The sequence below is a fragment of a genome, unplaced genomic scaffold, assembly GCF_019419815.1.
Source record: "Pyrus x bretschneideri cultivar Hongxiangsu unplaced genomic scaffold, Pyrus_bretschneideri_v1 Contig21, whole genome shotgun sequence".
Taxonomy (NCBI): Eukaryota; Viridiplantae; Streptophyta; class Magnoliopsida; order Rosales; family Rosaceae; genus Pyrus; species Pyrus x bretschneideri.
Window position 1 is genome coordinate 2105370 of NW_025999513.1, and position 60948 is coordinate 2166317.

At 36.8% G+C, this 60948-nt stretch overlaps 5 protein-coding genes and 1 long non-coding RNA gene across 8 annotated transcripts in view; 4 read left to right on the forward strand and 2 right to left on the reverse strand.

Annotated features, from left to right (window-relative positions):
• The window catches only part of LOC103940576 (acylamino-acid-releasing enzyme), a 6648-nt gene extending 5420 nt beyond the window's left edge, over positions 1 to 1228 (forward strand). The window contains exons 15-18 of the mRNA XM_009350721.3: positions 52 to 249; positions 408 to 476; positions 684 to 760; positions 873 to 1228. Of these exons, the coding sequence (XP_009348996.3) occupies positions 52 to 249; positions 408 to 476; positions 684 to 760; positions 873 to 936 (408 nt within the window). The 3' untranslated portion in view covers positions 937 to 1228. The remainder of the gene's footprint in view (positions 1 to 51; positions 250 to 407; positions 477 to 683; positions 761 to 872) is intronic.
• Positions 1229 to 2923: 1695 nt separating this feature from the next.
• On the forward strand, positions 2924 to 9604 carry LOC125477324 (acylamino-acid-releasing enzyme-like). Its single transcript, XM_048584291.1, has 18 exons — positions 2924 to 3121; positions 3964 to 4139; positions 4315 to 4624; positions 4816 to 5037; positions 5139 to 5357; positions 5484 to 5558; positions 5854 to 5992; positions 6569 to 6720; positions 6820 to 6899; positions 6988 to 7109; positions 7198 to 7276; positions 7351 to 7528; positions 7711 to 7771; positions 8083 to 8205; positions 8401 to 8598; positions 8761 to 8829; positions 9038 to 9114; positions 9250 to 9604. The coding sequence occupies exons 1-18, from the start codon at positions 2964 to 2966 to the stop codon at positions 9311 to 9313; spliced, it is 2502 nt and encodes an 833-aa protein (XP_048440248.1). The 5' UTR covers positions 2924 to 2963; the 3' UTR covers positions 9314 to 9604.
• Positions 9605 to 14660: 5056 nt separating this feature from the next.
• LOC103940575 (CBL-interacting serine/threonine-protein kinase 4) lies at positions 14661 to 16234 on the reverse strand. Its single transcript, XM_048584562.1, has one exon. It carries the CDS (start codon positions 16162 to 16164, stop codon positions 14869 to 14871), a length of 1296 nt encoding a protein of 431 aa, XP_048440519.1. The 5' UTR covers positions 16165 to 16234; the 3' UTR covers positions 14661 to 14868.
• Positions 16235 to 35379: 19145 nt separating this feature from the next.
• On the forward strand, positions 35380 to 36177 carry LOC103940573. The gene is made up of 2 exons (XM_009350718.3): positions 35380 to 35650; positions 35972 to 36177. Exons 1-2 carry the CDS (start codon positions 35522 to 35524, stop codon positions 36071 to 36073), a joined length of 231 nt encoding a protein of 76 aa, XP_009348993.1. The 5' UTR covers positions 35380 to 35521; the 3' UTR covers positions 36074 to 36177.
• LOC103940572 (U-box domain-containing protein 43-like) lies at positions 36090 to 41138 on the forward strand. The gene is made up of 3 exons (XM_009350717.3): positions 36090 to 38688; positions 38893 to 39214; positions 39491 to 41138. Exons 1-3 carry the CDS (start codon positions 37459 to 37461, stop codon positions 40984 to 40986), a joined length of 3048 nt encoding a protein of 1015 aa, XP_009348992.2. The 5' UTR covers positions 36090 to 37458; the 3' UTR covers positions 40987 to 41138.
• A 3639-nt stretch (positions 41139 to 44777) lies between these two features.
• Positions 44778 to 60596, reverse strand: LOC125477365. 3 transcript variants are annotated; one of them, XR_007258484.1, is made up of 2 exons: positions 60181 to 60596; positions 44778 to 47563 (listed from the first exon to the last, which is right to left on the reverse strand). It is a non-coding gene; the product is annotated as an uncharacterized LOC125477365 (long non-coding RNA). The 3 variants fall into 3 exon arrangements; XR_007258483.1 differs by lacking the exon at positions 44778 to 47563 and adding an exon at positions 51111 to 51291; XR_007258482.1 differs by lacking the exon at positions 44778 to 47563 and adding an exon at positions 58644 to 58827.
• Positions 60597 to 60948: the final 352 nt, after the last annotated feature.

Genomic DNA, 60948 nt, shown 5'->3' on the forward strand with positions numbered 1-60948 from the left:
AGACGATCATTTTTTAGTTATACTCGAGAGTTGAACATATTTATGCTGCAGGCACCAGATAAGTTTGTTGTGGCAGCAGCGAGGAACCCCGTCTGTAATCTCGCATTAATGATCGGTACGACAGACATCCCAGATTGGTGCTATGTGGAGGCCTATGGAAGTGAGGGTAGAAATAACTACACAGAAGCTCCTTCTGCTGAGCATCTGACTCTCTTGCATAGCAAATCTCCTATTTCACACGTCTCAAAGGTGCTTGTTTAAGCTTTTTCTCTGCTACTATATTATTTACTTTTGATTTTGAAGCTTATACTATAAATTTCCTTTTTGCGAAGAAATTCAATAATTTAAAAAGATTTTATATAGTAAGAAGTTTGCTATTTGTAACTTTTTGAAGGGTCTATCTGCAGGTCAAAACACCCACCCTTTTTCTTTTGGGTGCTCAGGATCTTCGTGTTCCAGTTTCTACTGGATTTCAAGTAAGTTAACATGTTCTCCTAATGAAATACACCCTTTCTCCTTAATAGTTTAACAACGAAACAAGTGCTTGGATAATTATTCTTTTAGTTTTCGTCTTTTAAGTTGTTTTCCTTCCTCCCAAGGGGTGTGATGATTTTGATTCATAGACGTTTGCATAATTGGAATGATGGGGTTAGAAAAGTGATTTGGATGTTTATTATTCGTAGTATGCTCGGGCGCTTAAGGAAAAAGGAGTTCCTGTCAAAGTCATTGTGTTTCCACAGGATACTCATGGAATTGAGAGGTAAGCTTATGATCCAAATGTGCTTTGTGCATCGTAGTCACTAGTCACTACAAGCGAGGTCCTAAAGTTTCATGCTCGGATTTCCATCTTATACGAATTTGTGTGTTTGCAGGCCACAATCGGACTTCGAGAGCTTTCTCAACATTGGTGTCTGGTTCAAGAAGTATTTATCGTAAATGAGCAGGCATTTCTTCCCTGCTTTTACCCCCGTAGTTCGACGTCAAGAGCTTTCTTAAGATGGTTGCTTTTATGGCACAGTACAAATCAATCTACAATATACAGTCAAGTAGGTTGAATCCACCTTGAATCTGGATGAAAAACTATTGAATCCGGCTTGCGTTTGCTCAGCATATGTAATCTGGATGAAAAATTATTCTACTTGAAAATTTATGATTATTGAAATCAATAATACAACTTCAACTGAACGATTACGTATTACTATTAATAATAATTGGCTTTAATGCTCTATGTTTGGACCTGTTTTTTCAATTTAGCCCATGTGTTTGTATGTGTTAGTGTATATAGGGTAATTTGTTAAACAGTCTTTAAGTGAGTATAAACGTCTTTTTCTCACCCTTGTGAGATAACAGGGGCATGAATTTTCCTTGGCTTCATACTACACATTACATTTTTTATTTTGTATAGCTTTTTCAATCTACATTTGTCTTAGATTCTAATTAATTTATGGAATGAAAAGACTGGATAAATGACGCTTGGATTGCAAAGCCTCACCACAATATGTAGAGAACAATTTAATTTCCAATTTCCCCTACCTTGAATTAATACTTATATAATAAGCATTAAGTACAACTACTTAGTACTACAATCTAGTGATATTTTTTTTCACTTGTAAGTGAGAGGTTTTAGGTTCGATTTTAATGAAAAACGAATTTGAATCACATTATTATTAGCCCATTGTGAGGTTAAGCTCATCTCCTCATTTTTAATGTAAATAATATCATTTCTTCAACAAATAATAATAATAAGAACAAGTACAAATTGATTATTGAAGTCATAGTCTTTTTTTCCTTGTCTTTATTTTTATTTTTATTTATTTTTTTAATATCAATGAAGTCATAGTCATTAGCAACTAAAATGGGCCTATACACAAAGAGACACAAAAGACCACTATCACCCTTTAAGCTTTCCATCCAATCATAAACCCTAACTTTGCAAACCTTCAGCCGCCAGTCCTTTACTTAGGCTTGGGCCGGTGGCAGTCCCTCTCACCTCTTTCTAGCATCCCTTCATCCTAGCCTCTCCACCCTTTCTTCAAAAGGTTTTTACTAGAGAAACCTTTTGAACATGAACGACCAGGAATGTAGCTCTTATTTTGAGTAGTATTTTCACCCTACACCACAGAAGCAAACAACTTCCAACCGCAACATTGCTTGCGCTTAGCAGACAATCTGATCCTATCATTCTTCCCTACCTTACACTCATATGACCTTAGGAAGTCATATTTGTGTCTAGCCTGCTTTTTTAACACATTTTTACTTGGAAATTTCATCCCAACATCAAATTGTGGGTTTTCCATATTAGTCAACATTAAACTCTTTGCATCTACAACTGTGTCATTCTTCATTAAAGTTCAATGGCAAATGTAGTTGAGTTATACTGCTTCTCATCCATGTTCAAATCCTCAACTTGTATATCTGCTTCCCTTTTCTTTTCTTTTTTTTTGGTTTCTTACTGCATCCAATAAAGCTCTATGGTGTATCTGCATTGTCATTGAAATTGTCATCTTCAAGAATTGCATCATTATGCTCATCATATAAGGAACTGTCTGTATCAGAATCACCAGTGTCATTACCATTATCACTTCCCTCATAAAGGTAATTCTCTGTATCAAATTTTTGCTCATCATCACGGCATCACCATCATATTCACACTCCTCAATTTGTATGGGTACATCATAATAATATTGAGGCTCACCATGATACAAAGCACTTTTCTCTTCTTGAAATAAGAATTCACTGCTAAGACCATTTAGGCAATACCTATTTTCATCAACCTGACTAAACAATTCCGTAGGGAATTCCTTGAAAGATTCTTTATAATTTATTTGAGCTTGTGACAAGGGTGGTTGGGTTAAGTCCTCGATAACTTGAGGAAAATCTGCACACATAAAATGAAATACGTTTTATTATTAAAGAAAGACATCGACCGATTACACAATGCTACCTTTATCAAAAGAAGAAAAATGAATGGAATAAGTCCGCGTTATAAAATCGTGGCGAGGCAGCTTGCTTCGTCCCACTCCAAGATTCCCTCCTCCTCTTCCTATTCTATCTCACCTTCACACCTTCTTCTCACTCCCAGGAGGAGCAGTCGCAGACCCTTTCGCTATTTTCTCTCTACGTAAGCTCTCTCTCTCTCCCTCTCCTATCTATATTTACCTGTGTACTCCTTGCACTGTTGACTTTCAGTCGTCGAATCCAAGTTTTTATGTTATTTCTTCCTTTCTTTCTTCATCTCACTTTGCTCGGTGCTTTGATTCATTTATTTTTCGTTGCGTAGAGTGGAAATCTTTGAATTGAATTACATGTTCGTTTGAATTATTGAACTAGTGTGCGATTGATGGAATGGCCATATAGAACAACTTAAAAAGATTCCAACTTTAATCCACGTTGCCCGAATTCGTGGCTACCTTTTTACTAAATTGGATCATGGCGATGGGTATTAAATTTGGTTTTGCAAGTGTAAATTGAATTGAGTAATTTCCTTGACCGAAAGAGGCCTCAAGACTTTCTGTAGCCGAAACTCTTACAGTTGCTATGTGGTAGTATCGAATGTGTGAGTTTACTATATGCCAATTCCAAGTTATGTAGAATTTGAGGTGGCAGATTGACTTGAAGAAATTTCAGGTAGCTGTTGTCGATTTTGATCAAAATAATCAAAAGTAGCATCATTTTTCATGTTAAGTAGAATTTGAGGTAGCGGATTGCTTGTTTCTGTTGTTTGGAATATATCATACTTCTGCTGTATTCGATTGATGAAGGAATGACATGCTAAAACTCATTTGTTTCATTTAAAAGGAAAAAACTAGAAAATATAGTTTCTTTTTTCTTTTTCGTTCTAGGAGATTTGCTGTTTTTTTATAACCAGTGCTACTGACCGTTTGAGTTCTGAGCTACTGCATAATTTCATTTGTCCTTTGACACCACATATTGACAATATCTTCCATGAAATCTACTCTGTAGTAAAAGATTGTCAACGCTTTTAGCCATGGGCAGTTCTAAAGATGGTCCAGTGAAGGAGATGCCTCTCGGGGTAGATGCAACAACTGAGGAAGAATATGCATCTCAGTCTAGGTTACTTCAAGACTTCACTAGTATTTCCAGCATTGACAAGGCATGGATTTTTAAATCTGATAGCGGTACGATTTCTCATTCTTCTAACATGCACGTTCTTATCCTTACATACATGCAACAGATTCATATATATATGTACATTACATACGTAAGGAAATACATAAACACATGTACTTCCTCTCTAATTGAAAGCCAAATAATTTTTCCTAATGAGGACATGCACATTACACTTTGTTTCAGGAATTGGGTCTCAGGCAATGTTTTCAATTAGTCAACCGAATCTTTTGGCAAACAAGAGGAAGAAATTCATTCTATCCTCTCATATTTCAAGAGAAAGTAACAATTCTGTAAACTTCCAATGGTCCCCGTTCCCGGTTGAGATGACAGGAGTATCTGTATTTGTTCCATCCCCGTCCGGTGCAAAGCTTTTTGTAGTTCGGAATCCTGAGAACGAATCTCCCTGCCAATTTGAAATTTGGGGCCGAGGTCAATTGGAGAAAGAATTCCACATTCCCCAATCTGTTCATGGTTCAGTTTATGCTGATGGATGGTAAACATCGTGAATGCAGTCTTTCCAATTATCGCCATACCTGATATTTGATGCTAGTCTTGTGTACTAGACGTTTTGTGCTTTATGCCTTTAGTGATAGTAGTAGAATTACGCCTCTGTTTTGATCATTAATCTTTTCATATATCTAGATTTCCTCCAGCATAAAAGAGTTCAAATTTTCAATGATACAGGTTTCAGGGAATTTCTTGGAACGCTGATGAAACTCTCATTGCTTATGTTGCTGAGGAACCAGCTCCCTCCAAGCCCACATTTACAGGTCAGGGCTACAAGAAAGGTAGTTCCACGGATAAGGACTTTGGTAACTGGAAAGGTCAAGGGGATTGGAAGGAAGAATGGGGGGAAACCTATGCTGGAAAAAGGCAGCCTGCACTTTTTGTCATCAATATTAACAGGTCTTTAACATTTGGCTTAGTTTCTATTAGTACCAGGATTAGAAGTAAGGAGATTTCTTGTTTAAATGCCTGGCTAACTTTAATTATCCTATGCTGTACAGTGGAGAGGCACAAGCTGTCAAAGGAATTGAAAAGTCTTTGAGTGTTGGTCAAGTTGTATGGGCGCCACCAGTTAAAGGCTCGCATCAACCTTTGGTTTTTGTTGGGTGGTCAGAAGGTATCAGAAAGCTTGGTATCAAGTACTGCTTTAACAGGCCCTGTGCATTGTATGTGGTCAAGGCACCAAATTTTGAATCAGAAGCCAATGGATCTGAACTCAAGTGAGTTGCTTTGTGCAATACTTATTGTTACTTTTTGTTTTTTTGGATCTTCTGCTTGTTAATTGTTTTGGAAATTCATTGTGCTTCTACATTTGATATAACTATAACTTTCTTTCACTGTTCTAGAGCTAGTTCAACTGAAGATCTTCCTGCTGTAAAGCTGACTCAAAGCATAAGTAGTGCTTTCTATCCACGGTTCAGGTAACTTTTTCCCCCATCAGACACTTAGTTATGTGTTCGTGTGCACTTTACCAGGGTCTGTAACATCATGCGGTACTCAAATTTAGTCCATGATATAAGTTTTTGACTTTTATAGCCTCTCTTTTAATTTCAAAACGGAAATTGATATCTTAATATTCATTGAAGTTTGATGAACATTTGAATCGGAATTGTACTGATTGTTTCATATTATCCAATAGATGGTTGATTGTTTCAAACATCATTACGATTACTGATTCTGATTGTATTTGAAACATGATCAATGTAATTTTGGCAGCCCAGATGGAAAATTCCTTTTGTTTTTATCGGCTAGAAGTTCTGTGGATTCTGGGGCACATTCTGCAACAGATTCTCTTCACAGAATAGACTGGCCAGTGGATGGAGTGCTATCCTCATCCGCAAAAATTGTTGATGTGGTGAGCTCTCTGACTTTTATCTTTCTGTTTACTAATCAACTTTTATTTCCTGATTGGTAATTTAAACTACTCAGTTCATTCCGTGTGCATGTAAATTATGGACAAAGGTTCATTTGTTAGCATGTGCTTATAAGTAAGCATTAAGCATTTCCTTGTAAAGGTGTAAACTCATACGGGTTTGCATTCCAGAATGTTAGGATTAAAGATCGTGGTTTGCTTACTTGTTTTGGTTGGATGCTGTTTTGCTGTTTGCTAGCTGCTACCATATACCAGTGGAATGTTCTGTAGTTGATTTGTAAATTCGATGTTGTTATCATACACACTGAGGATGAAATTCAATATATAGAAATTTCCTTTGATCTGTTTTCTTCCCTTTTTTTTATTCTGGTGTGCGGTACTTTTGTGCATGGGTACCTTGAACTCTAGGTTAATTGTCTTCAGCAAAAGGTTTTCATTTCATGAAGGTGATATCACACAACATAATAATATAAGTTTAGGAATTATTTTATGAATTTTTCTCTCGTTTATCTCTCTCCCTGCTTATATAACTACACTTACTACATTTCTTTTTTGAAGATTCCTGTTGTTATGTGTGCTGAGGATGGTTGCTTCCCTGGGCTTTACTGGTCAAGTATCCTTAGTAATCCATGGCTTTCTGATGGATGCACAATGATCATATCTTCTATCTGGGGTAGCTGTCAAGTGATACTTTCTGTGAATGTTTTGAGGTAACTATAATGACTAATCATATGACACTCATATCTCCATAGGGTCGTTACCTTTTTAACTTTTTATAACTGACCTATGAAAGTTATATGGAAGTACAGTGGTGAAGTATCACGTATCAGCTCTGCTGATTCAAATTCATGGGATGTTCTTACACTGGATGGGGACAATATTATTGCTGGTAAAGAAGTTGCCATTTTTTACTGATAATTACTCGGAAAAATTTACTGATCAATAACGAAATTTCACTTTATCTTTGATTTATGAAGTGTCTAGCAGTCCAGTAGATGTACCTCATATCAATTATGGTTACCTTGTTGATAAAGAAAGTACAAGTACCGCATGGAGTTGGTTAAATGTATCAAGCCCCCCAAGTGAATGCTCTGAGAAGGTCCATTAATCTGCTTTTCTATATTTCCACATATCAAGATTATCTTCAAGGCTTACATCTGTTCAACTTATGTTTCAACTTGCCATAGGTTAAATCTTTGCTTTCCTCTCTGCAATTCAGTATACTGAAGGTTCCTGTCAGGGATGTTTCTGGTAGCGTAACAAAAGGTATTATAAACCAATTATTTCATTGTGTCAATAAAACTGATTTTAACATCCTGTACATGCTTCAAACCTTTCAGGAGCTACCAAACCAATTGAAGCCATATTTGTGTCTTCCAAAACTAAAAGAAATGATTCGTTTGACCCATTAATTGTAATCCTCCATGGAGGCCCGCACTCTTTTTCATTGTCAAGCTTTTCAAAGTCCTTAGCATTTCTCTCTTCAGTTGGGTTCAGTTTGTTACTTGTAAATTATAGGTAAGCTCTTATTCTCCTTTTTGTCCTTTCATTCTGACTTTTCCTATCAGGGTCAACAAAATTGTGCTCCAATCTTGTTCAGATATTATGAGATTGGCCTACGGATATGAAAAGAAGTAACCATTTCTTTTAACTTCATCGGCTTTTATCTTGCATTGTTCTGACATGTTAGTTTATCTCAGAGGTTCGCTGGGATTTGGTGAAGAAGCACTTCAGTCCCTTCCAGGGAAAATTGGGTCCCAGGTGCTTACCTATATATATTTACCTTTAATCTGTTCTACAGCAATGTTATTTTTTGTTATCCGAGATGGCATTGTTCCTTAGGGGAGCGTATTCTATAGCTCCTGTTTATTTATGTAGAGCCCCATGTTGGGCCATTTAATACTACTTTGGTATCATACAGATAGACATACACACTCTCTGGCATAAATATATCTGTATATGCTTATGTATGCTAAGAATTTACGTTGTTAATATATTTGTGTAACTAGTGTTTACTTTATGTATCTGCTTTTGTATTTGTAGACCCTAATATCTGAGTTTATTCACTACAGGACGTGGATGATGTGCTGGTGGCTATCGATCATGTCATTGACAAGGGGCTTGCCAGTCCATCAAAAATTGCAGTTCTTGGTGGTTCTCATGGCGGCTTTCTGACTACTCACTTGATTGGCCAGGTCTGGTAGTTTTGTAAAAAGCATGACTGTTATTTTTTAGTTGCTTTGAGGCTTCTCGCTTTAAGCTTTTTTCTTTTTTTGTGGGGTACGAAAAAAACTTTTTTATTTTATTTTTGAAGCATCTATTACTTATGCCCGCTTGGTAGACAATCATTTTTTAGTTATACTCGAGAGTTGAACATATTTATGCTGCAGGCACCAGATAAGTTTGTTGTGGCAGCAGTGAGGAACCCCGCCTGTAATCTCGCATTAATGATCGGTACGACAGACATCCCAGATTGGTGCTATGTGGAGGCCTATGGAAATGAGGGTAGAAATAACTACACAGAAGCTCCTTCTGCTGAGCATCTGACTCTATTGCACAGCAAATCTCCTATTTCACACGTCTCAAAGGTGCTTGTTTAAGCTTTTTCTCTGCTACTATATTATTTACTTACTCTTGATTTGGAAGCTTATACTATAAATTTCCTTTTTGCGAAGAAATTCAATAATTTAAAAGGATTTTATATAGTAAGAAGTTTGCTATTTGTAACTTTGTGAAGGATCTATCTGCAGGTCAAAACACCCACCCTTTTTCTTTTGGGTGCTCAGGATCTTCGTGTTCCAGTTTCTACTGGATTTCAAGTAAGTTAACATGTTCTCCTGATGAAATACACCTTTTCTCCTTAATAGTTTAACAACGAAACAAGTGCTTGGATAATTATTGTTTTAGTTTTCGTCTTTTAAATTGTTTTCCTTCCTCCCAAGGGGGTGTGATGATTTTGATTAATAGACGTTTGCATAATTGGAATGATGGGAGTAGAAAAGTGATTTGGATGTTTATTGTTCGTAGTATGCTCGGGCGCTTAAGGAAAAAGGAGTTCCTGTCAAAGTCATTGTGTTTCCACAGGATACTCATGGAATTGAGAGGTAAGCTTATGATCCAAATGTGCTTTGTGCATCGTAGTCACTAGTCACTACAAGCGAGGTCCTAAAGTTACTACAAGCGAGGTCCTAAAGTTTCATGCTGGGATTTCCATCTTATACGAATTTGTGTGTTTGCAGGCCACAATCGGACTTCGAGAGCTTTCTCAACATTGGTGTCTGGTTCAAGAAGTATTTATCGTAAATGAGCAGGCATTTCTTCCCTGCTTTTACCCCCGTAGTTCGACGTCAAAGCTTTCTTAAGATGGTTGCTTTTATGGCACAGTACAAATCAATCTACGATTTACAGTCAAGTAGGTTGAATCCACCTTGAATCTGGATGAAAAACTATTGAATCCGGCTTGCGTTTGCTCGGCATATGTAATCTGGATGAAAAATTATTCTACTTGAAAATTTATGATTATTGAAATCAATAATACAACTTCAACTGAACGATTACGTATTACTATTAATAATAATTGGCTTTAATGCTCTATGTTTGGACCCGTTTTTTCAATTTAGCCCATGTGTTTGTGTGTGTTAGTGAATATAGGGTAATTTGTTAGTGTCTTTAAGTGAGTATAAACGTCTTTTTCGCACCCTTGTGAGATAACAGGGGCATGAATTTTCCTTGGCTTCATACTACACATTACATTTTTTATTTTGTATAGCTTTTTCAATCTACATTTGTCTTAGATTCTAATTAATTTATAGAATGAAAAGACTGGATAAATGACGTTTGGATTGCAAAGCCTCACCACAATATGTATCCAATTTCCCCCTACCTTGAATTAATACTTATATAATAAGCATTAAGTACAACTACTTAGTACTACAATTTTAGTGATATTTTTTTTCACTTGTAAGTGAGGGGTTTTAAGTTTGATTTAATGAAAAACGAATTTGAATCACATTATTACTAGTCAATTGTGAGGTTAAGCTCACCTCCTCCTTTTTAATGTAAATAATATCATTTCTTCAACAAATAATAATAATAATAATAAGACCAAGTACAAATTGATTATTGAAGTCATAGTCTTTTTTTTCCTTGTCTTTATTTTATTTTTATTTATTTTTTTAATATCAATGAAGTCATAGTCATTAGCAACTAAAATGGGCCTATACACACAGAGACGCAAAAGACCACTATCACCCATTAAGCTTTCCCTCCAATCATAAACCCTAACTTTGCAAACCTTCAGCCGCCAGTCCTTTACTTAGGCTTGGGCCGGTGGCAGTCCCCCTCTCACCTCTTTCTAGCATCCCTTCATCCTAGCCTCTCCACCCCTTTCTTCAAAAGGTTTTTACTAAAGAAACCTTTTGAACATGAATGATCAGGAATGTAGCTCTTATTTTGAATAGTATTTTCACCCTACACCACAGAAGCAAACAACTTCCAACCGCAACATTGCTTGCGCTTAGCAGACAATCTGATCCTATCATTCTTCCCTACCTTACACTCATATGACCTTAGGAAGTCATATTTGTGTCTTGCCTGCTTTTTTAACACATTTTTACTTGGAAATTTCATCCCAACATCAAATTGTGGGTTTTCCATATTAGTCAACATTAAACTCTTTGCATCTACAACTGTGTCATTCTTCATTAAAGTTCAGTGGCAAATGTAGTTGAGTTATACTGCTTCTCATCCATGTTCAAATCCTCAACTTGTATATCTGCTTCCCTTTTCTTTTCTTCTTTTTTTTTTGGTTTCTTACTGCGTCCAATAAAACTCTATGGTGTATCTGCATTGTCATTGAAATTGTCATCTTCAAGAATTGCATCAATATGCTCATCGTATAAGGAACTGTCTGTATCAGAATCACCAGTGTCATTATCATTATCACTTCCCTCATAAAGGTAATTCTCTGTATCAAATTTTTGCTCATCATCACGGCATCACCATCATATTCACACTCTTCAGTTTGTATGGGCACATCATAATAATATTGAGGCTCACCATGATACAAAGCACTTTCCTCTTCTTGAAATAAGAATTCACTGCTAAGACCATTTAGGCAATACCTATTTTCATCAACCTGACTAAACAATTCCGTAGGGAATTCCTTGAAAGATTCTTTATAATTTATTTGAGCTTGTGACAATGGTGGTTGGGTTAAGTCCTCGATAACTTGAGGAAAATTTGCACACATAAAATGAAATACATTTTATTATTAAAGAAAGACATCGACCGATTACACAATGCTACATTTATCAAAAGAAGAAAAAAAAGCATCTAATTCAAAGGAGTTAACTTTGGTATTCATGGTTTTATACGAAAATTTGCAACCAATAAAAACCAAGTAAAGTGAAATCCCTATTTTCCTTCAGTCTACCAAACTATCTCAATTCATTATGAAAGCACACAATATATCCAACAAATCAAACCCTAGCCCCCAACAATATTGAAAATTGAAGACGATTGTCACCTTGGTTGTTTGGTTCAATTGATCTGCTTGCCATCTTCTCTGGAGTAGTCACCAAAATCTCAGTCGGCAACCCCATAATCTTTAAATTTTTGACCTAATGGATGTTGAAACCCTAAATCGCATAGTATTCAAGTGAATTGAACGAAGCGTCAATTTCTGAATATATGCATTATATCTATTTAGTGGGTTAACAATAAAATTACTTTTTTGTCCTCTCACGTGCCTGGCACATGTCAATTTTAACGGTTCTTTAACGGATTGTCTTGAATTGGCTAACAGATATAAACACAATGATCATTTTGGCCAAACTGAAAACACAGGGACTAAATTGGCCAATAGAGTAAAACACACATACCATTTTGACATTTAAGCCTAATAACGAATACCTAAGAAACCCAAAAATATTTGCAATAATCATATTAACCAAGCAACAACAAGATGAAGTATTCCAAAATTTATTTAAACTTTCAAGCAATGCTTCTTTTTTCGATATGGAATTCATACTTGAACGATAATCTCTCATTCATTTGACCAAATACCAATATAAAATCTAAGGTCAATTACAGTTTACACTTTTCAAGTTTGAAGTGATTTTCAACCACAAGGTTCTAATTTTCTCACCTTGTGCTTTGAAGTTTGGAAATTGTATTAACTTACACATTTTGTCTCTTTGAATATATAACCCTTCATTAAATTGATGAGTTCGTTTTTCTTAATGTGGTGCAGTTGCGGCATATACGTTAGCCATACAAGAATCAAGGCAAGTCACATAACCAATTCCTGAGGTTTTAGCTCCTGAGCTTCGAAAATCTACAAGAGTGAGAAAACCAGTAATTTCAGACGATTTTGTGTTATATTTGAGTGAAGCAGATATCAACATTGGTGAGCCTTCTACATATAAGGAGGCTGTAAGTGGACTGCAACGAGAAGAATGGATGAAAGCCATGGAAAGTGAGCTTGAATCCATGGAAAATAATAAGGTATGGGAACTGGCAGTATTACCAAATGGAGCAAAACAATTGGATTTAAGTGGGTGTTTAAGACCAAGAAGGACTCCAAAGGGGAAATTAGAGATTTAAGGCTAGACTTGTAGCCAAGAGATATACTCAGTGACAACTTTGAGATGAAAGATATTGACAAGATACTAAAGAGGTTCAATATGTCAGCATGCAGTGGTTGTGATGTGCCAGTGACTAAAGGAGATAAACTGAGCAAGCTGCAAAGCCCTAGAACTGAAGCTAAAAAGCTTGAGATGAATGACAAACCGTATGCCTCAGTTGTTGGGAGTCTAATGTATGCATAAGTGTGCACTAGACCTGACATTGCTTTTGCATTGAGCTTGTTAGGGAGATATCAATCGAATCCTGGACATGTTCATTGGATTGCAGCAGAGAAGGTGTTAAGGTATTTGCAGAAAACAAAAGATTATAAGTTAGTATACAAGAGAAATGACAACCTCGAGTTGGTTGGTTACTGTGACTCAGATTATGCTGGGTGTCAAGATGCATTGAAGTCTACCTCAAGCTACATTTTTATGATGGCAGGAGATGCAATCTTGTGGAAGAGTATGAAATAGAAGAACATAGCTACCTCTACTATGATGGCAGAATACATGGCTTGTTTTGAGGCCACTTCTTAGGCAGTTTAGTTTGGTAAGTTCATAGAAGGAATGAAAGTCCTAAACATTGTCACGAATCCATTACAGATATTTTGTGACAACACTGCAGCAGTTTTTTGTTCCAAGAACAATAAGAGGTCTTATGGAACTAAGCATATGCATATCAAGTACAAGTTAATTAGAGAAAAGATCAAGCAAGGGTTTACAAAGATCAGTTACATTGATACAGTATCAATGCTTGCAGATCCCTTGAACAAGCCACTTCCAATCAAGGCTTTCAAACAGCATGTGGAAAATATGGGACTGACCTCGAACTTTGATATGCTGAATTACTGGGAGTAGAAAATTGTTTCTAGTTACAGTGCAAATAAGTGAGTTAAACTCACTAAGTTTTTAAAGATGAGTTTCGTTCCGAGTTTGGGTTGAATAAAGGTTGTTTTCAATAATTGTGTTCACGTATGCATGCATGCATATGTATATTTTGTCCTTTTGAATTGCAGAAAGTTGAAGAGTTTTCTGGAGTGATGGAAAAGTTTGCATTGGCAAACATATAGGCTGTTCAAAAGCCTAAGGTGTAACTTATTAAAGTTACAATACGGTGGACTTAAGATGATATGGAGTAAGACAGTTTTTGAGTTAAGGTTTCATCTCTAGATCATAATTTGATGGTTTTCATGTGAATGGTTAGCTCAGTGTATGTGATTATGAAGGTTCTGAGATGAGAAATCTTTACAACCTTGTTAATCCTACATTGAGAAAACTTTTTGACAGAAATTTGAATTAAGGATGAGGTTGAATCGCAGGCATATGGCCAGTAAAGAAACACTGATTGCCGATACATATTTGAAACATGATCATTACAATTAGTAGACCAAGTGGAAGAATGTTAGATTTTATTCAATATAAATCAACTATTAAATGGATGTGAACCGCGGCTTATTTTTATGTTGCCAACCAAAATATATTGGGCCTTCTGGCGACTTCAAGAATATGATGCGCGTGAACTGCCGCTTGTTTTTTTTGTTCAAGCAACGAACAAGAAATGAGTAGCTAGCAAGCCGATATCTCTCTAAGTTTATAATTCCAATTTGGAATAACATAATAATTCACTTCTTTTGTCGTATTCTTTTTTTTTTTTTTAATATATATAAATATACAAATTGGCTCTTGATCTCCTCCAAGGTTCTTACATAGTGATTCGTGACTGATTGACTCATCCAGAAATAATACAACAATCGTTGTGTTTAACTGTGTATGTTGAGATTCTTGTTCGGATTCCTATGTCGTTTGTGAAAGATTCGATTTTTCATATTCCAAACAAAAGGGCCTATTGGTTCTTTCATCTTATTTATTAGCCCAATTAAATCCACGATTAAGGAAGCGATTAACATATGAATAATAATTTAATTCGAGTCGTATCACAAACGATGCGACAAAATATGACAACTAGTACAGTTTGGATCTGTGAATCATCGTTGAATCTGTTAGTATGCAACACATACGAATTCTGAAACTAATTTTTCATTAATCATACATAAGTAGCAGTACATACTACACTATCTCAACTACTGTACAGCACCTAAAATCTTAACCCAACTAATACATCACTAACCACGCCTTAATTAATTAAACAACTACCAATGTTTCTGCGTTTAAACTTTAATTTCCACACAACACACCCACCTAACATCCAATTAATGTACACCGCCAACATCAAACGACAGCCTTATGCCACGAAACGACATGGTTTTCCAACCCAGCCCTCAACTCTTCCCAAAGCCTAACCTCCCGCTCCAACTCAACCCCGCCGCCCTCCACCATCTTCACTTCCCCAACCACCAAACTCGGTGCAATCTCCATTACCTCAACCGCCATTACCACCCTCATCATCGCTCCCTTCCCCACTCCCACACTCACACCCGTCTTCCCTCTCTCCACCCTGTACCCCAGCTTCTCCCCAACCTCCCGCACCTTTTCCACCACCGTCTCCGCCGCCGATTCCGCCGTGAACCGCCTCCCCCTCCGTGTCTCCGCCTCGAAAAGCCCGGAGAGATCCAACCCTGACGACATCGATATTATATCGAACGCATTCATCCCGCAGGGAAGGACGTCGCATTTCTTTGCCTCCGCCGCCGCTTCCTCGAAAAGCCCTAAATCAATACATCTTTTAAACCACGGCTTCTCCATCAACGCCTCGATCCCCAACCTCGTGTTCGGGTTCGGGTCGAGCAGCTGGTATATGATCCGACCCGCCGGCTTCGAAATCCAAGCCGGAATCTCGTACTCCCGCCTCTGAACCTTCTTATACATAGCGATCAAATTGCTGTCGTCGAAAGGCAGGCGACCGGCGAGCAGGACGAAGAGGATGACGCCGCACGACCACGCGTCGGCTTTGGAGCCGTCGTAGCCGCGCCGGTAAACCACCTCGGGGGCCGTGTACGCGGGGGTCCCACAGGCGGTGTGGAGCAGCCCGTTTTTGAGCTGGTCGGGTAAAGCGGAGAGTCCAAAATCCGAGACTTTTAAGTTGCCGTTCTTGTCCAGCAGAAGGTTCTGGGGCTTCACGTCGCGGTGGGCGACGCCGTTTTGGTGGCAGAAGTGCAACGCAGAGACGAGCTGCTGGAAGTATCGGCGGGCAAGGGACTCCGGAAATTTACCGTGGCGCGAGATTTTGGCGAACAACTCGCCGCCCGTGGCGAGCTCCACGACAAGGTAAATTTTGGACTTGGTGGCGAGAACTTCGTGGATTTTGAGGACATTGGGGTGTTGCTGGAGGCAGCGCATGGCGGAGATTTCTCGGAGGATGCGGGGCTCCATGGCGGCGTCGGTTTGGGACTTGTCGATGATTTTGATGGCGACGGCGGTGTTGTCGATAAGGGATTGGGCTTTGTAGACCTTAGCGAAGCTGCCTCGACCCAACAGCCGGCCGAGTTGATATTTGCCGAGAAGGGTGGTGGGGGTGGTGGCGTCGGGTGAGGTGGGGGGTGGGGTTGGTGGGACCCCGGGGCCCATGGCTCGTGGGTTGGAGGAAGCTATTGCAGCAGCAGCAACCCAGAGACACTGAGGGACAATTGCTGCTGCTTTGCGCGTTAGGTTTTATAGCATATTTCTCGGGAGACTACTAGCTGGCTTCTTAATTTTGTTTTCCCATAATACCCTTGTATTTTTTGGTTTTTTGAAATTTGTTTTTCACTTCCCGTTGTAGACTCCAGTCAACCTCTTACCCTAGCCGCCGACACATAATTCATCCCCTTCCTTCTTATTTTTATTTTTATTATAATTTAATGACAATAGTAAGTAGGTAAATTTATCATCGAAATAAATACTAAGTAGGAAAAAGTAGACCAGACAGATATATAAAAGATTATTTTTCAATTGAATTGCATAACATTTTCGGTTACATTTTTCATCTGTGTTTTCTTATACGTAGAATGAGTCATCACCATTATATGCTTAAGTTGTTTTAGATAAGTTTTCGAGTCATAATCATCTCAGCATGATTGAGCTATAGTTTAAGTAATTAAGAGCATCTTGTGTGCTTGATTCTTCCTCACATCTTGTTTGTAAAGAAGAAAATATATTTTTACGATAACTAGCTCAAAACCAAGACATGCAATCATAAACATAGATGTACGTGCTTACAATGTTGACAATGAAAACTAAAAGAAAACTGTAGAACGATGAATTGGGTGTAATAAATCTTAACGGATTTATCATTGTTAAAAAACTGATAGAACCAATTCAAAACCAATTGTCAATGAATAGACATATCCAATACCTTCGAAACAAATTCAAGGTTTACGTTCTCAAATGTGCGATACTCTTAGCACAACTCGTCACACACATGATGAGTCCATAGACAACACATCTTAAGTGATGTAGGGGTACATCTAGCTATTGTGCACAACACATTACTGTGGGAGTAAATTTTTCGCCTTGAATTGATTTCACGAAAACCTACAAATACAAAGAAAAGAGATAAACGGAGTTACGACTAACACCAGTACTAATGTGGTTTTAGCCAAAGGGCCTTCGATGCCCAAAGCAAAAAGACTGTAGAAAGTAATAAGAGTATGGTAAAGTTATTGATTACTAGAATAAAGCAAGTTGGCCTTGACTATTTAGAGAATGTAGAAGTTACCCTATTGTCTAGGTTCATTGAACATATTAGCAGAGTGTTACTTAGTCTCAGTGTTATAAAAGTCTCCGCCTAGCGCTACTTATGACCCGTTAGATGCTAAGCAGCTGGCTACCGTCACAATTAATCCATAGACATTTAAAAAAAATAAGAAAAGGCCATTGTCCACCTCTTCACTAGCGCTTAACGCTTTTTAAAACTTTGCATAGTTTGCACACTTATAAAAGAATATTTATTTGAGATTCTTGGAATATGCTCCGGAGAATTTTGTCATGCTAAGATACTGATAGGCAAGGTATTTACATATCAAGATAATCTGTGGAAGTCGCGTAGCGACTTGTACGATTTGCGATGATACGGCCCGAGGGGTAGTTGATTGTGGACTTCTAGTGCCTTTGTAGAATGTGGACCAATAGTTTGCGTATTTCATCAAAAACAAAGTTATCATATTTGATAAATAGCATATGTTGTACACATAACTTATTCCCATTAATTTGAATATTTTATGTTTCGCAACCGAGGAATAGTTTACTCTAATAATAGAAATCGATATATGAAACATTAATATGAGGCTTCCATGCTCTAATGTACGATAGCGGATGGCGCTACCGATTAAAAAAAATAAAAATCAAAACGGGCAAATTGAGCATGTAGGATTCAAAAGAAAGTAACCGATCGTGACTGGGGGGCCACAAGCATGATGCAAAGCGTGATGTGAGAACAAACATACGTCGATGTAAACGGCTAAAAGCACTTCCACTAATAATTAAGCGTACAATGCCAAGAATTATTATTAGTGCCGACTCATGAATCCAGGCTTAAAGTCCTAAGGTCATCTCCAACCGATAGCTGGTTAGAGGGTTCGTTTTAGTTTTGGTCCTCCAAGATTCTCCAAGATATTAATATTTTAATGAACAATACATGGTCATATTTGCTTCCGTCTCTAACCGAGGGTCAAAGGATCAGAGGGTTCATTTTAACCCTATCACAAAAAACCGTATCCAACCGAGGATCATAGGGCTAAACATAATTTATTATTTAAAAACTACAACTTAAATGTTGTTTAAGTTTCATGTTGTTAAATATTTTTTTTTTAACAAATATGAAAAACTAGAAATATTTTTAATAATTTGTTAAATGTTGTTAAAAACTACAAATTTTGTAAAATAAAAGTTATAGGAAAAAAATAGAATTTAAATAGAAGTTATAGGAAAATTTTCGTAAATAAAAAATAAGAATAAAACTGTAAAAAAAAAAAATTCAAATCAATCACAGTAATACATTTATACTAAAGAATATGAATGTATTTCTGTCAGTTTTAACCGACAGGATTGATTTGAATTTTGGCCATCCTCGGGTTGGCTGGCTGGCTGCATGCAGCCAGCCCTCCAGCCCTCTCCGATTCTGTGGGGCCCTCTCAGATTCCATAGCCCTCTGACTTAACCCTTGGTTGGAGACGATTTTCGGGCTATTTTCGGCCATCTAGACCCTTCGATTGGAAATGGCCTAAATTTATAATTTATCCTTGTCCATTGAAATCAAAGTAATTGGCTTTTTTCTATTTAAATATCTATATTTTGGGTAATGCTAGTGAGACTATTATTTTGTTAAAATGTGTGAATTTCGTGTACTGATCGAGATTCCTTTTCTTAATGTTTTTTTTTTTTTTTTTTGGGGGATTAGAGTTATACAATTATATATAATTATGTTAGTGAGAAGAATAATATTGAAGCATTCATGAATTCTAAATTTTTTAAAAGTTTTTTAGTACAATGATATATTTAACACTAAGGAGAGAGAGAGAGTTCGGTTAAGCCACACAATGAGCAATTTAATTTGATATCGAATTTACCAATTACGAGATTCGAACATAGGATCTCTCACTTATAAGTGAAGAGGAATATCACTAGAATGTAGTATTGAATGGTGAATTTTTTTAAAATTCTTTAAATTATGAAATCTTAGTTAATTGCTACAATATGTGATTTAAAAAGATGATTTATTAGCATTTTCACATGCTTTTTTACGTATCACGGACTGAAAACGAAAGGCACCACCTTCAAGAATTTACTTGGATCATAATCATAGATCATTCATATGTCAACGGTCCATATTTGTGCAAGTGCGTCTTGGCCTCTGAGCTCCAGGGACAGTCAAATTAGGTGGCATAAGACCTTTCCTTTTGTCGTTTTGTCGGAAAGTTTCACGTGTCTGGTGGTGCCTGCTCAGATTAATATTCAACTTAATTAATTGCGTGGTCAAATTCTTTTTTCTAACGGAAAAGGGCTTTTACGTAATTTCAATGATAAAGAAGTAGCCTGGAAGGCGACGAGTTTGGGCACGTTGGGTTTACCTAGGAGTCTGCGGCTGCTTCCGCAACTGAAACGTACGACGTAGCTCCCTGGAAATTGTTGTCAGATCATATGCATACAATTGATTAAGTAAAATATGATTCAACTCTGTTTTGCATATTGTTTTCACGTTTTAATCGAGCGGTTATGATTTGCATACTTTTATTGACAATATAATGTGATAATATTCATTTATTCAACATTACTAAAAGATTGACATAATAATTTACAATCGATTTAATAATCAATTTGTTTCAGTGTTACAAAATCATATTATTCATATTAGTGAATTAGGTTGCTCATTGTGTGATTTAGTTAAACTTCCAATTTTCTTAGTGTAAAAGTATTGATGTACTTAAAATAAAAAAAAATAAAAAAAAAGGAGGTTTCATGTTAAACTCACTTGTGTTACTTGTTCGATACCTAATTGGACTAACGCATTATGTGGCTTAATTTAAATCTCATTATCAATATTAACACATTGTTATATAAAAATAATAATACTCATCACAATTAAACAAATTGTCATTACATCTTTTGAGACAGATTCCAGATATTCAATTCCAGCACACTTATACAGAGGCTAATATGATAACAAATGCCTTAGCTAATGTAGGTCATAAATATGATCGATCTTGTATTTGGTTTTGTAATTTTTTTAAGGAAGTTATACTAAGAATTAATTTTGATATTATAGTTTAAAGATCCGCATATAATATTCTTTGTCATTTGTTTTAAGTCAATAAAAATGCCATTAACTATCTCATGGCATATTTGGAATGATACCCACGCAAATTCTCTGCAAAGAATAATAGAGTTCTATACAACTTTCTAAAATATTACAAACCCCTTATCCCCACCCCACACCCACCCACCCACCCAACTAACGGCGTGTGAGCCTTTGGCTATGTCATCTTCTATATAATATATTCAACATGAGTAATGTGAGAGAAACTAAAATTGTAAATAAAATTTTGTAAATTAAATGTCATGGAAGTTGATGATTGAATTATTACCTAAGTGTTGGTAAACGTGCCCATTCCTATTGATGACACATTATTTAATTTGTAAATTTAGTTTACAAATTTAATCTCTCTAGCATATTTCTCTTAACTTGTAATTGAGATGTCTTAGGTTCGATTCTCGCCAATGCGATTTTGAACCATATTATTGCTCCTTATTGTGAGGCTTAGCCTGCTCACTTAGTTTAGATAATATCATTTGTTAAAAAAAATTATATATATTTTTTCGATAATAACTTATTATATTTTTTGGACAACACTGTATATACTAATATTTAGTCCACATAAGTGAGAGATGAATATCATTTTGATATATTTGACATGTCCAACACTATACTTGACATGCCCCGACCCAGAAAGTCCACTTAGACCCTGAATCGAGCTGTGCTGGTCGACACCTAGAAGGTGACGAAACCATAAAATGTGATAGTGCATAAAAAGTGAATAAATTTGAATCTAAAAGTGTCTAAGTACCAGAGTGCGCTACGAGTGGGAGCGAACCCATTTCACACGCGATGTCAGAGCATAAGTAAGGTGCAGTAATATGGGTAAGAATCATACCCTCAAAAATATCCATCAATACTAAGATTTCGCCATAGATTCTTGTCGATACAAACTCAGCAGCTAAAACCTGGAGGGCACCAAACAGAAGGTGTGAGTAAGCAATAAAACCAAGCTTCCCAAAGTTACTACCTCTCAAAAAGTAATGCCCCTAAATGTAAAACCCGTATCGTTTTCCATAAGACAGTACAACATATATACATATATCCAAACCATACTCGGAAATGACCAAAACCACGGTTTGCCATCACATCCACCATACATTAATAAGTAGGCCAAATGAACTAAATCAATACAAAGTGATATATCAGTCAGAGTCAGCTAAAATGACATGTACAACTTATCCGTATCTCACCAATCATGGCTAGCATATAAGTCGGAGTCACCTATAGTGACCTGTACGACTTATCCATATCTCGTCAATCCTGGCTAGCATATAAGTCGGAGTCACCTATAGTGACCTGTACGACTTATCCATGGCTAGCATATAAGTCGGAGTCACCTATAATGACCTGTACGACTTATCCATATCTCATCTAGCATATAAGTCGGAGTCACCTATAGTGACCTGTACGACTTATCCATATCTCGTCAATCCTGGCTAGCCAATAGCTCAATAAGTATACCTGCACACGAGTCGGAACCACCTAAAGTGGTCTGTACGACAGGACTGGGTGTAAATAAATACGCTCAAGTGCTACGATCACGTGAAGACTGGGCGAATAATCGCGGGTCACCTACGAGTCAGAACCACCTAAAGTGGTCTGTACGATAGAACTGTGCACCTACCTTGGATCCAAGGTGAGCGTAAGGTGCGGGAGGTGAACATCACGTGAAGGACTGTGCCCTGGCCACGGGCGGGAGCACTAACACCGAGGTGCAGGTTTATGAGCTCTCAATGCATCTCAATATAACATGTGCAACTCATGGCAACCAGTACGACCGTATCGAAGTTGCCTAACTCATAACTATAGTCATGCTATAACGCAATCGATTCAACTAGTACCATAAACTCACCTGAACCTACGTGGGTGTCCTGAGTTCACCCTTGCACTTGAAAGCATTCCCAATAATTATATGCAAGTAATATACATATGGATATATCATGATGCAATCTACTACTCAACCATGTCGTAGCATTTTCAATTATAAACAATATAGTGTGAAGTGTACAATCAATAACGCCCTACTCCCAAACTACTTATTTTCAAGGATAATTATTCATGACAATCCAATTAACACTAATTTAACTAACTAATTCATAAAACTAAAACTTGCCTTAACCAATTTCCTTCGCATTACTCAATTTCCCAAGCAAGGCTTTTGTCTCAAATATTTTATGGCTACATCTAACGTCTCGTTAGACTGCCTACGTACCCTAAACAGGGATCAAGCCATTCGTAGTTCACATAGTACTTCAAGCATTCACAATAATTATATATATGAAAGTAATATGCCTAATCAATTTAAAGGTGTCGATAGAACTCTCAATAATATGTACGATAAAAAGGAAAAGATGCACTCACCTGGAGTCCACGCTATGATTCTCTAGCGCACGCATCGAGGCGTCCTGAATGATTGGTCCCTGTGACCAATTATCAAATCACATCTCAGAACTCTTATCCGTAGAATATGTAATTCACATAAAACACAACCTCAACAACATTCTAAAATAGTTTGAGACCCATTGACCACAAGTCAACCGTCGATCAAAGATCGACGGTAGGGTTTACAACCCTGTATAACTTGACCCGGAAGATCCGCATATCAGATTTCCAATCCGTAACTCCCAACGATCCACAATATGTTTCTAGAATAACATATTAAAATTCATTACGATCCAACGGTCAGATCTTCGTCAATTGCCTAAAACAAGTGGCCGTGAACATTTATTTTACTAACTTACAAATCCAATTCAGGAAGATGATAAGTCGGATTCCCGATCCGTAAATTCCTATGATCTTTAAATATTACGTATTATAATGTATCCAATTTTGGTGACGATCCAACGGTCGGATCATCGATTCACATTTTTATCAAGTAACGTATTGTAACGAATTTAGGTTCCAACTATCAACCTACGTCATTCAAATGACAAAACTGAATTCCAGACATTTGACATAGCCTAAAAATAGCATTGGCGGCCCACTGGCCACGCGCCGCCGCGGGTGGCGGTCAGCCGCCCCGACTCGCCGGAAAATCCAACTATTTCAAAAAATTCCCAAACTTCACAGAAATGAAGATCTCAGTGAGTGGAGCAACTTTCATACCTGCCACGAAGTCCAAAAGTGGACGGAAGATGGTCAATTTTTCCCATGAAGCCGGCGGGTGCCTAAAACTTCCCGACGTCGATTCGTCGTCCACGGTGGTCCAACGGGGTCAAGGTTGGATGGGTTTTGCTCCTGGGATGATGGGCTACAAAGCCCAAGTGGTGGCATCGGCCATCGCTTTGCCGATTTGCCGGAAAATCGAAAAGGGTGGCCGGAGCACCATTGATTTTCGTCAACTTTCGTGGCCTCAAACCTCCACATCCCATGGTTAATCAAGGTGGTTCTTGGGTGGGTTTTGTAGAGGGGAATGAGAGCTTCAAGATGGTGGTGGTGGCATCGAAAAACTCCACCGGAGTTGGCCGGAATCGGCCTTGGAAGATGGGTGGTCGCGAGTGGGAAAACCCACGGGAAAAGCTGGGATTTTTTTTTTTTTTTCCTTTTTCTTTCTTTCCTTTTTCTGATTGGGCTTCACCTTAAATAACCAATTTCGAACGTCCGTAACTATACCGTTATAATCCGGACTCGCAAACGGCTTTCGCCTATGCGTTCACATCCACGAGTATTACGAGAATATGTTAAAAGAATAAGTCATACGTCTCTCTAGACGATGGTCAACAGAAGTCAAAGTCCTTACCTCTAGGCAATTTCGTAAATTCATGCTTTTAAAATAAAATAAAAACGTAAAATTTGGAACGGGTTGTCACAATACTGATATTATTTTTCTTTGCCTGTGTAGGGTTAGGTCGTTCATATTACAAGACACTAGAGAGTAAACGGTTGATCGCGCATGCTCTAGTATATGTGCTCCAACATAAAAAGTTGTCACTTAGTCACAGATATGTCAATGGTGTCTGTGCTAATAATGGCGTTGTTTATACTTGTGGTAGTCAATTAGAGATTTTATTTTTATGTATGTTTGTGTAACTTATCTCCGGATCAATGATTTAATCATTGGAGAATGTATTCATACGATACTCTTTGTATTTGTTCTCGTATTACGAGGAACAAATATACAAATGTACCCGGATGTTTCTTACAAAATGGACTTATTTTATAAAGCAATAAATGATCAGTGATTATTATGTCGTCATTATATATGCGTAATTATGTCATTGTTGAATCATCAATATATTTTATTTGGTTGCAATTAGCAATGGTTGTGTAAGGTTAGCGCTTGTAGTGGTAGCTAGTGGCGGTGACTTTGTTCTACAAGGATAAATAAGCGTAAAGGTTAAACAATAGAATTTTTAGAAAACGAATAACGGTATTACGTAATTTGAAATGAGAATTGTTATTGATACTCTAAAAATCTCATTTTGCACTTTAAACTTTCTATAATTAGAAAGAAAAATACACTTGTGAGGAGTATGAAATGAAATTTTGAAATGTTAATAACAATTTTCTTTGAAATATTCATTAAAAGCTCAACTCCGTTTTTTATTAAAACAACTTTTAAAAACAAACAACATGCTGCTTTTAAGAATTACTGTCTAAAAGTCACTGCCTTTAAAGTAAGCAGAGTATTTTTCTTTTATCAAATATTTTTTTATTACTTAACTGTAAATTAAAACAATTTTTTATTAAAAAAAAAATATAATACAAGATGGTGGGCTTCGTCTCTTATAAGTCTTATCTCCCTTCACCCAACCCCACCCGACTGAAAAGGAATTGGGTGGGTTGGTCTGTCTTGTCTTAGGCCGAAATGGTTTGAAAAAAAAATCTCAAACCGAGTCTATAGGTCGGCGACTGATTTGGAAGTTTGGAACTGAAACTGAGCGGAGTCACCCAATGTTCTATGAGATTATTCAAAAGAGACGGATCAAATGTTCACTTTTAATAAAAGTGATATTGTTTATAAGTATGAGATTTAATCACAAAAGACTTCAATATTGATTAGAGTAGAGTTTGAATATTTAAACTCCTTTTTTCTTTTTTTTTTCTTTTTTTTTCAGATGCATAACTGATGTGGAATACTTCAACACACTCTTAAAACAAAATAATCAGTAATCAGTGATTATTTTATTCTTAGTTAATTAAACACAAGTATTGTCCCCATGTTCGTAACTTTGAAAGTGCCATTTAGGAGACTTCAAATTATGGGCCATTCCTACCACTAATTTCGTTTAATTAGACCCATGTCGACACCATTGTCTTAGCATTATATCATTGAATCTTATTAAATTAAAACCTAAGCCAACACCAGTTTTGTCCACAAACAAAAGAAAAATACACTTGTGAGAAGTGTGAAATGAGATTTTGAAGTGTTAATAACAGTTCTCTTTGAAATATTCATTAAAAGCTCAACTCCGTTTTTTTATTAAAATAACTTTTAAAGACAAGCAACATGCTGCTTTTAAGAACTACTATCTAGAAGTCATTGCCTTTAAAGTAAGCAGAGCATTTTTATTTTATCAAATATTTTTTTATTACTTAACTGTAAATTAAAACAATTTTTTATTTAAAAAAAAAATATAATACCAGATGGTGGGGCTTCGTCTCTTATAAGTCTTATCTCCCTTCACCCAACCCCACCCGACTGAAAAGGAATTGGGTGGGTTGGTCTGTCTTGTCTTAGGCGGAAATGGTTTGAAAAAAATCTCAAATCGAGTCTATAGGTAGGCTACTGATTTGGAAGTTTGGAACTGAAACTGAGCGGAAGTCACCCAATGCCCACTTGAGATTATCAAAAAGAGACGGACCAAATGTTCATTTCTAATAAAAGTGATATTATTTATAAGTATGAGATTTAATTACAAAAGACTTCAATATTGATTAGAGTAGAGTCTGAATTCTAAACTTCTTTTTATTTTATTTTATTTTATTTTTTATTTTTCAGATGCATAACTGAAGTGGAATACTTCAACACACTCTTAAAACAAAATAATCAATGATTAGTGATTATTTTATTCTTAGTTAATTAAACACAAGTATTGTCCCCATGTTCGTGACTTTGAAAGTGCCATTTAGGACACTTCAAATTATGGGCCATTCCTACCACTAATTTCGTTTAATTAGACCCATCTCGACATCATTGTCTTGGCATTATATCATTGAATCTTATTAAATTAAAACCTAAGCCAACACCAGTTTTGTCCACAAACAAAAGATTTAGCTCAGATATTCTCCTGTACGAAAGTTGACTTCAACAATTAAAAAAACTAAATTGTCGCTAATGGCAATGTGACTATAACTAAATGCTTTGTGCTTGATATCAACTATGGTACTCCCTCAATTTTTCTAGTTATATAAGAAGTTTAATTGCCAATGTAGTCACGCCAATTTACACGACAGTATGCTCGTTTTTTTGCATTAAAATAGTTTAAAATATTTTATTACAATAGTTTGAATCTCACTGCTCACATATATTGGTTACGTTAGTTGGAGCATCTCCAATTTTAAAATTATATATTTGAATTTATAAAGACTTTTTCACATATGATTTGAATATCTGGAGATGTAAAATTTATATTAGCTCGAAGGATGTAAATATCGGTTAGAACATTGTTTAACTTTTGATTCCTCCCACGCCCTTATCTAACTTAAAAAAATTTAGCAGTTTTTCCTTTGAAAAGTTAATGTGACTACTCCTTGGTTTTAACACATGTCCAGTTCTTTTCTCCTTTTTCACAAACGCCGACTCCGTTCAATTTTCTTCTATTCCATTACTCTCTATGTACAAGAAGTTAATTCTCTTACTAGAGTTGTTGATGCTTTTAATCTTCCTAAATCATTATTATCAGGGAATCCAGATCTTCGCCATAACCTTTTTGTGAGGATTCCGAAGAATCGTTAATTATGTATGTTCATCGTACATTGTATAATAAAAAATTATTTTAAATATTTTTATTTAAAATTAAACACAAATAATACTTGATAAAAATTGATCGTACGATGTTCGATGAACAGACACGATTTACGAATTTCCAGAATTCTCACCAAAAGAATCTGGAGAGGATCCTGTTGGATTATTAGGTGTAAACCAGTTTTAATTTTAGCATTTGGCAATTATTTAATGGGCTGTTGGTGCTTAGTGAGTCATATTTCTGTACTTCAAACTAAATAATTTTTTTTTAACACAAAAAAAAAAGAAAAAGAAAAAGAAAGATAATTGGCAAACTAAAGGAGCGGCTACATTAGCATTTTAGCGGAAGCTCTTGCTAACTGTTCAACAGCTAAGCTTTGTTCTTAAAAAAATGTGAATACTAAAAATAGCCTTTCATCGTTGTTTAACGTTTGGTTCCACTCCATATGCATTACGCAGGTGAATTGAGAAGAATTTAGTTATAGGAAGTATTACTGATATAGCAAGAAGGGAGGTGATGCTTTCATGGTTAAAATATCTTTTAATTAAGAAAGTATTATTAAACTCAAGTTGGAAGTTAAATAATCTTGTTTAAACCCTAGCCAATCAACTTGTAACAATGACACAGTGCCTTTCCTTGTTAGTCCACAGCAAAGAGAGCATTAGATTGCAAATCTCTATGAAGTTCAATACAAAACCTGATCCATGTCTAAAAGACGTTATTAACGACGCATGCAGCATCTGATTTAAGCCAAATCTCTATCAAGTTTAACTACAAAACCCAATCCAAGTCTAAAACACGTTATTAGCGATGCATGCAGCATCTGATTTAAGCCAAATCTCTGTCAAGTTTAATACAAAACCCCATCCATGTCTAAAACACGTTGTTGACGATGCATGCACGCAGCATCTTTGGATGAGGCACTCAACAGCTTCTTTGTAATTAACAATTTCTATCACTTTAAATATTTTCTATCAAATTAATAATTGCGAGGTACAACAAGACACTTGCTACACAAATATTCAGGTAGACCTAAGGTGATGTGTGGTGGATTAACTAGTTATTTGTCTAACGATATTTCTTTTCTTAGTGTCCATCAGTCAAGAATAAATATAATTTGGATGAAATTCCAATTTGATTCTATAGTTAACAATTACTGCAATTTAAAGACAATTATTTACTTTAGTCCAAAAAAATTAATAGCGTTTTGGAGTTGGAAAAACATCCCACACGTCCTTCTCCCCATGCCCTCGGTTTTTCCCATCTCTCTCTGTAGAAATTTTCAGGTCGACGGGCCGAGGGCCCACTCCAACAACACCGATACTGTCCCCACTTAACCACCTGCACAATCCTCAGGTGTGGGGTTTTATCACAAAAGGCCTCGAGGTTAGTCAGAGAGGGGTATTTCTATTTAAAGCACTCTTCTCTTCTCCCTCTGTCCGATGTGGGACTGGGGGTTCCAACACTCTCAGCATCACCTCCCATCTTCCACCAAATCTGTAGTCAACCATATGTGCATTTAATCTCAGTTAAGCTTTAGTAAGATATCGATAACATTTGTAAGAAAAAAAATATGTGAAAAAATAATAATGATTTTCTGGGTTTTTGGTTGACTACCGTAAGTCCTCATTTAGTTGGCGGTAAGGCCATCTCATACCGAAGATGCTAAACATAGTCCCGTCCAAAATTATACCTTGTAAGAAATTATTTTTAAATAAACAGTGTCAGGTCATATTCATATATCATCTCCAACCGAAGACACTAAACATAACCACCTCAATAATTTATTATTTTTAAGTTTATTCCTTATCTTTATTGGTTAATTAATCTCAATAATTTTTCGGATGAGATTTTTGAGTAACACATGTGCTAAATGAGTAACTCTTCATATCTATTATCTTTATGTAATCTTAATAATTTTTTGAATAGCATTTAAGCTTGTAAATTTTTTTCGGATTTTTCGAATTTTGCATTTAATGTTGTTTAAGTTTCATTAACTCCACGCAGTAATCCTATAATTGAAATTGTGTTGTTATATATTAATTTGGTATTGTGACGTATTTGTATTTTATTAAGAGAAGCACCCAAATAAAATGAGGAAAACTAATGAAAATGGCTTGAAAACTTTGAGTTTTAACAAAAAAGACAAAATAAATCGTAAAGTGAATAGTACCAGGATTGATTTTTTAGTGTAAAAATATGGGTTTTCGTTAAAGTTCCCGATAAAATGACCCACTTGTTCTAATTGTTTAATTGATTTGGAGCAAGGCATGCATATGGCAACATGCAGTCGGCCTCTTGAAGAAAACTATGCAGATGTTCTAAATCCTTCATCCGCACATGGATATGTTGGGCCCATGAAACGGGTTGGAAGGGTGGCTAGAGTTAGCCAGCCCGATGGCCATTTGACTATTATTTGGCCTTGTGAGCTCCACAAATTTATTGCCCATCCCTTTATTGCAAATGGATTTTTGAGCCAAACAGGCCATTTTTTTTGTTTTAGGACCTTTAGTCCTCTTTATTACAGATGATCTAAACCGTCTCTTTATTTATACAACTACAATTGAAATTCTTCCTAGAAAATATCTTCTACAAGCTAGGAAACAAAATAAATTAAGAGAAACTAGAAAACAATCTCCTACTCAAACATGGAGAAACTGCCTAGTTTAAAGGTCATCTACATGCAGGGCCTTAAAACACCTCCAAATCAAGCCCAAGACAACTTGATTTAAAGGTTGAGACATCCTTAACATAATTGCAAAAGGGCCCATTGCCATAAAACACCAACTTGGACGCCAAATAATCCAAATGCTACATAAACATCACTTTGACAGACTCACAAACATCCTCCAATTGGAATCACTCCAAAACCTGATCACTTTTTGCTCAAGAGGAAGTCACAAGTCTTACATTAGAAATATAAATTAAAGTATCAAAATTTCATCAATAATAAATATCAAAACATTCTAAGAATAAGGTAAAATATAAAATATAAATTTGATTGATCCAGACTAAACTACTTAAGCCAGAGACGAAAGCCCATTGTAAGCACCTATGTCACTCGATAATTATCAAACTGACAGCAATCTTTTTATGTTTGTGATGATCCCATATATCGTATTCTGCTTCTAATAGGTCATGAACTAGATTAGAATAATTCTCAATGACATAAGAAGTGATCCCACTTTTTTCATAATCAAGATATTGAAAATAGACTTGTCACCCAATTCATAACCTTTCAAACACAACCAATATCTATTCGAACCCCCTTTACTTGTAAGAGTATATCTTGGATCTACCGATTATGTTATGGCAGAAGCCCCACTCATGGCAACCTGGTTGAATTGGGAGAAGTTGTAGGTATTATTTACATAATCTTCTTTTGTCCAAAAAATGATTCATCGAAATAATAAGTCACATGATATATTGCAATGTCGAGAATCTTAATAGTTGGACGCGGCTTGTACGATGAGACTCAATTTCGTTAATAATCAGTTTTATCCTTGAAAAACTAAAGCATAAGCATAAGCATAATCAGATTCTAGCCATGCAATGTAGTTGGACTCTCCCACATTCAAAAGACAAAAGCATAAGCATTTTCACTATCATTCTAATTTTCTGAAAGATAACTATCTCGGTTTCATATATAAATAGATATAGAATCTTTGAAAAAGACCTTCCTTCATAAGAAGGAAAAAAACTCAATATCTTTTGGAATATGATACTACACCGTTGCTCAATACTTTATGGGATCAACAATATTATATAAGGGGATTCATAATTCTCTTGCATTTGGTTATGGAAGATGCAGGATCGATCATTACGAGCACATTTCAGTCTTGAAAGCGCCAAAAAGAGCTATTTTGCACAACAACCTTCCTCAAAAGTGAGGTAGGAGATCAATTTAATGAATCGACAATGGCTGTAACCGCAACGAATAATGAATTCTTGGGACCTATTTCTCAAAAGGTTCCCCTTTCGCTCGAATGTTGCATTGAAGCAAGTTCTTCCACTGCCGAGTTCAATTCAGGTAGCCATTCATTCATTCTTTGTGCACCCGCTTCACTATTGTCCTATTTGTGCTTGAAAAATGGCCCCATCGGCCTACTTCTTTTAATGGACATTCTTAGCGGCCATGAAGATCGTTGTATATATGCTTGACTTTGGTTGCCGAAGCTAAAGGTAGGAGTACATTATGGTAGTATTAGTCACTGGGCAAACTAACCCTCTTCTAAGAAGAATTGTGCCATGCCCGCGATCCATATAAAGCAAAAGAGCTACCTAGTGATCACTTACATTTCTTAACGTACTTCATTATGACCACCTAACTCGAATTTTCTTGTTTGCTCTCCTCTTTCACATAAGTTCCCAGCTAGAGGATGCTAGCGATCTTTCCTTTGTTTTGGCTGCTTATAGGTTAGTTCAGTTGCTTATGAGATATCTTTAAAGACTTCCATACCATCGAAGGTATCTGCCTAAAGTTCAGACATATTACCTTCAGTTATTTGTGGAGGATGAAAAATTATTTCACTGACGCATTGGCCACACTAGCTTCGATGACCATTAGATGGTATTGATATCTAACCAATATGCTGAAGAATAGGATTGAAACCCCTAGTTTCAATAACCACATAAGTAACAATTCTCTCCACAATTCAAATGAAATCATTCAGGAAGAGAGAATGAATGACAAATCCACAATTCATGATTTTGTACTTTAAGAAAAAGAAAATGTCATTGATGAGACACATGTCCCTGAAAAGACAGAGGTACATGGAAAGCAAAGAAATCTCCATAAATTATGCATGTACTAATGAATTGTGGGATCATAATGAAATAATCATTGATGACATGTTTGCATTCGCAGTAGCCACTGAAATCATATTAAGTGATGATATTGAGCCCCGCCTTGTTGATAAATGCAAATAGAGACAAGATTGGCCTAAGTGGAAAGATGGAATCCAAGCAGAATTAAATTCCTTGGAAAGGCGAAGTGTTTTTGGACCGGTAGTCCAAACTTTGCCTGATGTAAATCTCGTGGGTTACAAATGAGTATTAGGAAGTTTGGTATAAACTACACGATTATAAGGCCCGATGGGTTGAGAAATGACCCTCCAATCGGAAATCTTGTAATGGAGCTAGAGGTAACACCTCGTCACATTTTGAGAACTCTCACCATTTAATCTTGTTAAGTATGAAAACCCGAGCTGATTTAACTTAATGTTGTCTACGATCCCTCTTGGTAAGACACTCTCTCGGAAGGTAGCATCTCTAGAAACCTTTACTGAATCCTGAAGTGTCTTACAAGGTTGTGGAGATAGTTTCGTGGCCTGTTGCCCCTAAGCATTCATATGAGGATCTTTTTGGTTCCATCAAGCAACGATGATCTCACTCAATGTCGTTCCGGAATCAAGACAAAAAATATGTTGTTCAGTGGGTAGCATGAAATGGAGGATGAGGAACTGAGTAGCGGCTAGAAATAGTAGTGAAGGTTGTCGACGGAGGAACTGAGACAAACTTTTATTTTATTTTTCATATTAATGGTTTGTGGTGTCGGTTAGGGCCGACAATAGGTTATTATTTTAATTGTTTAGTTGTAACTTGATGTCAGTTAGAACCACCATAATATCATAATTTAATGTCGCTTCTAACCGACGTAAGGTTTTATGTCACTTTTAAGCGACGTTGTTGTTCCTTTTTTATTTTATATTACTTTGCTTCTTGGTGGCGGATTAAGGGGACTAACCGACGTCAATACCCTTTTCGTGACGCTGGCAACGGTGTCGGTTCCCCTATCCGACATTGCATGATTTGATGTTGGATTTTTACCAAAAATCCGACAGTAATTGAGGTTTCTTGTAGGGTTTTGCACCGCTAATAAGAAAAACTAGATTACAAGATATAAAGCACGACTCGTTGCACAATACTTTTCACAAAGACCTGAAATTGATTATGAGGAGACATACTCTCTTGTAATAGACGCAATTACGTTCCATTACTTAATAAGTTTAGTGGTTTCAAAAAACTTGACATGCGACTTATGGATGTCTTCACTGCGTATCTATATGAAGAATTAGATACTAACATATACATGAATGTCCCATAAGGACTTAAGTTGCCTAAAACAACTAACAAACCACGAGGTATGCTCTCAATCAAATTAAGGCGATCATTGTATGGGCTGAAATAATCTGGACGAATGTGGTATAATCATCTTAGTGAGTATTTGATCAAAGCAAGATATACCAATAGTGTCATTTGCCCTTATGTGTTCATTAAGAAATCCAATTCTGGATTTGCTATAGTGGCAGTATATGTCGATGATATGAACCTAGTTGGAATCCCTGAAGAGCTCAACAAAACTGTTGAATATCTAAAAAGAGAATTTGAAATAAAAGACCTTGGGCAAACAAAATATTGTTTCGGGCTGCAGATCGAACATTGTGCCAATAGAATTTTGGTCCACCAATCAGTTTACATTGAAAAAATCCTGAAGCAATTTGGCATGGACAAAGCTTATCCACTCAGCATGCCAATGGTCGTTCGTTCTTTGGACATTAAGAAAGATCCTTTTCGTCCAAAAGAAGATGATGAAATGGTCCTTGGTCTAGAAGTACCATATCTGAGTGCAATAGGTGCTTTATTGTATTTAGCACAATGTATTAGATTAGATATAGCTTTTTCAGTTAACTTGTTAGTAAGGTATAGCTCTGCTCCAACAATTCGTCATTGGAAATGAGTCATAGATGTTTGGCGATACCTTCATAGGACAACATATATGGGTCTCTTCTACTTAGAGAAATCCACAAATGACTAGATCCTTGTTGGATATGTAGATGCTGGTTTTCTCTCTGATCTGCATAAAGCTCGCTCATAAATTGGATATGTGTTCACTAATAGAGATACAACAATCTCATGGCGCTCAACAAAGCAAACATTAGTTGCTACATCTTCAAATCACTTAGAAATACTTGCTTTAAATGAAGCAATTGTGAATGTTCTTGGTTAAGATCAATGATCCATCATTTCTGGAATTCATGTGGTTTAACTTCAAAGATAGACACTCCAACTGTCATCCATGAAGATAATGCAGCCTGTGTTGCCCAAATGAAGGAAGGATTCATCAAGGGTGATAAGACTAAACACATATCTCCAAAGTTTTTCAGTGCACATGAGCTTTAGAAGGTTAAAGTTATTGAAGTCAGACAAATCCGTTCTAATGAAAATCTGGCAGACCTGTTCACCTAATCTCTACTAAAGTGCACATTTCAGAAGCTAGTGCAGAGTATCGGATTACGTCAGCTTACCAATCAGCTAAATTTGAAGAATGCGGAATCAGGGGGAGATACATATCAGGGGGAGCATCCATGATACATGCATGTTGTCCACTGGGTTTTTCCAATCAAGGTTTTAATGAGACAACATAATCATACTTAACACTATATCAACAATCCAGTTAAAGTTGTACTCTTTTTCCTTCGCTATGGTTTTTTCCCACTGGGTTTTTCTCAGCAAGGTTTTAACAAGGCAACTGATGTTGATATGTGGGCATCTAAGGGGAAGTGTTACAAAATTAGTGGATGAATAATGAATGCCCACACAAAGTAATGGAGACATGGGAATAATGGTTGTGTGATACTTTCAAAATGTAATAATTTTTGTTTGGATGGTTGTCACGGGAGTTGCTTTGTAAATAGAGCACTCTGTGTGTTATTAAAATGTACATTGCGAAAGAAGGAATCAAAGAAATAATATCAGGATCCCTGCCTCTCTTTATTTGCTATCTTTGTGTTATAGCTACTAAAGTTAGAGTGTGATATTTTACACCTGCTTCGCTCATGTTCCTAACAAAGTTATCTCTCTAACTTTTGCCTATTTATAACATGAGGGAAATATTGTGGGAGAGATTATTGGGATCCAGGTTATGAGACTGGCATATGGGCCCTTGTTTGGTTAGAGGTAATGGGCTGGAAATGAATGAAATATTACCCATTATTATTTTAATTCGGTAAGCAAAGCTCATAGAAATGAGGAGATTAAATAGCCCGGCCCAATGTCACGGACACTCAAGCACCCGGAAACAGTCCACGTATCCAATTCAATGAGGTGATTAAATCTCTCTGAGTTGAGAAGGTCGATCATTTTTCTAGGGTTTGTGAGCAGAAGATTCAGACTTGAGCGAGTGAAAGAGGTGAAGTTCGATTCGTCTGATTGAAGAGGGAACATGTCGAATGTGGGAACATCAAAGGGAATTCTGGAGATCGGAAAATTTGGGCTGTACGTCGCCATCCCCGTCGTTCTTATGTACACCTTCGCCAACAACTCTAAGAATCTCCAGAGATTCATGGGCAATGTAATCTCTCTCTCATTGAAATTGTATTAGTTTTTCTTCAATATATAAATTGAAAAAAATGAAAGAAAGAAATGAGATACCGGCAAGATTTGATTGAAATCTGAGTTGGGTTTATTGGTTATAGTGTTTTAGTGTGATTAAATTGAAGGATTCAAAGTTGAGGTGATAAGAAATCTGGCATTGCATGATGATTAGTGAGAAGTTTGCTGAAATCTGATGTGGGTTTATAATATAAGTATGTTTCAGTGGGATTAAGCATAGTTGAGAGGTAATCATAAATGGATTTAATTATGACTTAAGCTGTTGTGTTTTGGTCTTCAGCATTCGTATGTAGTGTATCCACCAGAGGCACCGAGACCTCCATCACCGGAGGAAATGAGGGAGATGGCACGAGAGCTAGCTCGGAAGAAGGCTGCCCGTTGAGGCTTTAAGTGCTTTGGTACTTAAGTGCTTTGCTGCTGTACAGAAAATGCTATGTTCTTGTTTGGATTTCGGTTTAAATAATGGCAATGCTGAGTGGTTAGTAAGTGGATTAGCTCTTGGAATACAAGTATGGCCTCTAGTTTTGGCGATGGCGTGCGTCTCCGCTGTTTGTAAAATATGAATGTGATGATTCCACAACAAGAGCTTGAATGGAACCACTACTTCTTGCCATCGTTTGCTTGCTATCGTATCTTCGAAGTATCACCGTGTACTGCTAACTTTGATTAGGTTAAGCTTGAATGTAGTTTCGGATGGTTGAAGTTCTCGTGTTTACTGTTGATTCTGTGCTTTAATGGTCGATTGAGATTAATCGTTTTTGTGGACTTGCAAACTCGAGCCATTGTTGTTCCATCTTTCATTCGAAATGCCTTTTGTTCAGAGTTGTATGAATCCCTGAGAAAACCTTTCTCCGACCTGTAATTTGGGATTTGATGTAAATTACCAGCCATTGGGAGCCGATCCTTGGGTCATCCAAGAGTTGTGATAGTTGAGAAGCTAATTCCTCGGGACGTCTATTTGCCGGACGGCCACCAAGAAGGCAGTTGCAGATGCTGTAACAAAAATTCCTAAGAAAATATCCCGAGATATCCTCATCATCCTGGTTGGATTTGGGCTTTTGGATTCTTGGCCACAGCCAACCCATGAATCGAAATTCCGCCGGACCGCTGGCCATCGCAGAAAATGTCTTTGGTCCACTGATAGACGAAATGTTTTTTTATTTTTTTATTTTTTATTTTTTTATTTTTTTTATTCCATGCAAGCGATTAGAGGAGAAGGGACTCGAATTTAGTATTTTGAGTATACAAGCGAATTCTCTTAACTAACCGAGATATAAACTCGACTTTATAAATACGTAAATTTACATTTTTGTCACACCTTTTTATCACATCAGTAATAATTAATGTCATAAAATCAACGACTTTTTGTGCAACCGTCCTCAGTAGGTGGAATTTTCCATGATGCGTGGTTTACCAGTAAATACAAATTTCCCGGAAAAAATACAAGAGCAAGAGAAAGAAGGCTTGACTTGTCTAAAGTCTTGTTCCCTGCAGCAATATTGCCATTTTCCAACTGGAGCACAAGTGTAAATATAATGATGCACTGCACTTTTGGAGCACAACTGGAGCACTTTTGCCATTTTCTATGTTTAGCGGCCACAATCTGAGAGACAAAAGAAGCTGGGAGCCGTTGTTTGAAACCAAATTCATCTTCTGGGTCAGTTGGATCGGTGGTCAGGAGAAGTATGCTTCAGTAGTTGTAGCCTTCATCTTACAGGAGATCGTCTTTCTGTTGGAATAAAGCATCCTTTGGCACAGAATATTACCATGGCATTGGAGCTTATACCTATTGGTACCATCTTGGCCGTGCTAACAAACCAGGTCATTAAAACAGCTAACGCCGCGAAAGATCTTTTTGACAAGGAGAGTTTCAAGGCCCTTTCGAAGCACTTGCTTGACATTGGATCGGTCTTGAAAGAACTACAGCGTCAAGAATTGAATGATTCTCAAGCTGCCCGGCTTGCTTTGGAGTCCCTCGAAGCAGATGTTAAAAGGGCAAATAATCTGGTTGACAAGTATAAAAACCGAGCACGTTTCTACCTGCTTGTCAAGTGCCGGCACATTGTCAAGGAGGTACAAGACGTTACTAGGGATATTGGAAGGTCTTTGGCTGCTCTGTCCGTTGCAAACACCGATGTCTTATTGGGGATATCTGATCAGGTGGATAGGTTACAGAATGAAATGCAGAGAGTGGAAATTGAGGCCTCACAGTCTCAGCTCCAAGTTTTCGACAAGCTAAAACAAGGTCTTGATGATCAGACACTTGACCAAGGATTTGCAAACGATATGCTTGCAGAAATAGCGATGGCAGTTGGGGTGCCTTTAGAGCCCTCAGAGATAAGCAAAGAGCTTGCAGATTTCAGAAAGGAGAAAGAAGAAGCTGCCAACAGGAAAGAAAGAGCTGAAGTTTTCTTCTTAGATCAGGTTATTGAGCTGCTTTCTCGAGCTGATGCTGCAAGGGATTATGAAGAGGTCAAGAAACAATACAACCAACGCGTGCAGGCCATACAGAGATATGACTCGAGCGAAGAATATATTCCACCACTTAAGCCTTTTATATGCTGTATTACAAAAACTGTGATGGCTGAACCAGTCAGTCTTTGCACCGGTACTACATGTGAGAGAGCTGCAATCATATCTTGGTTTGAAAGTGGTGAGAGAACAGACCCCGAAACTCATGAGGTTCTTCAAGATACTTCCTGGAGGTGTAACATCCCACTGAGACAATCAATAGAAGAGTGGAGAGAGCTAAATTATTGTCTCAAGATTCGAACTGCCAAGGAAAAGTTGTTATCGGGCCTTGAGACGTCAATATTAGGGGCCTTAAGCCAAATGCAAGATCTTATGACAGAGAGTTCTATTAACAAGGACTGGCTCACCATTGAAGGGCTCACCGACATTATAATCTCTATACTTGGAAACTCTCACGACAGAGATTTGAAAAGGAGGATTTTGATCACCTTAAAGGATATTGTCGGAGGGCATGCAAGAAACAAGGTAAGCATCTTTGATACTCCTTTCAAATATGGAAAACAACTAAAGGAAGTGAAAACTGAAAAGAAGAAAGAATGGTAGAAATCGAATGCCCTTCCTTTAATTCATTTAATTTATCCTCCCTCTGTTCGGATTTTTAAAGTATATAATCTATTATTTCGGATTTTTGAAGTATATTCTAAATCTTTTTTCAATCAATTCTTTTAGGAGAAAGTGGTTGAATCCCAGGGGTGGGATCACATCGTTCCCTGCTTAGGGCGCGACTCAAGCATCTCAAAGGCTGCAATTGAGTTGCTATATGAATTGTTGCAAGACAGAACTGGTTGGAATGTGTCTGTATGCAGGAAACTCTCTCAACAATGCAGTACAATTCTTTTCCTTGTTTACACCCTTTTAAAGGGTAATGTGAGGGAGTCAGCTGAGATTGCAGAGAAAATCTTGCTGAATCTTTTCGACATAGATGAGGAAAACATTTCTTGTGCAGCTAAATCTGGCTGGTATAAGCCACTTGTTGATCGCATAGTTGAAGGTAAGACGATTCATTTCCTAGAACCTGCATAACATATTGTTTTTATACATTCTATTCCTTCATTCACATAACAAAAAATGAAAAGAGGGATGTAATAAAGAAAAATTCTTCCATGCTACGAGCACTGGATGACCTGGATTGGTTTGGATTATTGCTTTAGTGTGGTCCGGTGAATTTAGGCCATCCAATGCTCGTAGCATTAAATGCTATGTGATAAACATATTTTCTGATTTGCCTATTTTAATTTTAACGATAGATTACTCATAAAATTTTCAGGGCCGGAAACTTCAAGGGTATCAATGGTGAGAACACTTGTTAACATGGAATTGGTAGACTCAAATTTGAAGCTCCTTGGTGAGGAAGGGATTATACCTCCTTTGCTCGAAATGGTGTCTGGAAACATTGAATCAAAACTATTGTCCTTATCCGCCCTGGCTGAATTATCAGGTTGCAGTGCCAACAAAGAACTGATTGCTGCTTCTGGTGGGGTAAGTCTTGTTCTAAAGCTAGTGTTCACTCCGCATGTGCGAGCAATCATTGTTGTTAAATGTTATGAAATCCTGGAAAAATTTACATCTGACACTGATGGGGCCAAATTCTTTGTCGATGAAAACGGGTGCCAACTAGAGTTAGGGCCAATTGTCACCAATTTGACTGCATTACAACAAAATCATAACTTGGCCTACAATGTTAGAAGACCTGCCTTGCGCTCACTTCTTGGAATCTGCAAGTTTGATGCGGGGCTGGTTAAAATGGCTGTTCTCACTCCTAATGCCATGTCTCTAGTCCTTCCACTCCTTGATGACTCTGACTCGGAGATTCGGGAGATTGCCATAAATTTGCTTTTCCTCTTCTCGCAGCACGAGACTGAGGGGGTTGTGGAATACCTTCTCAGGCCAAGAAGGCTGGAGGCTTTAGTGGGATTCCTTGAGAATGATGACAAGGATGATGCACAGATGGCTGCTGCTGGATTATTGGCGAACCTACCAAAATCGGAAAGATCACTAACTATGAAGTTAATCGAACTGGACGGACATACTGTGCTTATAAACATTTTAAGAACAGGGACTTTGAAGGCAAAAGAAAATGCTCTAGGTGCTCTTTTCAGGTTTACGGATCCCACAAACCTGGAATCACAGCGTACACTGGTTGAAGGAGGAGCATACCCTTTGCTCGTAAACTTTCTCAGGTCCAGCTCAGTTACTGCAAGGGCAAGAGCTGCAGCTCTGATTGGTAATCTTTCCACAAGCACTCCAAAGCTCACCATTGTCTCCAAACCCTCGGGCTGCTGGTCCTGTTTCAAGCCATCGAACGCTCCACTATGCTCAGCGCACGGTGGTATCTGCACTGTGACTTCCACATTCTGTCTTTTGGAAGCAAAAGCTTTGCCTGACTTGGTTAGGCTGTTATCGGGAGAGGTGTATGAAACTGCCATTGAAGCAATTCAAACTCTTTCGACATTGGTTGTCGAAGCCTCTCCTCAAAGAGGAGCCAGCGTCTTGCATGAGGCTGATGCCATAAAGCCGATGTTGGAGATCTTGTCTTGGGGAACAGATTCTCTACAAGAAGACGCGTTGAGTCTCCTCGAAAAGGTTTTCATGTCAAAGGAAATGGTTGATGTGTATGGATCAGCAGCTAGATTAAGTCTTGCTGGTCTAACTAGCACGAACATCCATGAGGATGGTCGCCATAGGAGGAAGGCTGCCAGGGTTTTGTTACTCCTTGAACGTTATTCGAAATCATCAACTTCTTTTACTCCGGGACTGATGTAAGGCTAACAAGTTTTGGTTATCAGATCAGAAGAACAAATGTACTTCAACTCTGTTTGTGAATATACAAGGATTGTGTTGGAAAATTTAGTGCAGCAATTGTCACTAGCAAAAATATTTATCATACTATTCAGTGATTAGATTTTCTCTTGGAATTGACCCTTTTTTTTTAGTTGTTTTACTCTCATCAAATTTAAGGCCTCTCACTTAGACCATGGTACTAAGTCTAAGTGGCTTTTTAATCTTGCTTTGGATGAGTAAAAATTTTGGACAACGTCGAAGTTTTAGCTTTCTGCAAAAGATCTCTAACTTCCGTGAATTATTCTAAGGTTAGGCTAGCCAAACGAAAATAATCTTATCAAACGTGGCCTAAGGGGTCAAAGGGGAAATTTGACGGTAAAAGGGGTCAATTGGCTACAATTTTTTACTTTCCAAAAGGTATGTTCTTGCAGAATTTCTTTGTTTGAGTGTGGATAAATGTTCTTACTTTTTAAGCTACAAGTGTTCCTTGCAGTTGTATGAAAACTTAACGTGGCCAGAAATTCCATTATTTACATCTAAACTTAAAGTTCAAAGAAAAAAATTAGTAATATATTATTTCATTATACATTTTTTTGTCACTTATTTCATTATACTTACAAGTTGACAAGATAAGAAAGAAACTTCAAATATTCTAGAAAATTAAATTCTATTATACTTCTGTCGCTTTTTAAAAGCTACCAAGAAAGGGATTTTGTGACATGTTTTAGTCGTATGCAAGTGGCAATTGGGATAAGATGACTAACATTAACACTTGTGTTCATTTTCTAGGTGAACCTCAGTTGTCATTAACGTATTAACCATCATTTAAAAATCATTTTTGTTAGAAGACAATTGAATTAGTGATCTTTTAATCATTTATATATATATATATATATATATCAAATGTGACAGCCCGTTCCGGAATTTTCGAACCGTAGGGGTGAAATGACGATTTTGCCCTTAATATGATTTTTGGTTGTGTGGTTGTTTTTGGTTTGTTGTTGGCAGGTTGTGGACCACACACACACTCTCCCATATTTTCCCTCACCCTTTCCCTGCCCTGCACCCTGTCCCGAGCCCTTTCTCTCCCCCATTTCCTATCCCAGGACATACCCCAAAACCCTTCAAATCTTCACAGATCGAGGAAACAAATATATATTCATGCTCGTGAGGTCCGTAGAAGTTCAACCATACCCATTTCAGGTAAGGATACCTTCATTTTTACGTCGAACTCGGGATACCCCGATTTTGTCACTGTTCATGCACACGTTAATTCTTGTGTTTTTGGGAATTTCAAGCTTGTAGGAAGCTTGGTGAGGTCCTTAGGAGGCTCGGGGTGGTTCGTTTGAAGGTTTTGGACGTCGGGATCGTGAGATTCAAGGTTGGCCGGAGTTGGTAGTGTTTTCCCGGCGAGATTCCGTGTGTTTTAGCACTTGAAAGTGGTATGGATTTGTTCCTCTTGTTGTAAGCTTCATTTTGGTACCAATTTTGTGAAATTTGGTTGAAAAACGAAGAAGATATGAAGATTTGAAGTTTTCACGATTTTCCGGCGCCGGAGCCTCGCCGGAGAAGATGACGGAATATTCCGTCAGTTTGGACGGAATATTCCTAACGGCGTTAACGGAATCCGTTAAAGTTAACGGAATCCGTTAAAGTTAACGGAATATTCCTGACGGCGTTAACTGACGCCGTCAGTGTGCTAGGCACGTGCCTGCGCGTGGTCGGCGTGTTCGATGGTGGAAATTTTTTCTAAAAATATGGGGATGTTCCTGAGGTTGAGTAGATCACGTTGGTGTATTCATACACCCCATTTGAGCTATGTATGAGAAGTTATTTCGTGATGTTGGTTATGTGTTTTAAAATTAACGTTTTTATAGTTGTTTCGCATATAGGTGAGACCTATCCCGAGGACGAGCGCGGTCACTCGAGGCAAGAGGGTTACGACCCTTCCACATACCAGTGAGTGGTCTTTTGGTTTTCCGTATATACCTATATACTCATGTTTTTCCCAGAAATTGATTTAAAACGTTTATTCGTTTATATGCCATGTTTATTGTCTGCCATTTATTTACGCATTATTAGTTGTATATATATATGTGTACTGGTGCTGTGGACGCACAGGTAAGTGCCAGGTAAGTATGATTTATATTTACGTTCAGTAGTGATTTGAGATACATAGAGAGCTCATAACCTGCACCCTCGGTGTTAGTGCTCCCGCCCAGAGTTGGGCACAGTCCTTCACGTGATGTTCACCTCCTGCACCACACGCTCATCTTGGATCCAAGTTAGGTGCACAGTCTTGTTGTACAGACCACTTTAGGTGGTTCCAACTCGTAGGTGACCCGGGATTATTCGCTCAGTCTTCACGTGATCGTAGCACTTGAGCGTACTTATATTACACCCAGTCCTGTCGTACAGACCACTTTAGATGGTTCCGACTCTTGTCCAAGTATAGCTAGTGAGATGGAGATTTGAGCTCTAGATTCAACCGTACAGGTCACGTTAGGTGACTACAGCTGACAGATTACATGACATTGATTTGACATTACCTGAGCACTTGCATTTTCCTTCGAGGCTTTGACATGGCATATTTCTGAGCATGACTTATATATATATATGTATGTTATGTTTTCTGGGAAGTATACAGGTTTTACGGCGAGGGGATAGAACCTTGTTTTTGAAATGGTTTTTGAAAAACTTTGTTTTTGCCTACTTACACTTTCTGTTTTGCGTCCCTCCAGATTCTAATTGGCTAGCACTTTTGGTTGGCTTCCCTGAGGATTTCCCCGACATATCTGACAGACTATCATCAGTGTAGGGCCACCTTTGGGTGCGTTTATGTAGTATTGTTTCTCCCGGACTGCATTAGGTCTTCGTGATCTGAACTTGTTTCACACTTTCTTGCACAATGTTCTTACGTGTGTAAAGCTGTGTTTTGTTATAAACTTATTATTTTATTAACTTCCGGTCACAGGTTGTCACTTCCCGTGCGCAGCTGCCTGATCCGTCGGGGTTGCATAAATAAATAGACAGCAATGAAATATTGTTTTTGTGATCCAAAATAATCGCCAAATTGAATTTTTTGTGAAAATAATCTCATGATTGAAAAATTGAACAATTACGATTATACCACTTGTAGAATTAAAACACATTTGTCAAGACTAACCATCAAAGTGATGCACTCATAGAGGGGACACAAAAGTACTGTCATAACTCATAAATATTGGCACTTACATCAATTTTGTCAAATAATTGCCTATGAATAGGAAGATGACCACAATGTCTCGTTAATTAGTCAACTTTTTATGTATCTTTCCAAACCGATGCAGCTATCATCAATTAATATAGACATGGGCATCGACACTACTACTGTTCTTACTAAACAGTAGTCTTAGTATTAATTCACAGTAAAAATGTTTAATTGGTTAATTATCGAGGTTAGCCATCGACTTCCTAATATTCAAATGAAAAAGATAGGACTTAAATTATGTAGTGGAGGAGTGGATTAAGCCTCACAATGAGCTAGTAATAATATGGTTCAAATTCTCCTTTAGAAGAATCGAACTTAAAGCTCTCATTTACAAGTGAGGAGGAATGACATTAGCATTAATATGAGTCATTTTTTTAATTACATTAGAAGGGTTTCAAACTCTGAACCTAACGTATTCTTATAATTTGTATATCTTTTGTTAAAAATTCTTAATTAATTAGCATCGAAAATTTTCAATCTTCTTGCATCATAATAATTGGATGATTTTTTTTTTTTTTTTTTACAGATATGATCTTTAAATGATAATAAAAGAACGAACAGTTCTAATTATAATGTTGAATGCTAAAGAATAATTATGAAATATATTAGATGCGTAACCATTCTCACCAATTATTTTCCTTTCATTAGTTCTTTCTTTTATTGCTTGAAATATTCTTAGTTTATGAAGTTTTTTGGGAAATCGAACACTGGCGTCCAGGTGCTAGAGTTAATTCAATATCGTCAAGTTTTTCTTTAGTTGCTTAATTCCGCACCTCACAGATGATTTTTCAAACGGTTAGGGTTAGGATATGTAGCTGCTTCGAGTAGATCAAGGTGATTCTGTAAGTGCATTGCCTGTGTGTAAATGATCCATAGGCATACACACTTACTATTAAGGATCGACATATATATATGTTGTTACATATATACACCGACCACAAAACAAAGAAGGTGTACAACTTGGTCACTTAGACTTAGGTATTTGCATTTGCATACTCAGTTCTTAGGTCACGTCATATTTTCCAAATCTTTGGTGTCTTTTAATTGTGTGGTGGTAAGGAAACTATTCTTTAATGTGCTGATGATGATATATTATAGGAAGAGAAGAAGACAGATGCAACCCATCCAGTGCAACAATTAATATTAGTGTGTGTGTGTATGCTGAATTATATTGTTGGCCTTTTCCATTTGAACCCTACCTCATCATATAGGCATATCGTATACCAAAAGAAAAACTTGAGTAGTGACTATCTTATCTTATCATGGGACAGATTAAACGTAAAACATTGTTCAATTTTATATATTTTCTCTCTTTATTTACAAATTTAATATTTTAACAAATGATGTAAATATCATGAACTGATATTTTTATTGAAATCAAATATAAAGAAAGAAAAAATTTAGGTCCCTAACCACTAATGATGTTTGATTGAAACCGTATTGGTTTCAAATTTTCAACTGAAGTTCTTTAACTTTTGTCAGATTTTTAAGATTAATCAATTTCCACGTCTTCTTCTTTTACTCAAGAAACTCATTAATTCTTTTTCTTTTCTGTTCTTGATTCTTGTTTGTGTTCAAGAAGAAGAAAGACTCAAGAAAGAGAAGGAGACTCACCCTATGCATCTCGCCACTGCTAGTACTCAAAAACGCCGCCCCTTCAAGGGAAGCTCTCATATTGCCAATAGGTGCAAAGCCGAACCCTTCTCCTTAAGACACCTACTCTTGTCAATCAAACCAATAACCTTGGTTGTTACTTTTGCAACGAATTAGTTTGTTTTGAGTCAAATTTTGTCTTTATATTTCCTTCCAGTACTTGGATTATTGACATTGAATCTTCTATCCATGTTGCTAATTCGTTGCAAAATTTTATAAGCCATAAAACACCAAATAAATATCAAGTTCAAATCCTAGGGAATGGCAAAAGTGTTCCAGTCCATGTAACATGTACTGTTAGGCTTTATATAGAGTCTAGTTCTTGTTAGACTTAAAAGTTGTTTATATACCTTCCATGAGGAGGAATTTGATTTCTGTTTCCAAACTAGTTAAGTCGAAGTTTAAAGTTAGTATGCATGAATGTGGTTTCCATTTGTTTTTAAATTCTATTCTTGTTGGGAATGGTTTGTTATTGATGAAATGTTTCAATTAACTCATGAAAATGAAAAATTGGCTCTTAATGTTGAGATCATAGGTAAAAAACGTTCTCTCATAAGAGATAGTTCATCAAGGTTATTACACAAACGTCTAGGTCATATATCTAGAGAAAGAATGCAACGCCTAGTCACGGAGAAAATCCTTCCTCCATTAGACTTTTCAGATTATGGTGATTGCATTGAGTGCATTAAGGGAAATATATGACTAACTCAAGGAAATTAGGGTCAACTAGAAGTACTCATCTTTTAAAAATCATCCATACAGACATGTGTGGTCATTTTGCAATTGAAACCCTAAATGGTCATATGTATTTCATCACTTTCATTGATGAGTCACTACTCAAGGTTTTGTTATCTCTACCTAATTCCAACTAAATCTAGTGCTTTTGAGGTTTTCAAAGTCTTTAAAACTGAAGTATAAAACCAACTTAACGTAAAAATTAAAGTGGTTTGATCCAAAAGGGTGGAGAAATATTATAGCAAGTATGATGAGCAAGGAAGGAATTTTTCACCTTTTGCACATTACAAGATTGTGGGATATTTGCTGAGTACACAAACCTTGGGACCCCAGGATAGAATGGAGTACTTGAACAAAGAAATAGGACTTTGAAAGGTATTGTGAGAAGTATGATTTGTAACACTGATATTCTTCCAAGATTTCTATGGGGTGATGAGATTAAGGCTAACAACTACATCCTTAAAGAATTCCAATCAAGTCAGTTTCTAAAACACCATTTGAGTTGTGAAATAAAAGAAAACTAAGTTTGAATCACTTACACGTATGAGGTTGTAAAACCGAAGCAAGAATTTACAATCTAGAGTTGTCTAAATTGGGTTACATGATAATCAGTTGTTTTTTCATTAGCTATGTAAAAACATCTATAGATTTTCGGTTTTATAGTCCCAAGCACACCACCATAATTGTAGATAGTGGAAAACCTAAGTTTATTAAGTGTGATAATTTGGTGAAAGAGTGAACAAGAACTTTATTTTTTAAGAAGAAGGAGAAGTTGAGACTGACCGGTCAATCCCACCACTCTTGAACTAATAATCACCATTCCTCTACTTCAAACTCTACCACAAGTTGAGCATGTTGTTGAGCCAATGAATCAAGAAATTGGGCACAAAGAAGCTTCACATGAAGAAGTCAATGTTGAACCTGTTGACAAAGCACATGAGCAAGAAAAAGTTAGGAGATCTCAAGGACAAAGAAGGCCAACCACATTATGGATTATTTTAAATATGAAACCTTTTAACTTACAAAGAAGCGATCACTAGTTTAGAGTTTGAGAAATGGATTGAAGCTATGCAAAGTGAGTTAGAGTCTGTGGAAAACAATAAAGTGTGGGAGCTTGTTGAACTAAGACAAGAAGTTAAACCTTTTGGATATCAGTGGGTGATTAAAACTAAGAAGGATTCTAAAGGCAGCATTGAAAAACACAAGGCAAGATTGGTAGTTAAAGGTTTCACACAACGAGAAGGTGTAGATTACAATGAAGCCCTTTCCCTAGTTTTGAAAAAAGATGCATTTAGAATCATCATGGCCTTGGTAGCACACTTTGATCTATGCTTGCACCAAATAGACGTGAAAACTGCATTCCTCAATGTTGATTTGGATGAAAGATATCCATGAAGCAACCTGAAGGTTTTGTGGAGAAGGGGAAAAAACACTTTGTGTGTAAGTTGAAGAGATCAATCTTTAGATTAAAACAAGATTCAAGACAATATTTGAAATTTGATAAGGCTATCAATTCATATGGTTTCAAAGAAAACAAAATTGATGCGTGCATATATGTTAAATTTAGCGGGAGTAATTAAGCTGATGACATACTACTTGCCAGTAGTGATAGGGAGTTATTACATGAGACCAAAAATATCCTGTTAAAGAATTTCGATATGAAGGATTTGGAGAGGCTTCTTTTCGTAGAGATATAAACCATGGTTAGTTAGGTTTGTCTCAGAAGGCTTATATTGAGAACATGTTGAAGATATTTAATATGTTGACAAGTAATGGTGTTGAAGTTCCAATATCCAAGGGACACACAAATTGAGTAACAAAGATTGTCCAAGAAATGATATAAAAAATGAGGAGATGAAGAACAAGCCCTATGCTTCAGTTGTAGAAAGCATCATGTATGCTTAAGTTTCTACTCGCCCAGACCTAGTATTTCATGTTAGTATTCTAGGTAGGTACCAATCTCATCCTGGATTGGCACTTTGAAAAGCTACAAAGAAAATTCTAGGTTATTTACAAGGAGGCAAAGACCACATGCCTGTTTTACAGAAGAGTGATGAGATAGAATTAGTAAGTTATTTTGATTCTGACTTTGCTAGATATACATATGACTTAATGTCAACTTTTAGTTTCGTGTTTACGTTTGAGGTTGTGCAGAATCTTGGAAGAGTGTCAAACAAAAGACAATGGTTGTCTAGACAAATGCATGCAATGTTTATGGCATGTGTTCAAAGCAACAATGCATGACATTTGGTTGAGAAATTTTACATTAGGTTTGCAGGTTGTTGACAATATATCAAGACCTATTCAATTGTACTGTGACAACAAGGAAGCCGTTTTCCTAACCAGGAATAACAAGATATCTTCAAGATTCAAGCATATTAACGAAAGTTTTTGAAGGTTAGGGAGAAGGTGCAAGAAGGAATCACTACTATTGATTATATTAGCACTAAAGACATGATAGCAGACTCATTAAACAAAGCTATCCCTGACATAGGTTTTCTAAAACATGTCACAAGTATGAGAGTTCTATCAAGTTTTGAAGATGCCTTAGATTAGTGGGAGCTGGAATTATTTTTGTTTGTTAGTTATATTTTTCAATTTTTAAACTTTTCCTTTCATTGAGATTTCATGGATATGCACTAAAGATGAATGTGTCTTATTACTACAAACCTATTTCATAACAGTTAGCTAATTTTTGTTATATCAAGATTGTCCTTTCGACATAAGGGCTTATTTAAGCATTAAGGAAGATCACTTTATGATGGTAAAAAGGACCATATATGTGTCAAGTGTGATACTCACCCTTAAGCTCCCTTATCATATGTGTGTGTGTGTCTATATATATACATATATGGTCCTTTATTTACATACATATATATATATATATATTGTGTAAAAAGAACCATATATATGTATATGCACATATATATGTATATGCACACGCGTGCGCGCACACACACACACATATTTGTCCACGACTTGTTGGTACTTTATGTGAATATCATTGCTTGTATGTGATTGTAGAGGTATGTATTTGCTATATTGGATATCATGGTCTATAATCCTATGGGCTAATGATATTTGACACTAAGTTTGAATAAATATTGTTATCAAATAATCATCCAAAGTTGCATGCATAGGAAATCGATTCTTGATCTTAAATAGAGCTTTTGAATAGGCATTCGCCCAAGTGGGAGAATGTAAAACTTTGTGGGCTTACATCTATTTAGAAGCCCCATTGATTAAGAATACAAGATAGGAAGTAAAGCTACAATCAATGGGAATATCTATCCTGTTAGATCATGAATTATGGAAATGCTAAAGAAACAAGGGCTTTCCTTATGGGAAAGAAACCTAATACTCTCTCATCTATAAATATATGGCTTAGATTCCCATTTTCATACACAATATTCAAGCACAAAACTCTACCTCATACAAGAGTGTATAAGGCGTGTAAAGAGAGCGAAAGATCTTTTCTTGTTGGTGTTGTTTGTAGTTCATCTTTTGCTTTGTTCAATAACATCTTAGGATTAGTACTTTTAGTATGCATATTATAGAAGACTTACATATTGCTTTCTAAATAAATAAAAAAGGAATGGGTCATGAATTTAGTAGAAATTCCCTATAACGTAATTAACTAGTTTAGCTAGGTACTTAACTACTTCTCGAAGGCATATATTTATGGTCAAGCTACCTCAATCATTGGTTAGATAATCTATGAAACTAGGTTTTCAAGTACATTTTTCTCCTGTCCTTTTGGAATACCACTTGAAAAACCCAAGCTAGGTGGAGATAAATATAAAGAAAAAACATTAGTCACGGGCCTTTTCTTTGGTCCTTTGGCATCCACGATCTTTCTTGGTCTCGTCCCTCTCTCCTCTTTCTCTTACTTTTTTTCATTATCACCGTGAAGCTCTAACGGTAGAGACAGCCAATGTCTTTTGGTCCACGCACATAACCAATATAAAATTTTGGCTCCAGTTATCACCATCGATATATGTTTGGAAATGCAAGATGCGAAAACTATCAAATTGTGTTGGGTCAATGTTTAGCCAATATAGTGGCTGGTATATTACTGTTGGAGAAAAATATAAAATAAAAAAAACACAAGAATTACACTAATAATAATCATAAAGAAATTCACAACATCAATTATATATGAGATTAATATAAACAACAAGAGAGAAAGTTAGAAGCACTGACAAACTTGGAGATTGAGGCTTGCATAAATGCAATGTCCGAAAGATAGAATTTCGCCCCTACTCTTGTGCTTGTAATTTGGTAGGCATCCGTCTCCTAGGATTCAACAATCTATAATCTGAAGTCGAAGCACTTCTAACACGCCCAATCTCGATGTCTTCCAAACACCAAAGTAGGCATGTGTTGGCCGACACCCGAGGGTGACGAAGCCATATTAACATGCATGAAAGTTATGAAGAAAGGACGAACGTAAATAAAAACACGTAAATTTAACTAATATGAATATGCAATTATGGGAACATGTTCAGAGTATACAACTAATCAAGAATACTTTAGAAGGAATATTATGAAAAGTTACAAACAAAGGAATGGGTCCCACACTGAGAGGACTCGAAGATACCCATGTGATAGTGCCTTGACGTCGGGATTGTACGCATCGATTCTAGGTCCTGAAGGGGGCTAAAAAAAAACATGAGTGGACCAAGTGTGTAATATACATATATATATATATATATATATATGTAATACTAAAACTGTTATTCTTCAATGTACTAACCCCTATTTAGGAAACTCATATAGCATAATAAGTAATAGGTTTTTCCGAAAACCCTAGCATGCCATAAAACCTTTGTAAAACATATATCATATATAAATGCTTAGTAGTGGTTTCATAATCGCCCGAAGGTCCTACATCGCCCGACCAAAGCCATATTTAAATATCTTTCGACCGAAGCCACTACATCACCCTACCGAAGGCATATATAAATATCATTCGCCCGTAGGCACATAATATGAATAACCACTAAGTAAGCACATAAAATCATGAACATAATCTTTCCAATATATATATCATGGGAGCTCAATAGCTCAAACATTATATCATAAATCCATGTTCATAAATACCTCAGTAAACATAAATTCGATATAGCATGATATTTCATAAAGAGTAAATCCAATTTTCTCATAAACGTTTCATAAAACGTAGTCATAAAATCATGCTTTTCCTTTATGCATTTTTAATAATAAAATCATGCATTTTGGAAGGGGTCCACTAACAAATACTTTGTCGTCGAAGAGCCATGCAAACTAAAGAAGATAGAAATGCCACTAACAGCGCACCTAAGCACATAAAGTGACCAATTAATAAAACTCTACTAAAATGATTGAATTTGGGAAAACGGACATCGTAAACGAATTTAGGACCTCGAAAAACCCAAAGGGGGGGCCTCGGGCAAATTTTGTAAAGTCAATAGGAATATTCTAGGAAATATTCCAGAGAATATTCCTTGATGAAATATTCCCTAACAGAATATTCCCTGACAGAATATTCCCTAACAGAATATTTCATTTGGGTTTGGGTCAGGTCGAAACAAGATTTTGGGTCGAGTCAGATCCGGTTCTGGGTTGGGGGTCAGGTCGACCCGGTTTCAAGCCATAGGTTGGCTGGATTCTACAAATTTGGCAGGAAAACAATATGGAGTCCGACTAGCTCTATTTCACAACCACCACCAGCATGCCATATATGGATTTGAAGCAATGAAGGAGGGGAATAGAAATATCTAGCTAGGGCCGGAAAATGCCTACAAATCTCGTGGGTTTTCGCGATAAAACTGGGTTTCTTACATTCTTTGTTCCTATACAATTCCAACATTTTAAAAAGCCTAGTCTAGGTTATAAATAAACCACCATGACAAAAAAGAAAGGATCTTAAGCATCCCAAAGCTTACTACAAGTCGGGAAGTCGAGAAACTTGTTGGAGAAGGTAATGAACAGTGGCGTAGACATTGTCGGGGCATTGGGACTCCACGGTCTTGGCCCGAGTTTAAGATCGTGACTGGGAATGTAATATCTTGAAAAATTTAAGTATATGAAATTGATATTCATATTTATGAATATGTGGGCAAAGTAGGGAAATGAATCACTAAATGGTTAATAATATTTTAGTGGGGAAATGTGAGATCCTATTCCTGATTTTGATTATTAAATTAAGTATTTTGTAGTCGTATTAGTGGTTACGACGTATTTATATTTACGGCGGATATTTGTTCGATAAGTGAAAAGACGAAAATGCCCTAGTTGGCTCAATGTAATTATACAAGGACGTACTTTATCCTCACATATTTTATCATATTCCTGATATATTTAGATAGAGGACGATCCTACGAGCGTGAAGGAAAAAACCGTTCGTCCATTGGAACGAGAAATGAATAGTTACTAATGTTAGAAGTTCTTAAATAAAATAGAAATTTAATATTTTTGGGTTATCATTAAATTGGGAAGGGATCAATTAGAAAAAATAAAAAATAAAAGGGTAAAGTACAAAAAACTACCTCAACTATTGGTGTCATGACACTTTCATACCTCATCTTTTAAAATTGACAATGTCATACCTCATCCTTAGAATTTGGTTCAATGTTATACCTTCCATTACTTGGCCGTTTACTTTTCAGTTAAATGCTGACGTGGCTTGATCCGGATCCCACTTTTTATTAAAAAATTAATAAATATTATTAAAAACTAAAAAAAAAAAAATCATTCAATAATTTTAAATATTAAAATAATAAAAAAAAGTTTAAAAAAAAAAAAAAAAAAACCTTCCGTTCGTACCCTCCCCCCCCCCCCCCGGCCCCTCTCTCTTCTCTCTCTTCTCCTCCATCTTCATCTTCTTCTCCCTTCCAACCCCCTTCCTGCAACCTAGAAAAAAAAAAAGGAGGAAGAAGAAGGAAAAAAAAAAAAAATCGAATCTGTATCCCAACAAGAATAAGAAGAAGAAAACCAAATCTGCAAATCAGAAGAAGAAGAAGGAGGAAAAAAAAAAAAACAGAAAAACCCAAATCTGCAAAAGAAGAAGGAGGAAGAAGGAGGAAGAGGAGGAGGAGGAAGAAGAATAAAAAAAAAAACCAAATCTGCAAAAGGAGGGAGAAGAAGAAGAAGAAAAAAAAAAAAAACCCGAATTTGCAAGAGAAGAAGGAGGAAGAAGGAGGAGGAGGAGGAGGAGGAAGAAGAAGAAGAAGAAAAAAGAAAAACCTGAATCTGCGAAGAAGGAAGAAGAAGGAGGAGGAAAGTGGGATTTTTTTTTTTTTTTTTTTTTTTACTTTTCTTTTAATATTTAAATTTTTTTTTTTTTTAGTTTTTAATAATTTTTTAATAGAAAATGGAATCCGAATCAAGCCACGTCAGCATTTAACTGAAATGTAAACGGTCAAGTAACGGAAGGTATAACATTGAACCAAATTCTAAAGATGAGGTATGACATTGTCAATTTTACAAGATGAGGTATGAAAGTGTCGTGACACCAATAATTGAGGTAGTTTTTTGTACTTTACCCAAAATAAAAAGAAAAGGGAGGAGGAGGGTGGACGAACGGGGATGATGGGAAAAAAGAAAAAAATAAATGAAAAAGGGAAGTAGGAAGAAGAAGGGGGTTGCCAATCGGGGAGAAAGAAGAGAGGGTGGGACCAATGCTAGATAGGAGAAAGGAGAGGTAAGAAAAGGAGAGGAACCGCGGGGGGTAACAACCTAGCCAAACCAGGTCATCGCCTTGACCCGGAGCCCGACCCGACGAAAGCCATAGTTTCTGATGCCTTTTCAGGCAATTTCTCTAGAGATTAGAAGCCACACACCACTTGGAATTGATCTAGCACCCCTTCCTTTTCCAATTTCATCCAAAAACTGAGTTAAATTGGTTTGATTTCGTGATAAACTCACCGGCAGGTTCGTGGGGATTCCTCCATTTTTGAACGTAGTACAGTCGACCACCACCATCAAAGTACTCCTCATGAGGTATGGAACAAAGCCTAAACACCTATAGGAGCGGTGGAGCATCGGAGGTGACAGATCGAAGTCACCCATTTCTAAGGTTTCCGGTGAGTTCGAGTGAAATTGGAGCCTTTCCCGGCCAAATTGGTTTTGGTCATAGGTATGAAACTTGCTCTACTCATTGAGATATACAATTCTGTAAAATTTTATAATTTTTGGAGTTAGTTGAATTTTCCGACGAGTCGGGACGGCCGACCGCCATGTGCGGCGGCACGTGGGCCGAGGCACCTCTTCCTAAGCTAAATTTTGATGCCCTGATTCCATATTTGACATCCGATTTAACGAAATTCCATTGTTTGAGTATAATTTCGCTAAGGTCCAACACTTGAATATTATAACAATCGACGATCCGACTGTTGGATCGTCAACAAACTTTGATACATTATAGTACATAATATTTGAGGACCATAGAAACTTACGAATATGGAATCCGACGTACGAATCTTACCGAATTGGATTTGTAAGTTCGTAAAATAAAACGTTTACCGCCACTGAAAATTGTCATTGGCAGAGATCTGACCCTCAAATCATGGTAAGATTTTAGTATGATGTTCTATGATCATATTGAGGACCCTTGGAAGTTACGGATCCAAAATCTGATGTGCAGATCTTCTGGATCGAATTACAGAGAGTTGAGGACCCTACCAATAACTGAGAGTTGACTTTTGGTCAACATGTCTCAAACGTTCTAAATACTAAAATTAGTACTACAGGAGACTAAGTGAAGTTTAGTGGGCCTACATTGGTTAGAAAATGACCTGAATATTTTCGGAAATGAATTAAATATGAATTGTGAACTATGAATGACTTGATCCCTCCAAAGGGTACTTAGGCAGTCTAACGAGAAGTTAGATGCAACCATAAAATAATCGAGATTAAATTTTAGTGGAAAATCATCAAAGAAAGAAAAGTTAGAATGGTTGTTAACCTAAAGGGTAACAATGACATTTTTTTTGGACTACCATTAAATGTATTTCCGAAAAAAAAAATTGGCAGGGCAAGGCGTTACAGGGAAAGTCTTAAGGTGGTGGTCTAGTGTGTGTGGTTGTTGCTTGGAGAAAGGGAAAGAATAGCAGAGAGAGATGTGAAAGAGTTAACCATGAGAGAGTTTGAGAGTGAGGGCTTACGGGGAGAGAAAGGAGAAAATAAAGGGAAAACGAGAGAGGGAACCGTGGACCAAAAATAGGGGTGGACCCACATACCACACCAAACAAGGCCAAAAAGCAAACATTTAAAATACATACCCTAGCCAAAGTGAAATTACAAAATTGCCCTCAATGTTTTGTAAAATCTAGGACGGGTCGTTACAATCTACCCCCGTTAAGAAAATTTCATCCCTAAAATTTGAAATAATTTGCTATACATAAATACTCGAAGATAGGAAGAAGAATATATATAAAGAAGAAATCAAGTCAGAGTGATTGCATAAAAGAGAGTGCCACCCCGTTGCGATCAGGTTGCAATGATTCCTTTTTCATGCCTTTAAACTCGTACTTTCTTCCCCCATCAGTATAATAGTAGTATCAAAACTATATAAAAATATAAAGTCGAAAAAATATATAATAACGTAAGGTCAAAAGCATGTTCGCATAATGAGATAACGTCAAAATAGATATGTACTAACATAGAAGCCAAAAACTTGTACCGAATTTAAAATTGAAATTGGAAATGACTCATCCAAACATTTGTAATGTCAAAAATACAAATACATAACTATAATAATGTAAGTTAAAATATTTGCACTGAAAATTAAAATCGAAAATGAAAATGGGCCTCGCCCAAGCATTTGTAATGTCACGTACTCCGATAATAGATGTGTGTATCTTTGAGTTGAGCCCAAACAATAATTAATTCGTAACTACTACCGTAGACGGGTCTACCTGCCCATTTGCTTAACGAACCAAACGAATAAACCATCAATATTACAATCTACAGTCCGCAACATCGACAACACATTGTTGTCTCGATAAACAAGTAGTAACTCCCGAGGGTACAAAATTACCATTTTGTCTAAACCCCAAGGCGACATCATCTGAAGCACACAGTTTCCCATATCAAAAATTTGATCATTTGAATACCAGTTTGCAATACTCTTTTGTCTAGCAAGTGTTGCCTGTAGAATCTTTCATACATGTCTCAAGTAGTACCATACCCAAATTGAAAATAATAACTGTCGTCGTAACAACTCCAAAAGAGATCGGTGCAATTTCTAATCACGCAGAAACCACAGAATGGATGAACACAACACGTCTTCCAAGGTTTGGATTGTTCATTCAGACTGGTCAACAGTCTGAGAATAAAATGTGGTACTGGATAACAACTTAGTACCATGGCTTTCCAAAAGGCTTCACACGACTTGGAAGTGAGACGCGAATCCCGATGAGGTACAATAGTGACGGCACACCCTAAAACTGAACAATGTGATTCACAAAGCCTAAGTGAGTTGATTCATTGAAAATCTCTCGAATTTAGCGAAAAGCTATGTCGAGAAGGCTAAAAGAACACTCAAGAATTTAAGGGTTAAAACAAGTCCATCAAATCTAGAGTACAAGATAACTGGATTAAATGCGTAATTTTGATGCAAAAACACATGTGAGTACCTAATTTGATTCTATGGTGGCAAGTTGAGATGGTCAAGCGTAGACTCAACTCGAGTGGTATCCTCCAAACACCATTCTGTGTGAAGACACACTACAACTTCTTTGGTAAAAAATGATGCAACACTTCTTGCTGTAGAGAAAACGTCGCCAGATGTTACAGTAAGGGAAATTGTTACCAGCTCTAGACCATGAATAGGATAATTCTTTTCGTGAGGTTTGAGATGTCTGGGAGCATAGGCGATGACCTTGCCATGCTACATCAGAAAATAACCCCAACGTGACAAGGATGCAAAACAAGAGACATAAAACTCACCACCAACGTCAAGAAAAGCAAGGATGGAAGCATGAGTAAGACGATGTTCCAAACTCCAAAAGTTTTGTTCCCAACCTTCGTCCCACATAAATTTCTACAAAGAAAATGTGTCATTAGGGTTTCAAGTAATATGGTAACCATTGGCTCAAGGTCGTAGATAAGATGGTTCACTTCATGCGGTTCTAACTGTCAAGAAGCACACGCGTTACTCAATCTTGTTGCATCAGTGTATAGCCAAACATTCAATAAAACATCACCGTAGAATTTGAAATTTATCGATGTCATTGGAAAGTGTAAGAACAAGGATCAAATGAGACTATAATTTCGTTCTTAGAAACTTCATTCACCTTCAACATCTCAAACAAAATTGACTAATCCAAAAATGAAATAACGCTAAGCTCAAAGAATCATTAAGAACTACCTCATGAGGGTCCATACGAATTCCCTCAGCAGAAACAACAAGCTTGAGGACATTGATTCGATACCACCAAACTAACACTTGCTAAACTACGCTTACAACTGATGTTTCCTTACTTTCTCTAACATGAACTTTGGATGTTTCAAGTAATCTCTATATAGATATGACTCTGCTCGCCATTCCTAGGAAACGCATGTTGTAGAGTAACATCACCATTTCAGATCTTCAACTGGTTTTAACCAGACTTCCTCTTATTGAGATTTCTTTCTTTCTTTCTATTTCATGCCACTTTAATGTAAATCTGACTCTGCCTGCCATTCCTAGGGAATGCATGTTGTAGAGTATCGGTTCGTTGTTGAAAGTCATCCATTAATCAGTTAGATCGCTGAAGCGACACAATCCCAAAATGAATTTTATACTTCAGATAAGGGTGTGGCAATTCAAATGATATCAAGGCCGACAACTACAAGAGTAAGAGGCGATCCTAAGTATGCTCTCAACAAACCATGCTTTAATACCAAATTGACACGCCCGACCCCGATATCCTCTAAACACCAAGGCAAGCACGTGATGGCCGACACCCGTGGGTGAAGAAGCCATATTAACATGCATGAAAGTTATGAAGAAAGAACGAACATAAATAAAAACATGTAAATTTAACTAATATGCATATGCAATTGTGGGAACGTATTCATATCATACAACTAATTAAGAATACTGTAGAAGGAATATTATGAAAAGTTACAAGCAAACGAATGGGTCCTATACTGAGAGGACTCGAAGATACCCATGCGGGAGTGCCTTGATGCCGGGATTGTACGCCTCGATTCTAAGTCTTGGAGGGGGCGCAAAACAAAACATTAGTGGACCAAGTTTATATATATGTAATACTAAAATAGTTGTTCTTCAACGTACTAAGCCCTAGTTAGAAAACTCATATAGCATAATAAGTAATAGGTTTTTCCAAAAACCTTAGCATGCCATAAAACCTTTGTAAAACATATATCATATATAAACGCTTAGTAATGGCTTCACAATTGCCTGAAGGCCCTACATTGCTCGATTGAAGCAATATATAAATATCTTCCAACTGAAGCCACTACATCGCCCGACCAAAGCCATATATAATTATCTTCCGACCGAAGCCATTACATTGCCTGACCGAAGCCATATATAAATATCTTCTGATCGAAGCAACTACATCATCCAACCAAAGCTATATATAAATATCATTTGCCCATAAGCACATAGTATGAATAACCATTAAGTAGTCACATAAAATTATGAACATAATCTTTTCAAAATATATGTCATCAGAGCTCAATAGCTCAAACATCATATCATAAATCCATGTTCATGAATACCTCAGTAAACATAAATTCGATAAAGCATGATATTTCATAAAGTGTAAATCCGATTTACTCATAAACGTTTCATAAAACGTAGTCATGAAATCATGTTTTTCATGTATGCATTTCTAATAATATAATCATGCATTTTGGAAGGGATCCACTCCCAAATACTCCGTTGTCGAAGAGTCGTGCAAACTAGAGAAGATGGAAACGCCACTAACAACTCACTTAAGCACATAAAGGGACCAATTAATAAAACTCTACTAAAATGATTGAATTTAGGAAAACAGACATCGTAAATGGATTAAGGATGTCAAAAAACTTAAGGGGGGACCTTGGGAAAATTTCATAAAAGTCAACAAAAAGTCAATAAAAATATTCTAGGGAATATTCTAGAGAATTTTCCCCAACGAAATATTCCCCAACGGAATATTCCATCTGGGTTCAGGTTGGGTTGGAACAGGGTTTTGGGACGGGTCTGGTCTGGGTTGCGGGTCGGGTCGACCTGGTTTCAGGCCATGGGTTGGTCGGATTCTGTAAATTTGGCAGGGAAACAATATGGAGTTCGACTAGCTCCATTTCACAACTACCACCAGCATGCCATATATATGGATTTGAAGCTACGGAGGAAGGGCATATAAATATACCAATATTTGGTCCAGCTGTGGCCGGAAAGTGACAGGAAAATGCCTACAAATCTCATGGGTTTTCATAAAAAAACTGGATTTCTTACATTCTTTGTTCATGTACAATTGCAACGTTTAAAAAGCAAAATCTAGGTTATAAATAAACCACCATGACGAAAGAGAAAGGATCTTAAGCGTCTCGAAGCTTACCCCAAGTCGAGAAGTCGAGAAACTCGTCGGAGAAGGTAATGAACAATGGCATAGCCACTGTCGGGCCATCGAGACTCCATGATCTTGGCCTGAGTTTGAGATCGTGACTAGGAAGGTCTTATGGTGGTGGTCTAGTATGTGTGGTTGTTGCTCGGAGAAAGGGAGAGAATAGCAGAGAGAGATGAGAAAGGGTTAGCCATGAGAGAGTTTGAGAGTGAGGGCTTACGGGGAGAGAAATGAGAGAAAATAGGGAAAAAGAGAGAGGGAACCGGGGACTAAAAACAGGGGTGGGCCCTACATGGCACACCAAACATGACCAAAAAGCAAACATTTAAAATAAATACCCCAGTCAAAGTGAAATTACAAAATGGCCCTCGACATTTCGTACAATCCGGGACGAGTCGTTACAACTTCAATCTTCGGACTCTGGCGAACTTTATATATTCCGTACTCTCAAAACACGACTCGAAATTTGACAATCGAAGAATGAGAGAAATAGAGTGGGGAAGCCCTATTTCTCAAGAGTAAAAATTAACTCTAATTTTCTATTCTTAATGATAATGGTTTCATGAGTTTATATAGAATCCAAGTACTTTTTGTTAAGGAGATGTAACTTTTCATCTATAAGTCTACATCATTTGACAAGGAAATGCACCTAAATAACATAACCTTTCTAAGAAATATGGTTAACATGATTTTTCATTCAATTATTAAAATTCTATATTACAATATTTTATATTATAATATACAATTTCCAACAATCCCCAA

Coding starts and splice junctions, on each gene's coding strand:
- LOC125477324 (XM_048584291.1), top strand. CDS start 2,964: ATGAATGGAATAAGTCCGCGTTATAAAATCGTGGCGAGGCAGCTTGCT. Junction 5,358..5,483: donor GCCAATGGATCTGAACTCAA/GTGAGTTGCTTT, acceptor TCACTGTTCTAG/AGCTAGTTCAACTGAAGATC. Junction 9,115..9,249: donor GATACTCATGGAATTGAGAG/GTAAGCTTATGA, acceptor GTGTGTTTGCAG/GCCACAATCGGACTTCGAGA.
- LOC103940575 (XM_048584562.1), bottom strand. CDS start 16,164: ATGGGCCCCGGGGTCCCACCAACCCCACCCCCCACCTCACCCGACGCC.
- LOC103940573 (XM_009350718.3), top strand. CDS start 35,522: ATGTCGAATGTGGGAACATCAAAGGGAATTCTGGAGATCGGAAAATTT. Junction 35,651..35,971: donor TCCAGAGATTCATGGGCAAT/GTAATCTCTCTC, acceptor TTTGGTCTTCAG/CATTCGTATGTAGTGTATCC.
- LOC103940572 (XM_009350717.3), top strand. CDS start 37,459: ATGGCATTGGAGCTTATACCTATTGGTACCATCTTGGCCGTGCTAACA. Junction 38,689..38,892: donor GAGGGCATGCAAGAAACAAG/GTAAGCATCTTT, acceptor CAATTCTTTTAG/GAGAAAGTGGTTGAATCCCA. Junction 39,215..39,490: donor TGTTGATCGCATAGTTGAAG/GTAAGACGATTC, acceptor TAAAATTTTCAG/GGCCGGAAACTTCAAGGGTA.